Source organism: Brassica napus, chromosome C8, assembly GCF_020379485.1.
Source record: "Brassica napus cultivar Da-Ae chromosome C8, Da-Ae, whole genome shotgun sequence".
In the NCBI taxonomy this organism is placed as follows: domain Eukaryota; kingdom Viridiplantae; phylum Streptophyta; class Magnoliopsida; order Brassicales; family Brassicaceae; genus Brassica; species Brassica napus.
This window is the reverse complement of record NC_063451.1, coordinates 34,406,176-34,472,357: the sequence shown is the minus strand read 5'-3', so window position 1 is coordinate 34,472,357 and position 66,182 is coordinate 34,406,176. Positions and strand designations below refer to the sequence as shown.

Genomic DNA, 66,182 nt, shown 5'->3' with positions numbered 1-66,182 from the left:
AAATAAGGACAGGACAATATAATAAATTAAACAAAGTTCTTCTCTTTTTCTTTTAATAACAAGAAAACTAATACATTTATTCAAAACATTATAAGAAATCGAATGATACTAGTTTGGTGGGTGTTTGATAATTGAGGCTGCTTTCCCACCAATATTTAGATTTCTTTTCTCTCGTATGTATAGCTGTGCAGGAGAACATTGCAAACTGAATCATTATTGTCTGTAGGTCATCATGATGAAGTATGAAAACTACTTCATATCGCATACCAAATTCTAAGAATGTTATATAGTTCATTTATATATTCGTTTGCATGCAGCATGTTATATAGTTCATTTATATACTTCGTTTACATGCAGCATGCCTAACGCTAATAATGTTATACAATGATGATATATCATTATATATCTTTCTTGTGCTAACTTTACAAATATATACCGCCAGCCAAATTCTAATAATGATAATATTTCTATGTACAGTTCATTTATATATTAATTTGCATGCAGCTTGTTCAACCCTAATAATGATATATATTCATTTGATATGTATATATACGCATGTCGTTGGTATGACTTCATTAAAATGCATATAATATTATACATTTATACTATTTTGAATTAATACGGTGACACGTAATAGACGATCAGTCCACTGTTTGAAGATATTCCAAACTCTTGTATGGTAAGCTTTTGTACTAGTACACTCTTAAACACTAAGTGTGTTTTTCCTAGGCCGATAAACTTATAGATAAAAAAAAAAATTCTAAATATCTTGAGTTTCTTTTAAATGAAAGTAATTATGGTCAACTTGTAGTTAGATATAACTAATTTGTTTGGAAAGCTGGTGTGTTTGATCTCCGAAGATGATCAGAAAAGATTATCTTAGTGTATTCGAAGTTAACATTCCTTTGTGTTTACACTGATTATAATTTATACAAATATATATGCAGTGCCGGCCCTGGGCCAAGCCCAATGAAACATTCGCCTTGGCCCCCTAAAATTTTTAAAAATCTTTATATGTAAATAGACCCCCAATTTGTAAAAAAAAAAAATTTTAGGCCTCCAAATTTTTGAAATCTTTACTAAATGGTCTTGGGCCTCCAAATTTTCAGGGCTGGCCCTGTATATATGTATCACGCATATATGCCATCACACTAGCCTCGGGCTAAATAAATAGGGTTGCTCAAATAAAGCGTAATCCTCAATGGACCGTCTGAAACTGTGACAATCCCGGTTTAGAGTAGTTTATACTACTAACAAAAATTTCATTAGTAGTATTATAGAATATTCATCCTTATTAAGAATATAGTAAATGTTTACAATTAAATTTATTATTTATTTCACTGTATATTTTTCAATAACTATCAACCAATAGTATTTAATCAATTCAAATATTTTCAATTATTATTTTGTTAAAAGTATACAACTTATTAACATTAACTACTAAAATTATCTTAAAATTCTAGAAAATTTCTTATTTTTGAACAAATGGGATGTTAGTGGGAGATACTTTTATAATGATTGTTAGAATTTTAAAAGTTTATAGTTATTGGCTAATGGATTCTAACATTCTTATAAAATTAAGTGTTATTAGTTTGATGATTCTTTAATGACATAAAAAATCTACTGTTATTCAAAAACTTTGGGTTTTAAATATTCTTAATTCTATCAAAATCTAGTGTTATTGGAACTTGGATTCTTAACATTTTAATTCATAAAACAAATCTTTCAAAATATTGCATATATACTCAAGATTCTCAAAATCATTGTAGTAGAATAGTTTCATAAACTTTTTAGATATGAAAAACTCATTAGAACTTTTTATAAATTTAACAAATTTCTTGATTCTTAAAATCAATCAACTCTACCTAATTAAATTTATCTCCTACTAAGTTTTTCCAAAAAAAACTCTAGAAAATCCTACTTTTGAAAACGGACGGAGTAGATACGAGAAGTTGGAATTAGTGAACCCTAGTTTCGTGTGATTAGGTGTAACATAAAATCTAGTAATTCACTACAAAAAAACACGTCTGTTGCAATGAAAATTTGCGACGGAAAATTTTCCATGCAAATTTGCGACAAGTTTGCAATGGAATTGCAAGAAAAAATAAAACCCTCGCAAATTTCTCGCAAATTGGCGAGGGAAAATAGTATCTCGCAAATTTGCGAGAGATTTGCGAGTGTAATTACAGAGTCCTCGCAAATCCTTCGCAAATTTACGAGCAAACATTTCTGTCGCAAATTTGCAACAGATTTGCAAGAATTTTGTCTATCTATCTTGTTTCCTCACAACTCCCTCGTAAATTTGCAAAGAACATGCATGATATGATATGTAAATTTTATAACATTTACTCACAAATCAAATAAAGTTAATCATTAAAATATTTAATTAAAATATTAGTGTTTAACAAGTACATCGATAACTATTATTGGAAACTTAATCAATATCATTCAACTAAATATTCACGGGATATGAATCTTACGACACTTGAACTAATATTACAAAGTACTAAACATCAAATCTCTATAATTTATACAATAAATTCACGCCAACTAAATTTCTATAAAAAAAATGAATCAAATTTTCACTTTAATTAGGTTTTCAAAAAAAAAAAAATACAAAATAATACATATTGATCCACCAAAAATAGAACAAAACCCCAAACGAAACCCTAAACTCATTGACTCATGAATTTGTGAGGGATCCATTGCAATTCCCTTGCAAATTTGCGAGAGAATCTAAACGCTCGCAAATTTGCAAGGGATTTGCGAGAGTCTCGTTGCAACTTTCTTGCAAATCTATTATTCCAAAATTTGATCGGTTTGGGTTTTATCAAGGATTTTGGTGTCCGATAACACATTTTACTGAATCATTTAAAATGTTTAAAATGTACATCGAAAAATATTTTCCGAAATTTGATTAACTATTGTTATGAACTTAAGTCCCAAGCCTTGATTTGTTGTTACAACTAATTAGCATCAAACCCTTTTAACTTATATAACTTATATACTTCAACTAAATTTTCGGAAGATGTTGAACATATTTTTCACGTTAATTATTTGTTTTGTTTTGAACCAAATCAATAAATACATATAGTATACCGAAAACATAACAAAACCCCAAACGAAACCCTAAAATACACTGTTTATGAATTTGCAATAGATTTGCAAGGGAATCCTCGCACTCCCCTTGCAAATTTGCGAGGGATTTGCAACGGACATACCTAGTATATAAACACATTAACCGACAAAAGGTAAACATAAAAAAGAAAAAATCCTATTGGCCAATACACATTTCACATGGATCACCATTCCAGCCGTTAAATTGAATTTCAATCAATAGACAAGATTTTTTATTTTCTATTTTCTTATTTCTACGAATGATCTCTTAATTATCTTCTCCGTCTTCTTACAGCTCTCTCTCTCTCTTTCATCTTCTGTTCTTTTTTTTTTTTTTTTGATTAATCTGGAGGGACTTCCACCCCAGGGCTAACCCCTCGGCGCGAAGCGGACCATTTGGTACTATGGGGAATTAGATACCCCAATTGCCTGGCCAGCACATCGAATCCGCGTATTCCGTATTGGGGATTTTTATTTCCCCTCAAGACCATCTAGGCCAGCTACGCTGATTATCTTCTGTTCTTTTCTCTTCATATTTTAAGATATCTTTTCCTTCCTCTGTTCTTCATTATCTTCTCCATCTTCTGCTCACCACTTTCTTCGCGGTTACCACTTCTGTCGCTGTCACCGCTGCTGTCTCCGTCATCTAAGAAACAAACGCCTCTGTGCTTGACGAAGCACCGACTCGTAGCAGTGGAGGCAACCGACCTTCTTCTTCTTCTTCTTCTTCAGATTTTGTCCATATCCCTCGCCGTCACGTTTTGCTCTCTGTCCAAGACTCACCGGAGATGAAGATCCGTACTAGTCGTCACCACTCTAGCTTCTCACCTCTCTGTAATTTCTTCTATGTATTTCTAAATGATTTTTTTTCAGTTTCAGACTTTTTTTGTCTGTACTCATATTTGTTTATTTTTTCCAGTTTCAGAATTCAATATTAAAAGGTGTGGAGGACGAAGAAGAACTCGACGGTGGTGGGATTTGAGAGGAGCGGATCTGGAAGGTGGATGCGATGGCCGGAAGTAGAAGCATCGATGGTGGCTGAAGCGTTGAGAGTGCGGTGGACAAAGACGACTGGAGGAGGACGACAGCGGCGGCTTAGATTTAGGTTTCTTGTATTTTGTTTGTATTTATGTTTATATATTTACATATTTGTTTTTATTAATTATATCAAATTGTTTTTTTTTTATTTAACCGTCGGAATAGATACATTTTCCTTTAGTGTACCGGTTTCAATATATATAGTATTTTTTTTATTTCTTATTTTTAGCTTTTTTTTAATATACTTGAAAAAATTTGCAAGGAAATTTTTTTTTTTGCAAATCTATTGCAATTTTGCGAAGAAAAATATTCTTTTGCAAATTTGCGACGGAAATTATTTTCTCGCAGATTTGCAAGGATATTGCGAGCGTTTTTTATTTGCGACGAGCGATTTGCAACGGAATGCGTTCCCTTGCAATAATTTCACAAATGGCGATTTGCAACGGAATTGAGATGCTTATTTCTCTTGCAACAGACTTGTTTTCTTTTGCAGTGGAAAGACCAAATAAATACAATTGATTCTGTTTTATAAGCCAACCAGTTATAACGTACGGTGTCGGTAGCTCGAACTTTAATATGTTTGTATTTGCTTCTATTGTCATTTATGCTTTTGAATTTCTGTTGTTAATTCTATGAAAATGTACTCTATTCAAGGAGTATAAATTTGAAGAGTGGTTCAATATTTCACGTAAACTTATTCCTTTTAGCTGTTTTTAGGATTTGTTTTAACTTTTAAATATTGTATTGCAAACTGACAATAGATCTTGATTAACACTTTTAAACTGACACTAATTTATATTCGGAAACTTTAAAAGTCTCTTTCTTGGATTTACGACAGGGCAAAATATCCAAATACCAAAAATAAACTGAACCCGACAAAAACAATTATACCAAATTTAAACTAAAATTGGTAAGATGTCCAAATTGGTCTAAAATTTTGGTATCAACATAATCCGAATCCGATCTGAACTAAAGTATTTTAGATATCTAAATATATCCAAATCATAATTATATATTTAAATATATTATTATTTTATATCTAATATCTAAAAATATTTAAAATAATCAAAATAGCCAAAATAAAAAAAAATTGAAATTATCCAAAATATTTGAAGATAGTTAAAGAAAATATCCAAAAAACACAAAACACTGCAAATACTTTAAATACCTACTGATTCTCTATTTAAATACCTAAACTGAGCCAATGATCATGATACTTTTAGTTATTTAGAGCATCTTTAACTATAGACTCTAAGAGAAGTTTTCCATTAAAAAATAAATAATAACAAAAATGGGAAAGGACATGAACAAAAGTTCTCTTTTCAAAGTTTTTAAGAAATTTCTTAGAACTTCAGAAGACATATCTCACTCAAGTAACATGAAATAGATGTTTTGATTGGTTTAAAAAATAAAAAGTTAATAATACTATTTTTTCTTTTAGAAACTTTCACACCAGTGGAGCTGCTCTTAACATATATTATTCAGATTTATATATTATGTGTTTTTTTGGTGTTGGATTTTTAAAAAATAGGGTATGTTAGGATTTTTTTTTTATATAATTTAAATGAATATCCGGACGCTAATTAAACTCACAACGATCCGATCCGAACCTAAATCAAAATTTAATATATTCGAATGAGTTTTAAATTTTTTGACTCGGAAAACTAAAACCTAAATATACTTGAACCAAACCCAAAAGCCCACTTTTACTTGATACCCCGCTTCAAAAATTTTACTTGTTCACCCACGAGACACGTTCAATGGATTGCAATGTTTTAAACAGCTATACATTGAATAATGGAATAAACAGAAATGGGATAAAAAAAATTGAAGAAAGTTTCATTTTAAACTTGATTTTCCCTTAAAGAAATTTATTAGATGTCTCTTTCGTAAAACTATTTATTCAAATTTAATACAAAAGATTTACTATGTAATTTGTCTTTTTTTTTATGTAAATGGTGTACTATGTATTCAACCCAAATGTAAAATTTTACCCAAAGAAAACAAAGACGAACAGAGCTATTTAATTAAAATTTTGAGTAATTTCGAAGTAAGAAACTAGTGTAACGGTCAATGTAAAATAAAATACAGACTGTCGCGCGTGACCTGACACTTACAATTGAATGCAATTTCCACTCGACTTCAAAATAGTTATTCAAGTCAAAATTCATCAAACAAGTTAAAAAAAAAAAAGTAGTCAATTTCTACTTCGAAATAAACTTTCGATTAATAGTTTTCAGAATTTTTCTTCGATTCACCCCCGTAAACATCACCACCCCTGGGGTTCACTAACACGCTGATTCATCAAACAATAATATTTTGTTATCTCATATTTTATATTAAAAAAAAACAAAATAATAAGTATTTGCTAAATTATATTATGTTTTAAAGATAAAAAGGTAAAAATAAATAAATAAAATTAGTTGCTAATTTTTTTTAAAAAAATATTTATAACGCCACCACTAAAACACTAAATCCTAAATACTAAATCATAAACTTTTGATAAACTCTAAACTCTCGAATAAACTCTAAATTTTTGGATAAACCATAAACCTTAGAGTTTAGGCTTTATTCAAAAGTTTCCACTTTAGGATTAAGGGTTTATTGTTTATGATTTAAAATTTAAAATTTATCCAATGTTTAAGATTTATCCAAGAGTTTAAGATTTACCTAAAAATTTAGGGTTTAATATTTAGGATTCATTGTTTTACTCACGGCGTTACATTTTTTTTTGTAGCAACTATTATTTTTTATTTATTTGTACTTTTTTTAATTTTAAAACATAATACTTAGCAAATACTAATTATTTTGTTTCTTTAAAACAAATATAAAATATAAATTAACAAAATACTATTGGTTGGTGAAATTAAGATCCGAGGAAAAACTTACTTTTTAACTACAGTTACAGCTACAGTTCTACTTCAACACTAATTCAAGGACACTCGTAATGACATAACACATGATACTAGTATATTTCAACAATGAAATATTAATAGCTTAATAATAATTTCTTGATAATACTATTTAAGCCTGAGTATAATATCCGTAACCCGAAATCCGAACCGAACCCGAATCGAAAAACTCGATCTGTATCCAGTCTAAAATGTGAAAAATATCCGAATGAATCTTGTAAGGTGGTACAAAACATATCCGAACCCGAAATGTTATTAACCGAACCCGAACGGGTAACCCGAAAAACCGAAAAAACTGAAAAATCCAAAAAAAAATCCGAAGAAACCAATCCGAATGTCCAAAATAATATACAATATAATTATATGAAACATGAATATATACTTCAAATATTCAATTTCATATTTATTTTGATATGTTATCTAACAATAAGTATTTAAAATTTAAATAACTACCTTAAATACTTAATTATATATAAATAAATATATATTTTTTATGTTTTAATTTTAAATTTTAGATTTTATTTTGGGTATATCCGAACCGATGCTATATAACCCGAATCCGAAAGATATATTATTACTTTATGGGTTCTATGATGTGATACAAAACCGATCCGAACCCAATGTGTTATATCCGAACCCGACCGTACTTGCAAATTTACTAAAATGGAACCTAAAAAGTATTATAAAAGAGAACCGAAATCCGAAAAACCTTATCCGAACGCCAACAGATACCCGAACTCTCATGCGTAATACTATCGAATATGGGGACGAAAGCCAAACTAGAACTTGATAAGAACAGAAAAACAATTAATTAGTATTAGTCTGTGATTAATGAGCGAAGAAGAAAAAGACAGTCCCCATGGTTTAATGTCAGTGGCTCGACTTTCCACGAGGTTGAAACTTTATAATTTTATACAAAATCTCTCTGCTCAGACCCTTAAAATGCTAATCTCTTTTGGCCTACTTCTTCTTCTTCTTCTTCCTTGTCAGATTCTCTGTAGAAAATCCATGAATCCATCTCCTCCCCCTATCTAAAGCTCCCTCTTCTTCTCTTCTAACGTTTGCTCTGTTTCAGAAGCTTCCAGAAGCATCAATGGCGGAGTTCATCTGTTTATACGGAAAGGTCCTCTCTTTCTACCTTCTTTAATGATTTAAGCTTCTGGGTTTCTCTGCATGTTTGTTTTATCAACTGAATCAACCTTCTCTTTATCTTCATAACATATGAAATTGTTGAATTAGGGTTTAGCATATTCTCAGGTTTTGATGTTTGACGTTACAGGACAGTGCAGCGATTGTAATAAAGCAACCAAAGAGATCACCTCTGTTCCTAAGAATGATAGTTTTGGTGTTTGCAATGGTCTGTGTAAAGTAGCTCGAACACACACACGATTATAAAGAACTTGCTCTCTTTATTGAATGCCTTAGAAAATATGCTCAAAACTAAAACACTCCTCTATCGTTATATCAATACCACAACTCGGTATGTATATATATATTAGAGTAGATTTCCTTTTCCTAATAGTTATAGATAACTCCTAAGACTACTAGGTTTATCTTAAGCTTGTCTTATCCTTATCCAACTTGATAAAGGATATCTTGAGCTTCAAGCTATCAAAGCTTACCCAACATTCTCCTTCTTGAGCTTTGAATCCTTCTTAGACAAGTCTTGAACTCCTATCAAGTCTCTCATCTCAACGAACATGATTCTTGCCAAAGCTTTCGTGAGGATGTCGGCCTTTTGTAATGTTCCTGGTACATGCTCGACGTCGACGAGCTCTCTCTCAATGCATTCTCGAATGAAATGGTACCGTTTATGTATGTGCTTGCTCTTGCCGTGAAAAACAGGGTTCTTGGTAAGCTCTATAGCCGACTTGTTATCAATCTTGATAAGGACTCTTTCTACCTTCCAGCCCGTGATCTCGCTTAGAAGGTCTTGGAGCCATATGGCCTGGCGTGCTGCTTCAGTTGCGGCCATAAACTCTGCCTCGCACGATGAGAGTGCAACTGTGTTCTGTTTCTGTGAACACCAAGTGATCGGTGAGGTTCCAAAGTAAAACATGTGACCCGTGGTGCTTCTTCCATCGTCTTGGTCTATGTTGTGACTGCTATCACTATAGCCAGTCAGTTTCTTTGTCCCTTCTCGTTTGTATTTTAGCCCATATGCAGAAGTTCCTTGTAGATATCTCATAATTTGCTTCATGATGTCGCCATGTGACTTTCGAGGCCTTTGCATGTAACGACTAGCCACACTGACTGAGAACGCAAGGTCCGGTCGTGTGTGAAGTAAATATCGTAAACATCCCACGTTTCTTCTGTATTTCGTTGCGTCTATCTCTTCTTCTTCTTCAGCTTTTGAAACCTTCAGACCAAACTCCATTGGTATCTTGGTCGCATTACATGTTTCTAAGCCGACTTCTTGTAGAACCTTTCTTGCGTATGCTTCTTGCTTAAGTTCTATTCCATCATTACCTTGATGAACTTCTATCCCAAGATAATAGGTGAGCTTCCCTAGGTCAGACATCTCAAACTTCGATGACATCCCTTTCTTGAACTCATTTATAGTATTGATGCTGTTTCCGGTTATAAAAAGATCGTCTACGTATATCGCAACGATAAGGATCGCATCCTTTTGTTCTTTGCGGTACACGGCATTCTCCTTTGAGCATCGAGTGAACTTCATTCCTTTTAGCACTTGATCTAGCTTAGTATTCCAAGCTCGTGGAGCTTGTTTTAACCCATATAAAGCTTTTGATAACTTGTAGACCTTCTTCTCCTTGCCTTTAGTTTCAAAACCTTCAGGCTGTTCAACGTACACATCTTCCTTTAGCTCACCGTATAGGAAAGCTGTCTTGACGTCTAAGTGATGGATTTGCCACCCGTGTGACGCTGCTAGAGCACTTAGAAGTCTTATGGTTTCAAGTCTTGCAACCGGTGCGAAAACTTCATCGTAGTCGAGGCCTGATTCTTGTACGTACCCTTTAGCTACAAGCCTAGCTTTAAACTTCTTGATAGTACCATCAGCATTCCTTTTGATTTTGAAAATCCACTTGAGACCAATTACCTTAGCTCCTATCGGTCTATCAACAAGATACCATGTCTTGTTCTTGTTGATTGAGTCTATTTCTTCTCCACAAGCATCAGTCCACTTTGACCACCCTTTTGCTTCTCGGTAGGTCCTTGGTTCGTCGTTTATGGACAGAAGAAGACTCTCGATGTCTAGTTCTGCTTGTAGAACATAATCATCTAGGTACCGAGGTTTGTTGCTTTGTCGTGTTGATTGCCGTGTTGGTTGTTGTTGAGGTTGAGGTTGAACATCTTGATCAATATCGTTCTCTTGATCTTCGTTTTGTTCATTGTGCTGATCGTTGTTCTCTTGTTGTTGATCTTCACCATCGTTGATCACAACCGGTCCTTGTCCTGCATCAATGACTTCTCCCCACTTCATCTGGAACATGCCTGGATCTCGCGTTGCCCCAGTGTCTTTATTCCAATTCCAGCCTTTCTTTTCATCAAACACGACATCACGGTTTACTACAATTCTTCGTGTTTCCGGATTGTAAAGCCTATAAGCTTTGGATCCTGGCTCTGTTCCAAGATGAACCAAAACCAACGATCTGTCGTCTAGCTTCTTGAGCATTGCACTGTCTATCTTTGCATATGCTAAGCAACCGAAAACCCTTATATGGTTTAGGTTTGGTTTCTTTATCCGCAAGCTTTCGTATGGCGTCATGTTCTTAAGAGCTCTCGTTGGTACTCTGTTGATAATATAGGTTGAATGTCGAACTGCTTCGCCCCATAGGTAGTTTGGTACCTTCATTGCCTTAAGGATGCTCCGTGTCATCTCCATCAACGTCCTGTTCCTCCTTTCCACCACACCGTTTTGCTGTGGTGTGTATGGTGCCGTAAGGTGTCTTTTGATGCCGTTGTTGTCGCAGAAATCTTTGAACTCTAATGACGTGAACTCACCTCCTCGATCAGTTCTTAGAGTCATGATTCTTGTGTTTAGATCTCTCTCCACTAGCTCTTTAAACGCCTTGAATCTACTGAATGCATCGCTCTTTTCTTTCATCAAGATAGACCACATGTATCTCGAGAAGTCGTCTATTATCACAAATATGTATTTGTTATTTGCGATGGTAGATGGCGTAATAGGGCCACACAGATCAGCATGTAGTAGTTCCAATGGTTTTGAAGCTCGGAATGTAGCTGATTTTGGGAAGGTTTGTCGAGTTTGCTTGCCCACCAAGCAAGACTCGCAAAGTCTTTTCTCGTCTTCTATCTTAGGTAAACCTTGCACCATCTCTTGTTGGGACATCAACTTTATTGTTTTAAAGCTTACATGTCCTAACCTTGCATGCCACTTCCACGTTTCATCTTCTAGCTTTAGATTTAGGCACATAGGCTTGCCGATCTTGAGTTTTATCTTGTACAATCTGTTTAGTGATCTGGTTACTTTAACCAATAATCTCCCGTTTGGATCGTGTACCGTTAGGTAGTCTAGTCTCATCCTTACGTCGCATCCCACTTCCGTAGCTTGTCCTAGACTTAGGATGTTGCTCTTGAGATCAGGAATGTAGTATATGTTTGTAACTAGCTTTTGTTCTCCGGTTTTTCCTTGAAATATGATTGATCCTTTGCCTTCTATGTTGACATGCGAATCATCTCCAAATTTCACTTTGCCTTTGATATTGCGATTAAGTTCTGAAAAATATGACACATTCCCTGTCATATGATTACTGGCTCCGTTGTCTAAGTACCAAATATCTTCTTCTCCTTTCTTGGTTTCGTATTTCTTTGGCACCAAGTTTTCTTCGTTTAAAAATACAATCTCGTGCATGTAAAGGGATGGATCAGCTTCTTCTGTCTCCACTTTGTTTGCCTCTTGTATCTTTTGGAGTCTCTCAGGACATACGGATGCAAAGTGGCCATTCTTATCACATCGGAAACAAACAATCTTTGATCTGTCCTTCTTCTCCTTTTCTTGACTTTGAGTTTGATTATTTGTTGTGTCTTGTGAGTTTCCTCTGCCCCTTCCTCGTCCTCTGTATCCTCTTCCTCCACGACCACGGCCTCTTCCTCGAGCTCCATTGTTTTGATATGAATCTGAATATAAGAGCTTTCCTTGTGTATCTTGATCGTCATCAAGAATTCTTTCTTCATAAGCTTTCAATCTCCCGATTATATCTTCAAACGGAGTAGTATTTAAATCCAAAATTTGCTCGAGAGATGCTGTGATCTGTATGTACTTGCTCCTTGGTAGACTATTTAAGAATTTCTTCACTAGAATATTTTCTTCAATGATCTTTCCAAGTGCCGCTGATTTAGACGCCATCTCTGATAACTTCCCCGAGAAGCTATCTATTGTGTCTGAATCTTTCATCTTGATCCTGTCGAACTCAGTCATGAGGGTTTGTAGACGTGCTTCTTTGACACGATCAGCTCCTACGTTGCGTGCTTTGACCGCGTCCCATATCCCTTTGGAAGTCTCTTGCTCGCCAACTTGCAGTATCATAGACTCCGGGATTGCTTGAAACAATAAGCCAATTGCGATATTGTTCTTGTCTATATCCTCCATACCAGGTTCGATGGTTTCCCAAACCTTATAGATCTTCAATAAGACTTTCATCCTCATGCTCCATACCGTATAGTTTGTAGCGTTCAGTATGGGGCATTGGATTGTTGGTGGTGTGAATTCCTTAGTGCGTATAATGGTGTTGTCGTCTCCCATGATTGTAACCTAACGCTCTGATACCAAATAAAGTAGCTCGAACACACACACGATTATAAAGAACTTGCTCTCTTTATTGAATGCCTTAGAAAATATGCTCAAAACTAAAACACTCCTCTATCGTTATATCAATACCACAACTCGGTATGTATATATATATTAGAGTAGATTTCCTTTTCCTAATAGTTATAGATAACTCCTAAGACTACTAGGTTTATCTTAAGCTTGTCTTATCCTTATCCAACTTGATAAAGGATATCTTGAGCTTCAAGCTATCAAAGCTTACCCAACACTGTGGTCTCTACATTTCCTCCGTCTGCTTAAAACAGTTCAGTTTCCAAACCTCACAACTTGTCCCAACTCCTATCACTACTCGGATTCATTACCCAAAGCCACAGACTTTCAATAGGTAACAACAACTCTTTGTTCTGTTTCTTTCTTTGTTTGTCTATTCACTTTCTTTCTTTTTGAAAACAGATCTGAATGTGGGCACAATCCAGTGAGGTTCTTTGCGATACTCTCAATGCAAAGATCAGGAAGCGGCTGGTTCGAAACGTTGTTAAACAGTCACGACAACGTGAGTTCCAACGGAGAGATCTTCTCGGTTTTGGACCGGAGAAGGAACGTTTCTTCAATCGTTAAGACTCTTGATAGAGTTTATAATCTGGATTGGTTTACGAGCGCTTCGAAGAACGAGTGCTCTGCTGCGATTGGGTTCAAATGGATGCTTAACCAGGGTTTGTTGGATAACCACCAAGAGATTGTTGATTACTTTAACCGGAGAGGCGTCTCCGCTATATTTTTATTCAGAAGGAATCCTCTGAGGAGAATGGTTTCTGTGTTGGCTAATTCTTATGATCGCTACGCTAAGCTTTTGAATGGAACACACAAGTCTCATGTTCATTCTCCTGAAGAGGTTAAAACAAATCTTTTGATTTTTTTTGTTTTGGATTCTTGATTTTGAAATAGTTTCTTGGTACTGCAGGCAGATGCACTTTCTAGGTACAAACCTGTAATCAACTCAACATCGTTGATCCATGATTTGCATGAAACAGAGAGTTTAGCTGCAAAGGCATTGGAATATTTCAATACCACTCGTCATATGGTTGTATTCTATGAAGATCTCATAACAAATCGAACGGTGAGGTTTCATAACAATCAAAGATTGAAAACTGATATATGTTTTGCTTAACTTCTTTTTGGGGTGTTTGATGCAGAGACTGGAACAAGTTCAAGAGTTTTTGAACATTCCTGTGAAGAATTTGTCGAGCAGACAGGTGAAAATACATAGAGGGGATTTGTCAGATCACATCAAGAACTGGGAAGATATAAACAAGACGTTGAATGGGACTGAGTATGAGAAGTTTCTACGAGCAGATTACTAAGTGTTTTTTTTTTCTTTTAATTATGCCATGACTCTTTTCTTCTACGTTTAATTAAAGGTTTTGCAAAATGCAAAATGCAAAATAGGGGGTCTTTCTTGTTTTGGAACTTATATATTAGCAACTGGCTTGTATAGGGGACTGGAAGATGTTTGCTTTTGGAGTTAATTGCTCCCTTTTAGAGATCAACGTGAAAATTCTTTCTTAAATGTTCTTAGTAAGACACTTATTTTCATGGTTGAAATGGGTCTCTAAAAAGGCCCAGCAAACCATCAAGAATCCTGTTTTTTAAGATGCTAATTTTGTGGCCTTGATATAATTCATGTTGGGCCTCTTCTCGTCGACAAAAAGATTAATCATGGTGGAGAAATAAATGTTCTCATGCCTACACAATTACCATTCCAAATTTATTTTTTCTAGTTTTTTCTTATAAAATAGTAGCATTCTATAATAAAAATGTGTATCACCAACATATTATTTTATTTTTCCCTATTTTTGCTCAATATATTTTATTTTAATTTTACAACTAATAGTTTTTATTTATGAAAGTCAAAAATTAACTCCATTTATTTTAACTTTTACTATATTTACTTAAAATTATGATGTTATCTAAACTATAGATTTTCTTAAAATATTTTTATGTTAATAAATAATTTAACTCTAATTTTTTATAAAATATATACTTCTCAAAAATATTTATTTAGTTATAATAATAAAAAAATAAGTTAATGCATCATTTTAAAAATAAAAATATGTCTTTATGATAGAGAAATAACATTTTTCTCTAAATATAAAAGAACAAAAGCAATCTCTATTGTAAGAAAGAAACATACAGCAATTGGTGGAAATGCTTACATTCATTTTCTTTGCCATTTTAGCCTAATGGCCTATTAACAACTTGTTCAACGCCCACATGGGAGGTGGTGAAGATTGTAATTATAATCATATCATAGAAATAGGTTTTTTATTCTGTAATGATGGTTGTCTTCTTTATTATTGTGAAAAGATATCTTTAAAAGAAAACAAATCAAGATTGTGCCTACTGATTAATCAGAGAGAATAATATCTTTACTTTCATTCGAAAGATTCACTTTAGGAGAGGAAGAAACAAAAGAAGCTTCGAAATGATATAACTAAATGAAAAAGTGCTTGTGGCAAAGACCAAAAGAAAGGGGGAAAAGCAAGAGTGAAGGCCTTTGAACCGCTAAAACTCTGAGACGGACCAACTGTAAGGTTGGAAAGTTGATGAAAACAGCCTGTGGGGGTGTTACAAATGTATGATACTGACATGTGATTCCTTGTAAAACGATGATTTCATGAAGTTTCAACGGAACAGTAACTTTTTTCTATGGTTATGTAAATGAGAAATGTATTACGCATTGAAACTTTAATGTGATTTGAAATTAAACCACATCTAGAAATTATAAATGGATCCATTATAGTTAAGACACACACATATATCATTAGCAGAATCGCGACAACGTTAAACAAGAATGTTGCTATGTGCCTATGTTCCAATATTTATACCACGTGACTATTTTTCTTTCTTTTTAACTAAGCTTGCTTGAATCTAGATTAAGTAATATATAGTCTATAGACCTCCGTAGAACTTAGAGCATGTTTATTCTAGGTCTTTTAGGTTGGGTCTGTTAGCAAAATATAAGATACGGTTTCTTAACTTTTAACTAAAAAAGTTAGAAGACGTCTAATATATCTCTATATAAGAGACGTCTCTTAACTTTCTTAGTTAAAAGATAAGAGACCGTATCTTATATTACGTTAAGAGACCCAACCTAAAATACCTGCGATAAATATGTTCTTAGTGCATGAATCCCCTAGAACTTAGTGCCTGAGTCCCTGACGCCACACTATCGTTTTATATCGATAGCCTTGATGACGAACAACGTTCATTAAATATATATACATATATATATAGTTCACGTAAACGAATATATTGTATATGTTTCTGGCATATTTATCTCTCTTATATCCCGAACTAATGAATCAAGTAATTCATTTTTATCTTGCATAGTACAGAGAACCCCAATTCCACGATTTCCAATAGATAAACAAAATGTTTCAGGGGAAAAGAGAAGAAGGAGATTTTTCTCAAAAAGGGAAAAAAAGAAGAGAAGAAGATAATCTTACGTAATTTCTTTTACAAAACCCTTCCATTATTTCTGACTTCCTAGCTATAGACCCGTACATAATGACCAAATTTTTTTTCTAGTTTTATTTGTTGTGAAATAAGTAATGCCTAGTTTACAAATATAATTTTTTTTTTCTTCTTAATCTTCAAAACTCGATGTCTATATTTTTCTCCTCTTTTTTTTTTTGGTCAAACATCTTTCTCTCCTCTTTCCTTAATGTTTTTCATAGTGTTGTTTCTAGATGACAAATAATTAATAACTAGTTTTAAATGAGCTAGCGGAGGGTATGGTTTCCTATTCAAAAACGGGGAGGTTTTGAAACATTATAAATATAAGACATAAGATTGTAATTTTATTTGTTGACAGAATTAATCAAACAAGAATCTTGAACGGCTGGACGTTTTGTCTCATATGATTTACAAGTTCCACATGAATTCACCACATGTAAGATTTCACATATTTACGATTCAGCATAAACTATTTAAATTCTAAGAATGGCAGATATATAAATATTAACATTTTAAATCTTCAGTCTTGCGTTTAAATACAAATTAAAGAAAGCAATATTTTTTGTAATTGTATTTGATTGTGTGTATAAATAGAAGCCTGGCCAGTGGAGTCTACGGTGAGTTCCTTTATCTGACTTCCTTGTGTGCAGGAGCCAACCAAAAGCTTTCTTTCACTTTCAACATGTCATCTCAGCATATTTATCACTTTTATACAACTACACCCCTTTTATTTCCGCAATCCCAAGTGTGTATATATTTATATGCATGCGCAGTCTTCTACATTACTGTAATGCTTTTTTGTTATGCTTTTATTTTGAAGACATATATAAAATAGGTGATTGTTCGAGCTGAAGTGGACGATTATAACGCACTACACATTCATACGATTTACAAACTGCAAAAATATGTATTTTGTCATAATATATCAATCTATATACTTATATATATTAAAATGAATTATGATGCTGATTATCATACCTTCTTCAAATCTTATTTCTTTATGTCCTCCAAAAATGCTCAAACTTGAGTAGATTGAATAGAAATACGCCTAGGAATCAAAACTTTGAGAAGTACGAGATGTGATGCCCAGTTAAGTAAGTATATGCTTCAATAGTAACAATATTGACTAAATTCTTAAATAAACATGATATACAGTCTTTTAATATGTTGTTATGTCCTACATTGGTTCGGCGAAAACGAAAAACAAATATAAGTGAGTGGTGAGTGACTGGTAGGGGCCATATAGTGGTTTTGTTGATGGTGATGGTGCCTTTGACATTGTTCTAGTGAATCTGTTGACCACTTTGTTTTTTTTTCTTCTATATATTGATTTAGTTTTTATTCCCTCTTTAAATTTGTGTGTCTTGTCATTATTATTTAATTTGGAAAATATCTTTCTTGGAAGCATGGCGGCGTTGTCGGACACATACGAGTTGAAAATTTTAACAATAACATCCACATACACGTATAATATAGCGATTTTTGCCCCCTCAATTGAAGACTGGCATCTATATTTTCCATATTACATACACAATCAATGTTTAGAAACAACTCTTTAACATTTTTGGTCATGAGATTCAGTTAAAAGCAATGTTGTATCTGTGACTAGAGGTCGGACAAGTAAACCCAATAACCCAGTTAATATCCAATTTGGCTACAATGCTAAACACACTAACTAAGAACTTAGTACAACTCAGAAAACTCAACAAACTCTGTATTGATCTGATATTATTGGTTGAACTGATATGTAGTTTAAAATATTGATTAAACTTTCTGAATTTGTTTTGTCGTATATACTGTAAGAGTAAGATATGTCATTTGTTATCTTTTAAAATTTGCTAATAAAAACTGGACAATGCAACGACCAACAATAAGATAGACAATAAATTATTGTAAACAATATTGCCTGTCTTGAAGGAAATTTAAAATATTGGTAGATTTCTATTTCTGTTGAAGGTGAAGTATACAATATCACACAATATGAAGGCTGATCACTGCGAAGTCTTTTCATACAACAACACAAAAATTTGATGGGAGCCAACCTTTTTAGTTTGTATTAGGGATGGGGGGGGGGGGGGGGGGGGGGGGGGGGTGGGTGGTAGATGAAGATCTTGCATTTGTGAGTGTGACTGAGATCATCTTAGGCTTACGATGTAAAGATATAACATATATTGAGAAATCTCAACAGTATGCAATATATAGTCAAACATACATAGAATCGTATTATATTCGACCTTTAAAAGGGGATAAAAGTCAATTAAGAATATCTTTTGTCAAATCATTAGTATTCTTTAAAATCGTGTGAAATTGTGTAACCTTGTGTGTAAACTTGTGCATTTCCGTGGCGTCCAAAGGGCGGCTTTTCTTAGCCTTTGATTTCATTCCAAAACAACCAATGTACCGATTAATTTAGATTATTAATATAACTTACAAAGCAAATGTAATCATTTCCATTATATATTCAACAATGGAGCACTATAAGAGGCTTTTGTAATATTGTATACTTCACCTTCAACAGGAATAGCCATCGACCAACATTTGGAATCTCCTTTTAAGACGGGCAATATTCATCGTTCATTGCTAGTCTATTATAGCATTTTTTTATTGAGTTATTCTTGGGTTCACCCCCTAGAATGAATCTTTAGGTTCACCAACATATATAATTTCATTATTTCAAATTTGATATCTTTTAAAAAAAGAAACAAAATATTGTCAATATATTATGTTTTTAACATAAAAAAGTAAAAAAAAAAATAGTAGTTACAGAAAAAAAAATTAAAAAAAAAATATTTTTAACGCAACAAAACACTAAACCCTAAATCCTAATCCCTAAGACCATGATTATTGGGGGTTCTTAGGGTGAGATTCTTATCGGAATATAAGAATCTGTCTCTTAACTTTTAACTACAAAAGCTAAGAACCAGCTCTTAAATAAGAGTTTTAAGAGCCGGTTCTTAGCTTTTGTAGTTAAAAGTTAAGAGACGGGTTCTTATATTCCGCTAAGAACTTCACCCTAAGAACCCCCTAATAATCATGCTCTAAACTCTAAACCCCTGGGTAAACTGTAAACCTTTGGATAAATCCTAAACCATTGGATAAATCATAAATTCTAAATAAAAACACTAAACACTAAAACCCTAAACCCTGAACCTTAAATCCTAAACCCTTGAGTGTTTTAGTGTTTAGTGATTTTGAGTTAGAGTTTAAGATTTATCCAAGGGTTTAGAGTTTACCTAAGGGTTTAAGGTTTAGGGATTATGATTAAGGGATTATTGTTTTCGCTAACGAGGTTAAAAATATTTTTTTTTGTAATTACTACTAGTTTTTTATTGATTTCTTTTTACTTTTTAATTTTAAAAACATAATATAATTTGACAATATTTTGTTTTCCTATTTAAAAAATATCGAATGTAAAATAACACAATCCTATTGGTTGGTGAACGTAGAGGTAAACCCTTAGGGGATGAACCCAAGAATAAATCTTTCTTATTTTAGTTTACACGAGCCACAAAATACGAACGCGTGCCCCCACTTGTTTGTTTCAAAAGAAGAAAGAAATAATATATTATATATTTGCATGTGCGAATGGGAATTTCACACAAAATCGTATATTTTCTAATAATTACGTTTTGCTATAATAACACTTTAGTAAAAACGGCATACTCAACGTTTTCCATGGATTCTAAGATAAAAATGTATAGTTTGCTTTTATTATTTTTAAATATGTATAATATTTGTATAGTTTTACAATGAAAACAATAAAAATATTTGTTGAATGTTGGAGTCAAAACCGGTCACGACGGAATCAATGTCTGAAAGTTCCCGGAAAACCAACTCTCAATCGTTCCTTGAAAACTAGACATTCCCGAAAAACGGTTAATCAAGTAAAAGACGGTTTTTCGCGGATGCGAACCGAAGAGTGTCGAGAAGAGGATCAGTCTGGATGAGGTCTCGATCGTAAGCGAGGACCGTCTCAACCGAGGTCACCTCGCCCCTGCACGAGGACGACCCGCGCCGAGGTCACCTCGCCCATGGGCGAGGACGACCCGCGCCTAGGTCACCTCGCCCATGGGCGAGGACGACCCGCACCGAGGTCATCTCGCCCATGGACGAGGTCATCTCATCCTGTAACACAATCCTCGGGCCCTTGGAGACAATACCCATGTCTCGTCTCGCTTAGGATTATCAAAGAAAGACTTCGGGAAAAGCTATAAAAACTTGGTCGTCGAAATGGATTCCTGCCTGCCGTATAAAACGGCTATGGTTAGCTTGAACACCAGTTGCCTTAACTATACGGGGAATTGGAATCCTTTCGGAAAAACCAACGGCTGTTTCTTAGGAAAAATCGTAAAAACGTCTAAGTCCCAAAACGGCCCAAAAGGGGTCTGAACCGCGGCTAAACGGCCCACTTACGATTTTAGAACATGATTGAGCCTAAGGCTGATATGGCGGTCTATTTTTTATTCGCAGGAAGAGATAAATGTCAATTTTCCGAAGATAATCATGAAGGGTGACAAAAAATGCAAAAGGCCGTCTCGCGACGAATTCGGCCGAGGAAAATGTGCAAACCGACCTAGAGAGAGTATATAAGGAGGGCTTCAGGCGAGGAGTAAGATAGAGCTTTACCAGAGCAAACTTAATACTTAGAGCAATTTAGGCATTTTTCCGTTTTACTACCGAGCTGCGACTCGACTAGGTTAGAGCTTAGGTGGCTAGACTAGCGAACGTACCGACATCTTTCGTGGCCTAGGATCTAACCTGTTGTTCACGCTCAAATGCGAATTCGGAAATAAGACCTCTTTGTTCTCTTTTCGCTCTTTTACGATTTATTACTTTTGACTCTTTTATATTGATTGTGTTGTGCGTGGTCCAGTAGATAACCGGGACTTCAGGGAAGGCTAGGTTAGCTTGGCTTTCCTCCGATTAACAAATCTTGACGGTGTGAATTTCAGTTCCCACAGTTTGGCGCTAGAAGGAGGGGGGGGGATACAGATCTATCTCTCACGCAACCGCGCACGCTCAGTCAGGTATGACGATCGGCGCTGACAAAGACAAGCAAACGCACGACGGGACTTCCGTCAATGCCAACGCTGAACTTCAGCTGGAAACGTATCCACGGTCACTACGAACGCCGTGATACTGGACCAGATGAAAGAAATGTTCGCCTCCGCTCAGAAAAAGTCGGACGAACAAGGAAAGCTCGTGGCCTCTCTCGCAAAACAGGTAGAAACCTTAATGGCGAAGGCCAAGAGTAAAACCCCACGCGGGGCCACAAGAGCTCGCAGCGGCAGAAGACTCGATTTCGAGACTCCGAGCGATCGGGCCACACGGGCAGACAAGGATTCTTCAGGTCAGAACCCTGACAGAACAGTCCCGCCAGGCGCACAACCGACTGCGGAGAACCTTCCACCTCCCGCCGGGAGCAACGAAGGAGGCGATTTCGAGCGGATCGATCTGGACATAAGCGACCAGTCCGATCACTCGGACATAGGTGCCAACGTCCATCCGAGAAGAACGCGAAACCAGTCCGCTCGGCAAGACGCGTCGTTCGAAAAGCCCATGATAGAGGAAGAAGAAAACCTCTATTGGGTAGAGCAGGAAGAACTGGCCGAGAATCAGGCTCGAATCCACCGCAGCCAACGCCGACAGTCTCGCAAGGCTACTAGAAATCCTGATGTGATCCATGATCTCCGCGAGTACATCGCAAAAACTGCGGCAGAAGTCAAGGCGGTAAAGTCGCAGATTCACCACGCGACAAGCGCTGCACCCGAGATCAACAGACTTCTTGAGGATCCTGGGACGATCAAAATTCCCGTCTACGATGGCATCACCTACCCGAAAGCGCATCTGTAGTCTTTCCAGATCGCGATGGGAAGGTGCAAACTCAAGGAACGCGAACGAGACGCTGGTTACTGCCTCCTCTTCGTCGAAAACCTCAAAGGAGCCGCGCTCGAATGGTTTTCTTGTCTGAAACGAAACTCCATCGGAAGTTTCCGTCAGCTCGGCTCGGAGTTTCTCAAACAGTATTCCATGTTCATGGACAGGGAAACCTCAGACGTCGACCTTTGGAGTCTATCTCAAAGAGAAGACGAACCACTCAGTGAATTCATGAACAGGTTCAAGCTGGTAATGGCAAGAGTCACTGGAATCATCGACAAAGTGGCAGTCGACGCTTTGCGGAAAACTCTCTGGTACAGGTCGAAACTCCGGCAATTGATATCCCTTGAAAAACCGAGAACAATCCAGGACGCTCTTCACAAGGCAACAGACTTCATCATGATGGAAGAAGAGATGAAGTCCTCTCCCAGAAGTACAACCCGCAGAAGACGTCCGCGAGAAGGAAAAACCCTCGCAACGACAGGTATGTCCACCACGAGGGAGAAGATCTCCAGGGCGAGCATAATTACGCTATCAACTCCGAACAGGGAAAGACTTCCGAAAATACCTGGACCAGGAACCAGTTCAAGAATAATTCCTACTGCGAGTACCACCAGACCAGAGGTCATTCCACTATGAACTGCAAGGTTCTCGGCGCAAGGCTTGCTTCGAAACTCCTCGCCGGCAAAATTTCGAAGGTCACATGCATAAAAGACCTCCTTCTGGATTCCGATCGCCCTCCCAAAACTGATAAAGAGTCTCCCGAAAATGACACGCGCAAAAATCAGTCGGGCGAGAAACGCGAAAGGAGGCAGGATGACCGAGGAAACGACAGCAACCGTCGAAGGGTGAGCATGATCATCGGGGGATCGCAATTCTATGGCGATTCGATCTCGTCGATCAACGCTTATGGACGGAAGGCTGAGACGAGTTCAAGCTGGCTGGCTCGGTCCCCAACTGACGACAGCGCTAATGATACGATCGTTTTCGAAGAGCGGGAAACCATCGGAATCAACAAACCTCACTGCGACCCATTGGTTATCGATCTGGTAATCCGAGACCTGGAAGTGGGAAGGATCCTTATCGACACGGGAAGCACAGTCAACGTCGTCTTCCGCAATACCCTCCGGAGGATGAACATCGAACTCGGAGAAGTCGTCCCGGAACCAAAACCTCTCACCGGTTTCTCAGGTGCAACGTCAATGACCCTCGGATCAATCAAACTCCCAGTGATAGCTAAAGAGGTGACTAAAATCATTGACTTCGCGGTAGTCGATAACCCGTCCATCTACAATGTCATCATGGGAACTTTTTGGATCAATGCCATGAAAGCGGTACCGTCGACTTACCACCTTGGCATCAAGTTCCCAACTCCAAACGGAACAGCGGTAATCTGGGGATGCCAGAAACAGTCTAGGCTCTGCTTCTTAGCCGAGCATAAACTACGACAAACTCGGAACACCCCCGGGGTCAACCTGAAGCGGGCTAAGAAACCTCAAAACGCTCCCGAGAGCTCCATAAAAAGTGATCCAGAATCACCCGACCAGGCAACGACTCCAAACAGCGACATAGTCCCCGAGTCCATCGCCTTGCCAGAGGACATCCCGACTCCTGAAACGGTCGTCGATCCAACTGAAGCCCCAACGGCTTAAGTAACTGGAACGATCCCATCAAGCGAGTAGGAACACCCGCAGCAACAAGCAGAACTACGAGATGGCTTGATCCTCGAAAGAGGTACGTAGGCAGCTTGTCATATCGACAAGTTCAGCTATCCCCCTTGTTAAAAAGGGGTGGGTGGGTATGTATACTCGTATACTCCCACAAAGTCCGAAATATCCATGAATGTACTCGATATTTTTGAAACTTTTTCAATAAATTCTACCTTCTTCCGATCTTACAATTCACTTGCAATAAGTCACAATAATCTAAGGTTGGCCTAAGAAACGCCCAAGATAAGGGCATACCGTCCAAGCAGTCCTTGGACGAAGACTAATTCCTACATAACTCACACATACTCATGGTCAAGCAAGACCGGGAAAACGCATCTTCTATAAAAACGAAGATCGTAGCCATCTCACAGCAAAAGACATATCTTCGAGAAAGCGACACGTTGCAAATATTTCTCGAAAGATATTATCCAAATACACAGTCCATTCGTGACTCTAAAATACAAAATGCCCGTCGATTTGCCCCGACGGACAAGTCCAAAACGTTTTCTATAAAAGAACTCGTAGTCAAACCTTTCATAAAAACTAAAGGTTCTCTTACATCCGACAAGGATACCATAGCGCGCTATACAAGAAAATCCGAAATTTTGGTCAGCACACCAGACGTTCTCTGGAGAGTGCTCGATTCTTCCCACACAAGTCATATAAGCCGGCGCCCAGTCTCAGACTTTAATCAGAAAGAATCAGGTAGAAATCGCCAACGGGCAAAACGAAAGCTGATTAGTCGTCGCATAGCCTTAGAGCCGAAAGTAAACCCAGGTCTTGCCCTAAACCAGTCCTACTGGTCCATTAACATCAGAAGGCATGATATCGAAACTGATACGAGATCTTAAAACATGTCTCATCGTCCACGTCTAAAACGCTCACGAAACTTCGTAAAACTCCTAAACGTTTTCGAATACCCTCGAAAGAGCAAACGAACGGAAAGACAAATTAAGAGTTAAGATACAAAGTGACTACTCGTGTCTTTCTCTCGACACTTGGCAGAAGTATAAACTAAAACCCATAGAATGCTAAAAGAACATTCGTTATATATAAAGAGGCCGCAGAGCGGCTGGGATTCGAAGCCACCAACGGCCAGTCCCGCATACATAGTCAAATGAACTTGCAAGGCCATAGCACACTGAAATAACAAACGGCCACACTCGGCCTAAAACACCACACGAAATCTTGAGATAAAGGCAAAAGGAAAGCAATCCCGACGACCTTCAGAGATCAAGGTCAAGATACCCGGACATCGAGACTCCAAATGAGTCTGCAGGCTGATCTACTTCTCCTCCCTCGTCCGCAGCATCGGCTCCCGCTTCCGTCGCGTCCTACGAAACTTTGATGGGTTCCCAAAGCACTCAGATCCTCCCCTCGATTGGAGGAACCATCGACTCGGCCTGCGCGATCCCATCCATGAGGCCCGGCATCTCAGCAACCTCGGAGAGAAAAGAGAAATCAGCGTTCTGCGACTTCCAAAGGGTACCAACCGAACCATAGCATTCGCGGAAGTCACCCACGTAGTCTTGAGCGTCCTTGAAACTCCTGAACTCAGCATCAAACAATGTAGCTCTCCTCGCTAACTCAGCAGCAATCGTCCTCCTCCCTTTCCTCTCCGCACGAATGAGAGATCGGGAATGGGACTCAGCCTGCCTGTGCTACCTTTCCGCAACCTCGTTCTGAAAACAGACGAATTTCCTCTCGATCTCTTCGGCCTTGAAGTGCGAAAGACGCGCCACTCTGAAACTTCCGTCAAGCGTTGAATTAAAGATCCGCATTCCCTACACGAATCAAGGGTCAAACATGGAAGCAACAAACGAAGACTCGCAAAAAAAATAATTTTTCAGAGGCTAAAACCTCGTTGATCAACCGAGAACCTTACGCGACCACTTCTCTCCTCGACGCTTCATCCAGTGATGCTGGAATAGTAAAACCGGGAGGAAGGTTGGCAAAGAAGTAGATCGGAAGAGGAGCCTCGCTGGTTCCACTCCCATCACCCGGGCCGAAACCCGAGTTCCATCCGGGTAGCGGAAGATCTTCTGAGAGAAAGTTTCTGTCTTCGAGAGCGATTCCCTTGTCCTTTCGGGGCCTAACTCTCTCCTTCTGATCGGGAACAGAGTCGGGGTGTGGCTCGTCCATGTCCGATGCACGTAAAGGTCGGGAGATTCCTCCCGATCAGTAGAGCGCCACTGCATTCCGGATCCTGTCTAGGGTGAAGGAATCCCAAAAGAACGGACCATTGGGGAGAAGATCGCGCTTAGCAAACAGGTCCCTGGGGATCGCGGGGAGGATATTGTTCGCTACAAAAAAAAATGCGTTAGATACCTCCGAGTATCTATACGAACCAAATTTCCAACCATCGTACCATGATGAAAGTTTCATTTGCCACGGAACAAGGGGAGACAGTTCTCCTCGACGGATGCGCCATCGATTCGAACATAGAGAAAACGCTCGAACCATCCCTTGGCATTTGAAGTACGCCCATGGATTATCGACATATGTCTCTTAGGAGCCATGCGGTATGAGTAGTCAATCGAGGTCTTTCGTGTCGACCATAGCCCTTCAAAGTCATCGGGGCTGAGGTCCATTCCGAGCTCGTAGCTCAGGATCAACACGCCAAGAAAGTTCTGCAACGCCGCAACGTTTAGCTGACTGATCGACAGCTCAAAACGGTCGAGTGCGCGGACGATGGCCTCAGGAATCGGGAACCACATGCGACAACGTGTCAGGAAAGCTTCATAGCATGTGAAGAGTCCCTCCGGGGGATCCTCCGCACTCTCCCCATGCACCGAAACTCGAAATACAACCCCGCTCGGAACTCTGTAAAACTCCCGAAGGGTCTTAAGATAGGCGGGAGAGGTCCTGCTCGGAAGGGTAGGATCAAGCTGCGTCGCGGGTCTTGTGGGATAGAAGACTTCGGGCGGAGGAGTTATCGAACCGCACAAAGCGTCCCAGTACGCTTCCTTCTCTTCTTGCTCGACCTCGAATTCCTCTTTGGGAACAATCTCCTCATTGGTACAAGGATTGCCAAAAGAAGATTGAGGGAAAGTCTTTTTCTTAGAGGATCTCTTTCTTGAAGTCATTTTTTGAAAGACAAAAACTTTGACACAAAGGTAAAGAGAGAGAGGATAAGAGAAATTTCTACCTTGGAGAAATTTTCTTGTGAAGAGAAGTTAAGGAAGACTTTGAAAAAAACTTACTCCACCTATATAGGAAAAAATGGTACTATTCATTCTCGGACTTTCGGCAAACGATTACGTCTAATTCCATCAAAACAAGTCATACCGCAAGCTAGGACCTCACACCCATGTCCGCGGATCCTAGCTTGCTGGGGGGCTAACTGTTGGGGTCAAAACCGGTCACGACGGAATCAATGCCTGAAAGTTCCCAGAAAACCAACTCTCGATTGATCCTTGAAAACTAGACATTCCCGGAAAACGGATAATCAAGTAGTTTTTCGCGGATGCGAACCGAGGAATGTCGAGAAGAGGATCAGTCTGGATGAGGTCTTGATCGTAAGCGAGGACCGTCTCAACCGAGGTCATCTCTTCCTTGGGCGAGGACGACCCGCACCAAGGGCGAGGACGACCCGCGCTGAGGTCACCTCGCCCATGGGCGAGGACGACCCGCGCCGAGGTCACCTCTGCCATGGGCGAGGACGACCCGCACCGAGGTCACCTCGCCCATGGGCGAGGACGACCCGCGCCGAGGTCACCTCGCCCATGGGCGAGGACGACCCGCACTGAGGTCATCTCCCCCATGGGCGAGGACGACTCGCACCGAGGTCATCGCACCCATGGGCGAGGACCGACCTCCTGTCCCAAAACCGTGCATCCTCGTCTAAGTTCCCGTAACACAATCCTCGGGCCCTTGGACACAATACCCATGTCTCGTCTCGCTTATGATTATCAAAGAAAGACTTCGGGAAAAGTTATAAAAACTTGGTTGTCGAAATGGATTCCTGCCTGCCGTATAAAACGGCTATGGTTAGCTTGAACACCAGTTGCCTTAACTATACGGGGAATTGGAATCCTTTCGGAAAAACCAACGGCTGTTTCTTAGGAAAAATCGTAAAAATGTCTAAGTTCCAAAACGGCCCAAAAGGGGTCTGAACCGCGGCTAAACGGCCCACTTACGATTTTAGAACATGATTGAGCCTAAGGCTGATATGACGGTCTATTTTTTATTCGCAGAGAAAGATAAATGTCAAGTTTCCGAAGATAATCATGAAGGGTGACGAAAAATGGAAAAGGCCGTCTCGCGACGAATCCGGCCCAGGAAAAGGTGCAAATCGACCTAGAGAGAGTATATAAGGTGGGCTTAAGGCAAGGAGCAAGAGAGAGCTTTCTCAGAGCAAACTTAATACTTAGAGCAATTTAGGCATTTTTCCGTTTTTTCTATCGAGCTGCGACTCGACTAGGTTAGAACTTAGGTGGCTAGACTAGCGAACGTACCGACAGCTCTCGTGGCCTAGGATCTTACCTGTTGTTCACGCTCAAACGCGAATTCGGAAATAAGACATTTTTGTTCTCTTTTCGCTCTTTTACGATTTATTACTTTCGACTCTTTCATATTGATTGTGTTGTGCGTGGCCCAGCAGATAACTGGGACCCTCAGGGAAGGCTAGGTTAACTTGGCTTTCCTCCGATTAACAAATCTCGACGGTGTGAATTCCGGTTCTGAACTTTTATATTTGGCTTTTGAAAATTTTCTGTAGAATCCTCATTTATAGGTTCCCCATTTAAAAACCATATATATATATATATACATATATATATATGTGTGTGTGTGTTTTCATATGGTATATAAAAATATTAAGTGTAAAAGAAAAAAACTGACTAAAGAGTTTTACTTATAGCTAGAGATGATAGTAAAATATTTGGTGGATTCTATATTATTATGACTTGAATATGAATATAATTTTTTATGATAAAATATATGATTTTTTAAAATAATTTTTTTGTATTTATTCTCTTATTGCCCTCTCTTTAGATGAGGGAGGTATAGGATACAGTTTTGAGCAAAGTTTTCAAAATCTCAGGTACAGTTCTAGTTGACATCATAACGATTGCATCTATATTGTCTTATTGTCCTCTCTTTAGGCACTGACTACATTTTTGTAGGAAAAAAAATTATGGAGGTGATAAATAGAGAGTATGATATTATTTTCACAATTTGAGAGAGGATTCGATTGTGACATTCAAAATTTCGAACATTACATATTTTAGCTACATTTGCATGTGACTGAATATATTTGAACGTTTTGTTTTTCATTTTAAAACAGAAACCTTCAAAAAATTTAAGACGGTCTTGGTATAATTACATGAACACTTTGTAGTGTAAATCACTATTCTTAAATAAATAAATAGACGGTCCAAAATCAATCAATGTTGTCACTGTCCACACATTTTAAATTCAACGAATGGCAACATAAACAATCTCATGGCCTTATAAATACAACACCTTTGGGGCATTCTTACTTCAGACCCAAACACAAGTATTACTCATATATACAAACTCATAAACCTGAGCTCTAAATTCCTTTAAAACAAGAAGGAAACATGAAGCTATTCGCTCTCATTTTGAGAACTATTATCATATCGATAATATTTGATCAAGCACCGATCACCACTGAAGCAAGAAAGTTGAGGAAAACAACCGGCCAAGATCATTTCAAAGCTGGATCTACAGATGAGTTTGTGCCTACTTCTCCAGGAAACAGTCCTGGTTTGGGACATAAAAGAGGTAATGCAAATGTTGAAGGGTTCCAAGATGACATCAAACCCACGGAAGGAAGAAAAGTTCAAAAAACCAGCGGCCAAGATCATTTCAAAACCGGAATTGCAGACGATTTCGCACCTACTTCTCCAGGAAGCAGTCCCGGGATAGGGCATAAGAAAGGACATGCAAATGTTAAAGGGGTTGAAGATAACTTCAAGCCCACGCAAGGAAGAATGCTGCAGAAAACGAACGGTCAGTCTCATTTCAAAACCGGATTGACTGACGATTTCGCACCTACTTCTCCGGGACACAGTCCTGGGATGGGCCACAAGAAAGGGAGTGCAAATGTTGAAGGGCTTAAAGATAACTTCGAGCCCACGGAAGAAAGAAAATCGCCAAAAATGGACGGTCAAGATCATTTTAAAACCGGAACTACGGAGGACTTCGCACCTACTACTCCAGGAAACAGTCCCGGTATGGGTCATAAGAAAGGAGATGACTTCAAGCCTACGACACCAGGACATAGCCCCGGAGTTGGTCATGCCATCAAGAACGATGAGCCTAAAACTTAATAGCTGCTAGCTTCATTTAATACATTACACTACTATATGCATTTTTGAAATTATTTTATAATATATACACATTTGTAATATTTAATGATGGATTCATAATTCCAAATCAAGAATAAACTAGGGATAATTTTTGTTTCGACTTATCAATAATAAAACTGTTTTGTAACATCCGAACTCTTGATGTTGTATGAGTTTGTATGTTGATATTGTTTGTTGGTTCTGATTTTTAATCGTACTTGTTATACCGTAATGGTGACCGTTCGACCAATTTGAGTTCACATTGGATTTTTGGGTTTAGTTTGGTAGGTTACATTCGAATTTATATATGTTTGGGTTTGACTAATAATATTTGAGGTTCGGATAGTTTTTATAAATTTTAAGATATATTCTAGATCCAAATTCATTTCGGTTTGGTTAATAATAATTCGGAGTCATTACATAAAACATCAAAATAAATATGACATTGAATAATTTAATTACTTATTTAAGCTATAAATACTATTTTGGGTACTTCTCAGATATTCGGGTTTGTATTTTTGTTCGGATATTTGGGTATCCCAGCTTAAACTCGGATTCGTATAAAATTCATAACCTAAAATACTGCATTCATGATCCATTAAGATATTTTTACATATCATATCAGATTAAGTCATAAATGCTCTTATTTGCCAACATGAATTAGATATATAATCCGAAGTACGTAAGAATGAGCGAGTACTGCTGATTGCAAATATATTCTGAAGTATTTAACTGTAGAAGATATTTTGTACGTCCGTATTTGTTTCGATAGGGTCAAAACAAAGCTAGAATAAATGGGTTGCTCAAAAAAAAAAAGCTAGAATAAATGGAAGGTCTACAGATTTCCAAATTTAGCTATTTTGGCGCTTTTCACCTTTTTTTTTTCTGACATCGCGCTTTTCACTATTAAAACATTTTTGTTTTTGAGAAAACAACACACTGAGCCCTGGCCTAACTAATTTCTACAACTTTCAGTTGTTTTGTTGATTTGTTGCCGTGGCTGAGAAGTTGGTGCATCCTATATCAATACTTGTACATATACAACATTTTTGTTTTTGATTTAGTGATCTTCTAAATAACGAAATTATGAAAATATGCAGTTTTTTTTCATTAGCCGAAGAGTTAGTGTGTCAACAAAAGAACAACCTTTTTGTACCAGAGTCAATAAATTATCAGACGATTAATCAGCGATGACCCCATGCAACCTTACGGGGTTTTATTTTACTCTTATTAATCATCATTATTTAACAAGTTGGTCTATTGGAGCATCTCCGATTTAAAATTCCATTTTTTCTTCCAAATAGAATAAAAGTGAAAATAGAGTAAAATTGCTTCAGTCCTACTCTATTTTCTACTCCATAATGGAGTGATGAACAAACAAAAAATAGATTACTCTATTTATGGAGTAAATTTCATTATGAAGTGAAATATGAAGTTGGACTAGAGCATTCCTTACTCCATATTTACTTTTACTCCATTTTAGAGGAAAAAATGGAGTAGAGATGGAGATGCCCTTAAAACGTTTGTACAGGAACCTCACTGTGGAGGAGATCTGATAAAGCACATCTTGAAAAAGCATCATAACTATAAGAGCATGATTAATCCGTGGTCTTAATTTAGAATTTTTAACTCATGATTTGACATTTTTTTATTTATTTTTTAATTTTTTTACATTTTCCGGCTAAGAACCGACTCTTATATCTCTTATTTAAGAGACAGTTTTTAGATTTTCTTAGTTAAAAGTTAAGAAACGGTTCTTAGCCAAAATTAAGAACCTCATCCTAAGAACCCGGGTTAATCATGGTCCTATAACTATAATAGTGTAAAACATAAATTTAAAAGTAGCATATCATTATTATGTTCTTGTAGTGCACCAAGAAGCCTAATTAGAATTCGTACACATATACGAATATTCTTCTTATTTCGACGGCTGTTGTTAATTTGGTCGCTAAAGACAGAGTAGAGTATGTGACAGCAACGAAAGCATAATGACGCCGTTGTCACGTGGACGTTTGGTTGAACTATAAAAAAAAATGAGTAAACTAATTTACCAACTTGTTCTAAATTAATTGATGGATGTCCATAATCGGTCCGGTCTATAACCGGTCCGGTCTATAACCGGTCCATACATTTAGAGAAAGACGACTCAACTCTAGAGAGAGAGAGGCGGCCACGGCATGGAGAGAGAGAGAGGCGGCTTACTTTAGTTAGAGAAAAAGAAACCTTATTTCCTTTTCCTTTTATGTTTATGATTTGTAATCTTTCTTATTCTTGTATTTCCATTTATCTCTCTTGTAACCCTTATATAAAGGGAACACTTATTCATTAATAATATACAGAATCTTACAGCTCTAAATCCTAAGTTTTACAATACGTTATCAGCACGATAGTTTCTAAACTCCATGAGCCAAAATCGCAAAACCCTTAAACCCTAAACTAGCCGGCGATCCATCTAACCCTAATCCGATCGCACCTAAACCCTAACCCGATCACGTCCCGTTCGTTCCAGCAAGCATTCCCGTCTCAGCCCCATCCGATCTCAGCCCCATCCGATCTCAGCTCAGACGACCCCATCCGTTCTCAGCTTGCATCCCGGACAGCTACAGCTCGCGTTCCCCGATCAGCCAGCTCGCGACCCGATAGGAAGCAGCATGCTCGCGTTCCCGATCAGAAGCGTCCCGTTCCAGCTCACGCCTCAGCACACGACCGTTCCAGCTCGTTCCAGCTCGCGTCCAGCTCGCGTCCGATCGTCCAGCTCGAGGTTCTCTTGGTGGTCCGGTTCTACAATCTTCAAAACCTAAAGGTAATTCGAATTCTGAAAACATGAAATCGAATCTGGTTGATTGTAAAGAATGAAACCCTAAAATATAATCTCTAAGATGAAAACCATAGGATAATAGATCAAAACCCTAGATGAGTAAATCGAAGCTCTAAAAGTTCGATGAGTAAATCGAAGCTCTATAAGTTCGATCCCCAAACCCTAAAAACGAGATTGATCCATTGATCAATTAAAATCAGAACCTTAAAGGTTTTGAATCTCAAATCAAATCCCTTTGATCAAAGATCAAAATTTTCAAAAAACCCTAAAACCCTAAAATTGAAAAATCGATTTTTATTGTTTAAAATTGAATCTTGATTGATTGATTGATCACCTAGAACTATTGATTAAGATTGTTTAAACTTGAATCTGAATGAATTGAGATTACTTGACTTGTTTAAACTGAAACCCTAATAACCTAGTCTAGATTATTTTGAAATCGAATTTAAATTGTGGCCGTGAGGCCTTGTTGCATTCTAGGTTAATTCTTCTAGATCTGATCATACTCGTGGCCGTGTGGCCTTGTTGCATTCATACCATAACTTGATCACATTGATTGATTGCAATTACACTTAGAACTTTAGGAATGACATTGAATCAAATTAAATAGCCGTGTGGCTTGTTCTTTTGCTTGGCCGAGTGTTTGTCTGTTTTGATTGCATCATGTATGACCTGATAGAAACCATGTTAGGATTGCAATTACATAAAAAACTAAATGCATAAGAGTGAACCGAATGCATCCATAGCCGTGTGGCTTAACTTGGCCGTGCGGCTTACTCATTGGCCGTAAGGCATAGATCTTGGCCGTGAGGCATTGTTTGATTGTTTGAACCTAAAACTCTAATCGTTTAAACTTAAAAACTATTACTAAAGATCTAAAATATTAATCTATGATTTCAGATGTCGAAAATAAACAACCTTGATTTCGCTGCCCTTAATCTATCTGGAGACAATTACCTTCAGTGGGCGCTCGATGCTAAGATCATCTTGAAATCCAAGGGTCTCGGTGAATGTATCACTGAGAACAGTAATCCTAATGAGAAGGATCGTTACAGAGCCATCATGATCATTCGTCATCATCTAGCTGAGAGTCTCAAAGATCAATATCTAACCATTGAGAATCCACTAGATCTTTGGAACGAATTGAAATCGAGATATGATCACCAGAGAACGGTGATCTTACCTAAGGCTCGGTCTGATTGGAGAGATCTAAGAATCCAAGACTATAAGTCCGTGGACGAGTACAACTCAGCCATGTTTAAGATCGTTTCAAAATTGAAACTGTGTGGTGAAATTATTATGGATGAGGATATGCTTGAGAAAACCTTTTCCACTTTCCACATAAGCAATGTGTTGTTACAACAACAGTACTGTGAGAAAGATTTTAAGACCTATGCTGATCTTATTTCTTGTCTCTTGCTTGCTGAGCAGAATAATGAGTTATTAATGAGAAACAGTGATATGAGACCTGTTGGCTCAGCAGCACCACTTGAAGCACACACCACTGAGGACAATAAAGAGTCCCACCATGTCCAAAGAAACGACTATCATGGCCGTGGTCGAGGAAGTAGAAACGGACGTGGCCGTGGCCGAAGTTCCTTTGGCCACATATGAGGGAATCAGAATGGACGAGATTATGGATGTGATTGTGGCTCATTTGGAAGAGGCCATGGTCGCGGCCGTGGATCTTCGTTCAAACCTCAACACTCGACCAACTCAAGTAAATCAGTGTGCCATAGATGTGGTATGGGCAATCATTGGGCTAAGACTTGTAGGACTCCCAAGCATCTAGTTGATCTCTATCAAGAGAGTTTGAAAGGGAAGAATCCTGAAGCCCACATGATCTATCAAGACAATGAAAAAGACTTCGATCATGAGAAGGACGATCTTATGGATTATGAAACTTCAGATTGTCTTAAAGACTAAAGTATGATTTCGATATTATAATCGGAAATTTTGTGTTCTGTGTTTTGGTGTTTTAATTTCTATGTTGTCTTTTATTTTGAACTTGTTTTAAAGACCTATAAAAAAATAAAAGTTTCCTTTATATATGAAGTCTCTAAGTAGCATCCTTTTGAATCTTGTTTTAGAAATGAACGAGAACAAGGATGTACTCGTTGTGGACAGTGGATCAAGCCACACGATCTTAAAAGATAAGAGATACTTCATAAACCTAACTCTGAAAACCGCCACCATCTCCACCATTGCGGGTATTGCTAGTCTCATAGAGGGGCACGACCAGGCCAATATCCTGTTGCCTATGGGTACACATCTTGAGATATCAGATGCCTTGTATTCACCCAACTCTAAGAGAAGTCTATTAAGATTTAAAGACATTCGATTGAATGACTATCATATTGAAACCAAGGGCGAATGACACAAAGAGTTCCTCCAGATCATTGATCTCGCCCAAGGTCATAAGAAAGTCTTAGAATACATACCCGCACTATCTACTGGTCTTTACCATACTAAAGTCAGTATGATCGAGGCCAATGCCACTTTTAACAAAGAGGCAATCGACAACTTCACTTTATGGCACGACCGGCTTGGCCATCCCGGTTCGACCATGATGCGTAAACTGATCCTGAACTCAAACGGCCATTCCCTTAAAGAGAAACGAATCATCCCTAAGCCCCTATCTTGTGTTGCTTGTTCCCAAGGGAAACTCATTTCTAGGCCATCACCAGTTAAAGTCACTAAAGAGACAATAAACTTTCTGGAAAGGATTCAAGGAGATATCTGTGGACCAATTCACCCACCTTGTGGGACATTTCGATATTTCGTGGTCATCATTGATGCGTCCACTAGATGGTCGCATGTCTGTCTCCTATCATCCCGAAACCAAGCATTTTCTAGGTTGCTTGCTCAGATAATTCGATTACGAGCCCATTTTCCAGATTTTCTTTTAAAGACTATACGTCTAGACAATGCTGGTGAGTTCACTTTCCAAGCATTTAATGATTATTGTATGTCCATGGGGGTAAGTGTGGAACACTCCGTGGCACATGTACATACACAGAACGGCTTGGCCGAATCATTTATAAAACGCATACAGCTCATAGCTCGACCATTACTCATGAGGTCGAGACTTCCGGTCTCAGCGTGGGGACACGCTGTCCTTCATGCGGCCGAGCTCATACGCATCAGGCCATCCAGTGAACACAAGTATTCCCCATTAAAATTACTTACGGGTCATGAGCCAGACGTATCCCATCTTAGGATATTCAGCTGTGCCGTTTATGTTCCAATAGCTCCACCACAGAGAACAAAGATGGGACCTCAAAGGAGGATGGAGATATATGTTGGATTTGATTCCCCCACGATTTTAAAGTATCTCGAGCCAACTACAAGTGATTTATTTAAGGCCAGATACGCGGATTGTCATTTTAATGAATCCGAACTTCCAACATTTGGGGGAGATAGCAGTAAAATGGTAAAAGAAATCTCATGGAATCAAACATCCATAACTTGGCAAGATCCTCGAACTCAAGAATGTGATCTAGAAGTTCAAAAGATCATTCATTTACAAAAGCTAGCTAATCAATTGCCAGATTCCTTTGCTGACCCGAAAAAATGACAAAGTCATATATACCAGCTGCTAATGCACCAATAAGAATTGATGTTCAAGAAGGACACAATCAAGTTGCTACAGAGTCTAGACAACATGTGAAACGTGGTAGACCAATAGGTTCCAAAGATAAGAACCCTCGGAAAACAAAGAAAGGTGCAGAAAATGAAACCAAGGTTCATAAGACACCAGACATGGCCGCGGCCGATCCAGCCCGTGATGTGGCCGGCCCTGATGTGCCAAAAAATGATTCTTGGGACGCCAAGATTCATGGTACTGATGGTGCAGATAATAATGAGATCTCAATAAACTATGTCTTGTCTGGGAAACAGTGGAACATAAAACATGTCGACATGGATGATATATTTGCTTATGAAGTAGCACTTGAACTTATGAATAATGAGGATTATGAACCCACGTCTATATATGAATGCATGCAACGACCAGATTGGCTTAAATGGAAAGAAGCCATAAACGTGGAGTTAGAATCACTGAGAAAAAGAGGTGTATTTGGTCCAATAATCCGGATACCTCATGATATCAAACCAGTGGGATACAAATGGGTCTTTGTGAGAAAGAGAATTGAGAAAGGCGAAGTTGTGAGATACAAAGCACGACTTGTTGCACAAAGATTCTCACAGAGACCTGGAATAGACTATGAGGAGACATACTCCCCTGTGGTGGATGCTACGACCTTCAGATTCCTAATGAGTCTGGCCGTGAGAGAAGGTCTAGATTTACGGTTAATGGATGTTGTAACCGCATACCTATATGGTCCACTGGATAATGAAATTTACATGAAAGTCTCAGAAGGTATCGAATTGAAAAACAAAGAGAGTTCTCGAGAACAACATTGTATTAAGTTGAATAAATCTTTTTATGGACTGAAACAATCCGGACGGATGTGGTACAATAGACTCAGTGAGTACCTAGTAAAAGAGGGATATAGAAATGACCCTATCAGTCCATTTATTTTCATTAAGAAATTCGAAAATCAAGGGTTCGTGATCATAGCAGTATATGTTGATGATCTGAACATCCTTGGAACCTCTGGAGAGATTTCCCAAACGGTTGAATACCTTAAGAAAGAATTTGAGATGAAAGATCTCGGGAAAACAAAATTCTGTTTGGGGTTACAACTTGAGTACAAAAATGATGGTATCCTTGTGCATCAAATGGCATATACAGAAAATGTACTAAAGAGGTTTAATATGGCCGATTGCCATCCTCTGACCAGTCCCATGGTCGTGAGATCTCTCGGTCTGGACACTGATCCATTTCGTCCCAAAATGGACGATGAAGATGTCCTAGGTCCCTAAATGCCATATCTCAGTGCCATAGGAGCTTTAATGTACTTGGCAACTCACACACGACCTGATATAGCCTTTGCCATGAACCTACTATCTAGGTTTAGCTCCTGTCCGACCCAGAGGCACTGGAATGGGATCAAACACGTTCTTCGTTACCTGCAAGGAACGAAAGACTTGGGTCTATATTATACTAACCATAACAAAGATGGTTTAGTTGGCTTTGCTGATGCAGGATATCTATCAGATCCACATCATGCTCGATCACAGACATGATATGTCTTTACACATGGAGGTACAGCCATTTCATGGCGTTCCATGAAACAAACCATCGCGGCCACTTCATCTAATCACTCGGAAATCTTGGCCATACATGAGGCCAGCCGCGAGTGTGTTTGGTTGAGGTCGATGACCCAACACGTCCGAGCTGATTGCGGGATGTCCGAGGACAAAGAGCCAACCGTGATGTATGAGAACAATGCTGCGTGCATTACTCACCTCAAGGACGGTTACATAAAAGGTGATAGGACGAAGCACATATTGCCTAAGTTCTTATTTACTCACGAGCTTCAGAAAGCCGGTGAGGTCCAGGTCGTCCAAGTACGATCAAGTGACAATTCAGCTGACCTATTCACCAAAGCACTTCCTACCTGCACGTTCAAGAAGCTCACGCATCAGATTCGGATGCGTAGGCTAAAAGACCTCCACTGAGGTTCATATCAGGGGGAGTAGTACGTGTTGTACTCTTTTTCCTTCATCATGGTTTTGTCCTCTTTTTCCTTCATCATGGTTTTGTCCCACTAGGTTTTCCTGATAAGGTCTTAATGAGGCAACATTAAGCGTATTACAATTCATGTATGGTTATGGCTTCCAAGGGAGAGTGTTATAAATCAATTGATGGATGTCCATACACTTAGAGAGAGAGACAGCCCAACCTTAGAGAGAGAGAGGCGGCTTACTTTAGTTAGAGAAAAAAAAAACCCTATTTCCTTTTCCCTTTATGTTTATGATTTGTAATCTTTCATATTCTTGTATTTCCATTTATCTCTCTTGTAACCCTTATATAAAAAGAACACTTATTCATTAATAATATACAGAAACTTACAGCTCTAAATCCTAAGTTTCACAACACAACTTTCTTTTCTTTTCTTCTTTATTGTTATTTCTCCTCTTTTTCTTTCTGAATATTATCGGGAGAGACTCCTATTAAAATTTTAAACTAACTTGTGAATGGCTTTTTAATACTAATCAATAGATGAGTGACATGTGCTAAACCAGTTTCTCAAAAAATTGTTAAGAGTATCTTAAACAAGAACGATTTTCTTTTACATTTAGTTTTACATTTTCATCTTTTTGCTCAATTCTTCATTTTCTGTTATTTATATTTCCAAGAGACTCACTAAAATGCACTGATGCGTTTGCCCTTATTTTCCTTTCCCTTTTCGGGCTTCTCTGACGTTAACATTATAGAAGAATACTTAGGTTTACTCCTACGGTGAATGGTTAAATTCACCACACTCTTCATAACCAATCAAAGTGCCATATATGAATAATTAAAAAAAGCAATAAAAATAAAAAAATAGCTGAAAAAAAACAACACCGACATTAATTAACGCCGTCTAAAAACCTAAACTCTAAAGCCATAAATCCTAAATCCGAAATACTAAACCATAAATCTCAACCCTAAAATCTAAACCCTAAATCGTTAACCTTAAACCCAAACTCTAAACAATAAACCTTAAATCCTAAAATCTAAACCCTAAACCCAAAACTCTAAACAATAAACCTTAAAATCTAAACCCTAAATCCTAAACCCTAAACTCAAATCCTAAACTCATAACCCAAAACTTTAAATCTTAAACCCTAAACCCAAACCTCTAAACTGTAAACACATATGCTAGTTAATAAGATTAAGTTTTACGGTTTAGAGGTTTGGGTTTAGGGTTTATGATTTAGGGTTTGGGTTTAAGATTTAAAGTTTTGGGTTTAGGGTTTAGAATTTAGGGTTTATGATTTAGGGTTTGAGTTTAAGATTTAAAGTTTTGGGTTTAGGGTTTAGGCTTTAGGGTTTAGATTTTAGGATTTAGGGTTTAGGGTTTAGAGTTTTGAGTTTAGGCTTTAGGATTTAGGGTTTATTATGTAGAGTTTGAGTTTAGGGTTTAAGATTTAGGGTTTAGATTTTAGGATTGGAGTGTATGGTTTAGTGTTTTGGATTTAGAGTTTATGGTTTTAGAATTTAGGTTTTTAGAATTTAGAATTTTGCAGATGGCGCTAATTAATGTCGGTGTTGTTTTTTTTCCAGCTATTTAATTTTTATTTTTATTGTCTTTTTAAAGTATTCTTAGATGGCATTTTGGTTGGTTACGAAGAGTGTGGTGAATTTAACCATTCACCGTAGAGGTGAACCTAAGTATTGTTCAACATTATACAATCAGTACAAGAAAACATCGATATTCTGACGGACATTCCGACGGAAAATGAAATCCTCGGAATATACCGAGGAATTTCCGAGGAAACACAAAATTGGGTTTCCTCGGAATTTCTTCGGAATATACCGATGGAATTCCGAGGAAACTACAGTCCGTCGGAATATTCCGAGGAAATTCCGAGGAAAACTGTGTTCCTTGGAAAAAACCGATGAATTCCGAGGAAATATTATAGCCGTTGGGGGATTTTACAAAATTCCGAGGAAATTCCGACGAACTAGTTTTGTCTGTCGGAATTCCGTCGAAATTTCCTCGGTATGTCGGCAGGATTTAAACTATAAATACAAGCACTCCTCTTCCTCTTCATTCACTTCATATCTTCATCCTCCCTCTTACTCTATTTACACACGAATTTGATTCATAAAAAATATGTCTTCTTCAAATTATTTTCGTTCTTGGATCGATCGACCTCATTTGGATCCGAACACGAGATTGCTTACGGAAGAATACCAACGAGGTATAACTGAATTCATGGGGTTAGTTCACCGACAACCGGAAGCAAAAACAGGTATGTTAAGATGTCCTTGCTCTAATTGTAAAAATAGAAAGGTTATTAAAGAGTGGGATGTTTGGACTCATCTATATTTGAGTGGGTTTACACGAAGTTACAAAATTTGGTATCATCATGGGGAAACTGATTATGAACATGGTAGTACTAGTGAACCTCAGCCAGCGGTTAGATTAGAAGAACCAATTAGAACGGATGTAGATTATGGTGTAGGTACTGAGCAGATGGTAAATGATCATTTTAGAGGGGAAGATTTACCCAATGCAGAAGCTAGGAGATTTTATGATATGTTGGATGCTGGAAAGCAACCATTGTACGAAGGTTGCAGAGATGGTCATTCAGCTTTATCATCTGCTACAAGATTGATGGGCATTAAAACAGATTATAATTTGGCTGAAGACTGTGTGGATGCGATTGCTGATTTTGTAAAAGGTATTCTACCCGAGGATAATGTAGCTCCTGGTTCATACTACGAGGTTCAGAAACTCGTAGCTGGTCTTGGTTTATCGTATCAGGTAATAGATGTATGCAGCGACAACTGCATGATTTATTGGAGGGCGGATGAACAGCGGGTTACATGCAAATTTTGTGGAAAGCCTCGTTATAAAGATACGAGTGGAAGAGTTCCAGTGCCATATAAAAGGATGTGGTATTTACCTTTGACGGAAAGGTTGCAGAGGTTGTATCTGTCTGAACGCACAGCGCAACCAATGAGATGGCATGCGGAGCACTCAACAGATGGTGAGATCAGACATCCTTCAGATGCAAAAGCGTGGAAGCATTTCCAATCAAAGTATCCCGACTTTGCGTATGAGAGAAGAAATGTCTACCTTGGATTATGTACTGATGGTTTCAGTCCGTTTGGCAAGAGTGGAAGACAGTATTCTCTATGGCCCGTCATTCTTACACCATACAACCTCCCCCCAAACTTGTGCTTGCGACGAGAGTTTTTGTTTCTCTCGATTCTCGTTCCCGGACCAGAGCATCCTAAGAGATCACTTGATGTGTTTCTTCAGCCACTAATATATGAGTTGCAACAACTATGGGCTCAAGGTGCTGAAACATACGATGTTTCGTGTAAAGAAAACTTTCAAATGCGGGCAGTACTAATGTGGACAATAAGTGATTTTCCAGCATATGGTATGTTGTCTGGATGGACAACGCATGGAAGGCTATCATGTCCATATTGTCAAGATAACACTGATGCTTTCCAACTAAAGCACGGAAGGAAAACGTGTTGGTTTGACTGTCACAGGAGATTCCTACCACCTGATCATCCATATCGTAGGAGTAGGAATTTGTTTACGAAGAACAAGAGGGTGTTTGACAGTCCACCTCCGGAAATTTGTGGGAAAGATTTGAAGATACAACTAAGAGATTTTGGTGCAGAAAGGACGCCAGAAGTCGGTGGACATGAGCGTTTTCCGGTAGATGCTGTTGGAGAACTACATAACTGGCACAAAAAAGTATTTTCTGGGATCTGCCATACTGGGAGGATCATCTGCTAAGGCATAATTTAGATGTCATGCATATTGAGAAGAACTTTTTTGACAATCTCATGAACACGATCCTTAATGTTCAAGGTAAAACAAAGGATAATTTGAAGTCAAGACTGGATTTAGTCGATATATGTGCTCGTTCAGAACTTCATGTTGATGAGAATGGTAGGGCTCCTTTTCCCATATACCGACTTGATGCAGCGGGAAAAGATGCGTTCTTTGATTGGATTTCAAACGATGTGGAATTTCCAGACGGTTACGCATCAAATTTGCGTAACTGTATCGACAGAAAGGAAGGAAAGTTTACTGGCTTGAAAAGCCACGATTGCCATGTAATGATGCAGCGCCTCCTTCCGTTCGCCTTCAAGGAACTATTACCACGAAATGTTCATGAAGCAATTGCAGGGATAAGTGGTTTCTTCCGCGATTTATGCACGAGATCAGTGACTCTTGAAGGTATTGAAAATTTGAAGACTAACATAGCCGTGATTCAGTGCAACCTTGAGAAGATATTTCCTCCCTCATTTTTTGATGTTATGGAGCATCTTGTTATTCACCTGGCAAGAGAATTGGAACTTGGTGGTCCTGTGCAGTATAGATGGATGTATCTGTATGAGCGGTATATGTTCCATTTGAAGAAGATGGTGAAAAATTTAAGTAGGGTGGAAGGTTCTATAGTCGCACAGATGATCAATGAAGAAACTTCAAACTTTGCCGAGTACTACTTTCCAGCAGAAGTTCAGACCAAAAACAGAAGACCTGCTCGGCATGATGATAGAGGCGAACGGGCAACATATCATGTTACGGTTCCAGACATTTTCACAGACGTTGGACGACTTAGCGGAAAACCAAAGGACCGTCGACTTACTGAGCAGGAGCGCAGTCATTTGCAAACATATTTGCTCACCAACTGCGAAGACGTTCTTCAATATGAGAGGTAAATAAATGAGCTTACAAATTTTTATTTTAACAAGTTGAAATTTAAATCTTAATTAATTACATTATTGTCATCATATACAGGATTTTCATGGCAGAAAAGCGGTTCGAGTATAGATACGCCACAGAGGACGAACTAGAAGAAATGAAGCAGAGAGAATTTACTGGATGGATGTTTACTTATGTGAGTGCTTTAAACAAATTAAAATATATTTTATCACATATTTATACTAATTCACATTTATTGATATAATATATATATATGTGCTATTAATAGGTGTCTGCTGGTTTGGCCAGAGGTGAAACATTTGACGATTGGATACGTGAGATGGTCGTTGGACCAAACTTTGTTGTGAAGTCATATCCGAGATTTTGTACTCGAGGATATGCATTCACAACTCAGAAGAGGAGACGTTCGAGTACGACTTATGATGCTGGCGTTTGTTCTGCATCAGGAGATGATGTATACTACGGACACATACATGAGATTTTGGAAATCAAGTATTTGGGCATGGTTGGATTGCGCTGTACTGTTTTCTATTGTGATTGGCACGACAACACCCCAGATCGAGGTGTGAGAACAGATGCATTTGGTGTTACATCAGTAAATTCGAGGCGAAAGCTGCAATATTATGATCCTTTCATTCTTGCTTCCCAGGCCGATCAGGTAATTAAATGTTAATTATTCAGAATGATTCATCATCATGTGTATTAATTTATAATTTTTCTAAATGTTACAGGTTTGTTATATCAAGTACCCCCGGGTAAGGAACAGAGATGATCCATGGGTTACTGTTACAAGACTCAACCCGAGAGGCCGAGTTCAGGGAAGTTCTGAGCTGGAAGACCCACTACAACCAAGCACATCCGGCAACTGTAGTGCAGCAGAAGATTTAGCTGGAGTTGGCCTTGTAGTCGATTTAACCGACTTTGGAGAGGAAGCCGTCGTTCACGTAGAGGATGAACCAGTGATTGGAGAGTTTCACCAAGATCCAGATTCAGATTCATCTGGTGATGATGACTCGGAAACAGACTACCATTGAACTTTTTTTTTTTTTTTTAAGAAATACCGAGGAAATTCCGAGGAACACTTGATATAACCTCTTTCCTCGGATAATAGTTATTTGGTTTATCTAGCAAGGCAAAGCTGAATACGAATTAAAAGCTACACAAAACACAACCAAATAAAACAAAGAAACCATGTAAAAGAAATACGAACTCATAATTAAGAAACCTAAAAAAAAACTCAGTTCAAAATTAACAGAAAATAAGACCATAAAACGTTAGAATAGAAAAGAAAATAAAATAGCCGGTGATAGCTCCTACTCCTCGTCTCCTGCTCCAGATGTTCCTGCATCGTTGGGTCTCTTGGACCTCTTTCTTACCCTGTGTGTACCACTCGAACCCGAACCAGAGCTGGATGGAGAGTTGTCCCGATGAACTACATCATCCTTTTGGCAACGACACGGCCTGATACGTGAAATGGCAGCCCAGATCTTGTGTAGCATGTCGTTGTTTGTCTTTATGCTCTGATCTCTCCAATGTTGTTGCTGGCGCGAAGTGGCGTTCGGTGGAAGCTCTTGCAGCTTGTACTGGCTGGAGTCTGATGGGAGTAGCTGATGGGGTTGTGAATCATCTGGAATGGCTTGTGCAGCCTCATCTTGTCCTTCTTCATCAACCACGCCCTTGCCTTTGGTCTGATATTTTGGCGTGAAGAAGGATGGCTTGTCTACTAGTGCGGTAGCAGGGGGTAGGAACTCAACTGCAGCCTCTGAAAGTAGAGCAGTCAGGCCGATCTGAGGCAGGTGGCAGTAGAGTGTTTTCTTCGCTCGGTCCTGGAATACGTAGACGTAAGGACCATCCCGATGGATCCTCGAGTGGGGACCAGCTATGAACTCCTTACTTACTAGAGAAATGACATCCAGGTAGTTCCAAGCAATGTTGTTCGATCTGTCCAGTGCTACCTGCTGGTTCTCGCAGTCTACACCCACATGTCTAAGGATCCGAGTAATCACTGCACCAAATCCACATGCATTGCTCTTGGATTTGGTTACTTTCCCCTTGTATCCTGCTAAGTTTGCGGCCAGCACCGCTCCCATGTTGAAGGCAGTAGCAGGTGGGAATGTAGAGTTTCCAAATGCCGGTAGCAAATGCCTCACACCTTGGTACAGGAGGCACAACTCCCATTGCGTGACTGATGCGGCTGTGGTTGTCCCGTATAGCAATGAGCCAATGAGGCGTGTGGCATATCTCAGTACTGGGCTCCGGATAAGTGACTCCTTTGCCTGAGAAGATCTATAAACCCCTGTGCCAATCGTTTCCCAGAAGTTCAACAGCTCTGAAGTCCAATAAAGACCAGATGTCCTCTCCCCTGCACTCAATCCAAATAGTCCGCAGAGGTCTGTGAAAGATACCTCATAGTATACTTTCTGCACTACGAATGCCAGAAAACCTTCCTGATGGCTATCATCGGGACGGGTGACGTATGCGGATGCTATGAACTGGCGTACCAACTCCGGATAAGTGGGTTCGTTGAGGTTGCATAGTTGGCCTAGACCCATGTTCTGGAACAGTCCTTCAATGTCTGCTTTGATTCCCAATATTGTCATCGTCTCAGGACATGCTAGTTGTGTAGCCGGAACGGCTACCTTCTTCATGTTGTTGTAGTGGGTGGTATCAGACTTATCCCACTTCTTTGGCCTTTGCTTCTCCAGCTGAGACGAACCCTCTTCTTGTGTGTTTTTCTTTGCTGATGTTTTCGTGCGCTTCATTCTCTACAAAATAGAATCATTGCTCTCAACATGGTTATAATCAATTAAGAACTCAAAGCAACATGAAAATGAAAAGCGAAATCGAGTTGTGATAAAAAAAAACAAATTGAAAAAAATTCTCAATCCCTAAATCATCTCAAATCATGTTCCAAACTCGTTGATCACAGACAATTGTGTTCTATTCCATGTTTAAACATCTGTTTCATGCATATTTGATCAAGGAATCAACACGGAAATAAGAAATTCACAAAACCCAAAAAATTGCTCAAGAACACGATTTCAGAATGTGGAGATTCGCGGAGTATACCTGTCTTAGGGTGAAGACGAGTGTAGGAATCAGGTAGAGCTCGAAAAATCAAGTGGAATAGAGCCCAAAATTGTTCAAATCGGATGATTATAGAGAGAGAAAGGGGGGCGAATTATAGGGGAAATCGGAGGGGATGAGAGTTCTAAGGTTTAGATCCAAAAAAGGTCGGGTTTTGCCTTATAATTCTGTTTTCCGAACACGCATCGATCGATGCGTTTTTGTTCTATAACGCATCGATCGATCACATTCTTACGGCCCGGGCCATCTTGGTAATCGATCGATGCGTTTTTGTTCTATAACGCTTCGATCGATGCGTTTTTAAAAAACATACAAGATTTTCCGAGGAAATTCCGAGGAACAATTCAGATTGTCGATCGATCGATGGGATACTCTCATCGATCGATCACAATCTTACGGCCCGGGCCATCTTAGTAATCGATCGATGCGTTTTTAAAAAAACATACAAGATTTTCCGAGGAAATTCCGAGGAACAATTCAGATTGTCGATCGATCAATGGGATACTCTCATCGATCGATCACAATCTTACGGCCCGGGCCATCTTAGTAATCGATCGATTTGTTTTTGTTCAAAAACGCATCGATCGATGCGTTTTTAAAAAAACATACAAGATTTTCCGAGGAAATTCCGAGGAACAATTCAGATTCTCGATCGATCGATGGAATACTCTCATCGATCGATCACAATCTTACGGCCCGGGCCATCTTAGTAATCGATCGATTTGTTTTTGTTCAAAAACGCATCGATCGATGCGTTTTTAAAAAAACATACAAGATTTTCCGAGGGCATTCCGAGGAACAATTCAGATTCTCGATCGATCGATGGGATACTCTCATCGATCGATCACAATCTTACGGCCCGGTCCATCTTAGTAATCGATCGATTTGTTTTTGTTCAAAAACGCATCGATCGATGCGTTTTTTTTAAAAAAATTACGTTTTGAAACCCCAAACACTAGTTCGTCGGAATTTCCTCGGAATATTCCGAGGAAATTCCGAGGAAGAAGAGGTTTCCTCGGAGTTCCCTCGGAATAATCCGAGGAAATTCCGAGGAAATAGGGTTTTTAAACCGAAAACAACGTTTTGCCGTTTGAATAACACCTATATAACCCTTATTAAGTGTCTTACGTTCATTATGAAGTCAAAAATTTGTTCCTTACCGTATAATTAACACTTTTCCGATTGTATGAACGAAATCTCGCAACATAAGAGAAACACTTATACCTTTTAATGAACGGTAAAGGGAATACTTTCAATTAGTTTTGAAATTTGTTATTTCATGGTTTATGCTCATGTATACAAAGAATCCTCAATGGTATGCATTACAATTGTATAAGAAATGAAATACGGCAAAAAAAATTGATGTTTTGAAACCCCAAACACTAGTTCCTCGGTATTTCCTCGGAATATTCCGAGGAAATTCCGACGGATATTTTACTATCTGTCGGAATTTCCTCGGAATATTTTCATTTTACCGGGCAAATATTTCGCGAAAATTGAAATTAGAATTCCGACGGATAATGTCCGTCGGACCCTAGGTTTTATAACCACGAGCCCCTTCTTCTTCCCCATTTCTCTCTTCTTCCTCTGCGCGACTCCTCTCTTTCTCTCCGGCGATTTCCCCCTGAAATCCGACGATATCTCCGGCGATCTCCCTCTTCTCTTACACAAATCATGTAAGGACCCTATCCCACTCTCTTAGGTTCTATTTGTTAGGTTTTTGTGTAGTTTTGATAGATTTTTGTTAGGGTGATTGGTTAGGATTGTGATTTGGTTGTATAATAGGTTTAGAATTGTGATTTGGTTGAATAATTTGTTTTGTTGAATTGATTTAGAATTTTTTATAATTTTTTTATTTTTTGTATTTATAAAATCGATTTTTGTATTTAAAATCGATTTTTGTATTTTACAAAAAGATTTTTCTATATAAATTCGATTTTTTGGATTTTACAAAAAAAATTTCTATATAAATTCGATTTTTTGGATTTTACAAAACATTTTAAATATCTATAAAACTTTTTTTGTGATTAAATACTATTATTTGGGATTTAAAAATATTTTTCATATATATATATTATTAAAACTATTTTTTTGTAATTATTATACAATTTTTATTTATTAAAACTATTTTTGTTTATTAGAACTATTTTTATATATTTATTAAAAAAATTTAATATATATAAATCTTTTTCTGTGATTAAATTATTTGGGATTTTTTTTTAATAAAAAAAATTAATTTATATATTTCTGTATTTATTAAATATATTTTTTTAATTTACAGGTCTCATGATGATCAGACCCGGCCTCGACAGCGTCGTGGTCGTGGTGGTACGGGGAGCCAGTCTCGGGATTCCAGCCATTTTCAGGATTCCCCTTCGCCCCACAGCTCCAACCATACATCTCCCTCTGCTGCACCCGCTCATGCTCCTCTCGCTCCCGCTGCTGCATCCGCTCCTGTTCCTCCGGGTCCTCCGGGAGTGATGAGGGTTGCGGAGTTGGTTCAACAGCCCGGTCGTGACCATCTTCCGTATCTCACTCCGTATCCACATGGACGGGGTCAAACATGGTAATTAAACATTTTTTTTCTTTAAATTTGGATTCATTATTAACCGTTTGTTCTTTTAATAAGGTTCAACCGATCCGGGAACGGGATCAGCGCATGGATCAACCGTATGATGTACTCGGCCCTCGACAGTGGACATCCGACTTTCACTCACTTCCCAACCGACAAGCAGGTTCTGTGGTTTCGTCAGTTTGCGGTAAGTATTCTAATTTTTTACTTATATTTTTAATCTTTAATATAAATTTTCTACTAATTGTGTTTTTTTTTTAGCAAGAGTTCAACTGGAATTCCGATGAGACGCTCTTTATCTATCACCACTTCGTCCATAAAGTAATGGACAACTATGGGAAGCAGATCCACGAGTGGAAGAAGAAGTGGGAAATCAATAAGGTTCGATTTAATTTATTAAACAATTTTTTAATTTATTAAACTATTTTTTAATTTATTAAACTTTTTCTTTTTTTTTAATTAAAAGGTCCCAAAGTCGATGAACGACACGGTCTGGAAGGAGTTGTGTGCGCATTGGGATAAGGAGGAGACGAAAGAAACTTCTTCCACCAACTCCACCAACCGCAGGAGCGACCGTAAAGGGAAGGGCATCTACAAGCATAACTTGGGTGCTCAATCTATTGCCACTCTCGGAGATCGCATGGTAAGTTCAACCGCTTTTTCTTCAATTATTTGAGTTTCAGAATTTAAATTTATTGTGCATTTCTTCTAATTTCTAATGTTTCTTTAATTTTATGTTTTTTTTCAAGGCGGAAGAAAATGATGGCGAGCCGGTTGATGATCTCGCCCTAATGAGGAGGGCGTATACCAACAAGAAGACCGGCCAGATTGATGACGGTCTTGTGAGGGACGTGGTCGACCTGGTCCAAACTCAGGTGGTAGACGAAGTGTCTCAGCTTCAAACCGAGGATGACGCTTCGACGGCTTCGACCAACTTGTCCCGGTTTCGAATCAACGAAATCGTTGAATCCGTAAGTTCTTTTTTTTTTAAAGTTCAATTCATTTATTTCTTGGTTTAAATTTCTAAATTTGGCTTTTTTCTATTCAGTCGGTTCCAAAGAAGAAGGGACGTTTGGTCGGTTTGGGTCGTCGCACCCGGTCGGTTCCTCCTTCTTCTGCACCACCGCCCTTTGTTGATCCAGAAGTACTTACGGCTCAGTTGAAGGACAAAGATGATCGTATATCTTTGTTGGAGACCCAGATGGCGGCTCAACAGGCGGGCTATGAGGCACAGAGGAGGCTGAACCAGCAAATGATGGAGATGATGCAGAGGATGTACCCGAACGAGGTGTTCCCGGACGTGCCAGACCCGTAGTTTTTTTTTTCCCCAATCTCGGAATGTTTTATTTTTATTTGTGAAACTTTGAATATTAATTAATATGATTTCAATTTTACTTTTAATTTCATATTTTCGAATTTAAATTTCAGAAATTTTATTTTTTCAAAAAAATTAATATTTTTTACATTCCGAGGAAATTAATTATATTTTTCACTAGATCGATCGATGCGTTTTTGAACAAAAACGCATCGATCGATCCGTTTTTTTTAAAAAATATAGCGAGGGACATTTCCCTCGGAATTTTCCGAGGGACAACTCCCTCGGAAAATTCCGAGGAACGGATCCCTCGGAATATACCGAGGGAACAGTTCCTCGGAATAAACCGAGGAAAAAGTCCGTCGGTATACTCCTATCGATCGATGTATATATGTCCAAACACGCATCGATCGATGAACTTCCGAGGAATTATCCCGACGAAGTTCTCCCTCGGTATATTCCGAGGACTTTTCCGACAAACAAGGGATCCTCGGAATTTCCTCGGAAATTTTTTTCCCCGGAATTCCGTCGGAAAATTCCGAGGGATTTCCGAGGAAAAAAGAAATTCCGAGCAATTATTTCCGACGACGTGTTTCGTCGGAATTTTGTCGGAATAACGATATTCCGACGAAATTCCGACAATTTTTTCCCTCAAAATCCTTGATGTTTTCTTGTAGTGAATGTTTTAGAGCTATTACAAAGAGATATTTAGGAAGTTACAAAAAGCACTAAATTAAGGAGTAACGATGTCTTACAAGGAACTGAACCAATGCATTAATAATTGACCTACCTTATGCCCACAGTTCGGTTTGCCATAAGCAATCGACCCACTTTTATGTGTGTGTCATTAAGCTCATCATACTGCAAACTAAATATCAGAAAACGGGGGTTGTTATCATTTTATTTGTTATCACGCAATAATACAACTGGAACATAACAAAAGAGTAATACTTCCACGTTTTGTTCGTCTCATTTTTCTCCATTTATCTTTGACGTATTTTCTCCATTGATGAGAACTCATTGCAATTTTGCAGATAAATTTCATAGTTATTTTGAGAAATTTTTTCATCATGCATGCATCTATTTTTGCGTCTTGATTCCCTTACTTTGACATTTTATCTACCATATTTGATATACCTAGGTGATTACTCTTTTAGATTTTATAAACTATCTCACCGTCGACTCGTGTGATTACCCCTTTCTTTATTAATATCAAAATCAATAAACTGACATCATCTGCTAGAAATCCTACTATTCACTTTCGATTCTTGTTTGAGAATTGGCGTTAAAGTTTGTACATCCTCTAGTTGTTCCCGTTTTAGTTATGTAATGAAGTACGATGATTTGCATCTTAGACAACGATATTAGATCTGCGTTCAAAATTTCCGTATGCTACTCGGAGCCTTTGTTTCTGCTTTCATTTCCAAAGTCCAAACTACTACTAGTCAACACCTGCTCGGATTTTGATCCCGTCGGACGAGACCATATCTTGATTTTTGGATAGTAAGATTGATCGCCCATCCCTTGGCTTAACCTGTCTCTTAGTTGACCACCAAAAGAAAAGTGTTATCAAAGTCGCGAGTTCAAACACAAACAACACTGGAGAGAACTTCTTGATAAACAAAACAAAAGAAAAAAGATAACGAAAAGAAACCTGGTGGACAAATTAAACTAAACGTTAAAATTAAGATAGAAATCAAATCAACATACACACAAAAACGAAAATAAACCCCACAAAATAGAAGGTTATTACATGAAACCAGTTTGAAATTTTCTTAATGTTAATTAAAACCAACCTTAATCATCATGTGTACAACATTTAGCCGAACGGTGTGGACACAGGTGCGGGTCCAGCGAGTGCATCAGAACGTTTAATGCTTCCCATACCACAAATGATACAACCAGGCGACGAAAGAGCCGCAAACTTTGCGCCACAGAGATCGCAGACATCGTACCCAATGGTCGATAACCTGCTGAGCGTAGCTGAGCATAACTGAGAAGGATCTTCAAGCGGGTCGATGGATTTGTTCGAAGTGCCTCTTTGGACACAGAGATCGACCAGTCCTCTTAATTCTTCTTGTTTGCTCGCTGGTGCCTTTGATAAAAGCAGTTCCAGCATCTGCTTGGAGTAGCCGTAGTTTTGGACTTCCATGTTTCGTTTGATTGCAGTGCGTATGCAGTTTATGCGGTGCTTTGCTAGAAGTGGCAGTGAAGCTAGATGCCTTGAGAGTCTTGCCATTTCGTCCTTTGCGCTTAATGCACTCGCGCCTTGGACTCTTTGTAGCCTCAAGATTTCCTGCACGTGGGAGAGAAAAGAAAGATGATTTTATATTTGGTTGAAAACTAACAAAGAGGGTATGAATAATTAGTTTACCCGAAGGAGAGTAACGGCTATCTTGTACTGAGCACAGATAGTGGCTTGAGCTTTGATATCAGCCCCACGTGATTGATCCTTAGCAAGCGCCAAGAATGCTTCGTCGAAGCAAGACAGTGCATCTGGAAGCTGGTTTTGTTCAAGATGGGCAAGTCCAGTCTTGAAACAAAGCGGAGCTGCTGCTCCACGTGGAACCTGAGGAGAGAAATAATCACAGATGGGAGACAAGCAACAGTGAGATTTTATGCACTTTTTATATGTAATGGCATGCAAACAGATAGGAAGAAACAAAATGCAGATTCACCTGTCCAGGACGAACTGAAGCAGGAGGAGACGTAGGCTGCCCAGGAGGCTTTCCAGAATCTGTATTTGGAACTCCAAGAACGCTAAGATCAAGAGGCTGCGAATAAACTGGAACCTGTGGTGCTCCCTGAGTCTGCCCAGGAAGTTGTGGCGTCCCCTGAGTCTGACCAGGAAACTGTGGAGGAACACCGCCGTCAGGGAGTCCAACGGTCTGGTATGGAACACCAGGTTGTTGAGTTGTCGGAGGAACGCCACCTCCAGGAAGACCAATATCAGGCTGAGTAGGATTGTTTGCTTGGTTTGGAGCATTCTTTGCAGCTTGAGCGATTTGGTCCATTTTCGAAAGATAAGTACCAGCAGGGAGCAATGTCTTGGCAACCTCAACAGATGGGATTGTGTTTTGGAAAAAGTCTTCGGGTATGGGACCAGCTACCATACCCGTACTACCAGACGGAGCTGGTTGGGACATTGGCTGAGGAGGCTGAGTCCATGAGCTCATTGCGAAAGGATCAACAGGAGCAGATGCAGAAACCGGAGCAGTTGTTGAGGGAGAAGGCTGGCTTAACATCTCACCCAAATCCTGGGATCCAGCACTAGTTGATTTTGTTCTACTCATTGGGAGGCCTAGCCCATCTCCGAGTTTGAACGTTCTAGTAGCTTCTTTAAGCTTATTGACGTCCACAGTGGTAGATGTTGGCTTTTCTCGTATTCTAATTTGCAGCTTCTTAGTTTTTGGTACACCTTCCTCGTCACTGCTGCTGCCATCACCAGCAGCCCCGTACATTGTTTTCTTGAATTCCTCAGCAGCCTTCGCCTGTTCATCAGCCACGTTTTGTTTCCCTAGAGATTCCAGACCCATTAAGGAACTGGATTCACCAGCAGGAAGGGCCAAAGGTTTATCTGACAGAGGTTTACCCAAGGAACTAAGAAGCCCTCCAGGTTTCGAAACTAAACTGTCTTCTTTAATCTCCACCACATTAACTCTGCCTTTGACGCAACCCAAATAGACACCGATATGATCAGCTACTATTGAGGGTATGGTTCCATCATCACTCTTCATGTATGGCATTACTTCCCCAGCTAGCTCCCATTGAGGTATGCTCTTCATGTCGGTTGGAGTCTTTATATCCCAGTTGCCACCACCCCATTCTGGTCCTTTTGGAACCATACTCTCCGCTGCGAAATTAGCAAAAATCCCCTGGGTCCATCCTGTAGACCGCGCTCTTAAAATCCTTTCACAATATCGCCTCAACTCAGGATCTCCGCTTTCTTCTTCCAATTTCTGGGCAAGACGACGCATAGCACTAGGGTTCAGATGGCATATGAAAAGATCTAGCAGGCTCTCGTTGTCACCTATTACTTCGAAAGTCTCCTTTGCATAATCAAATTGACCATATCTACAGTACAAAATGTCCGAAGCAGTTAGATGCTTGAACCTTGCCAAAAACATTTCTATAAGAAACTAGAGCAGAGTAGTAATTTATGGACTAGGATCAAGAAGTGTTTATCCAAATTCCAAGTAACTATAGATAGTAACTGAGATCAACTTTTCAAGGTCCAGTTCAAGATGCACTAAAACTTCCTTACATTAGTACTAAAACAAATAGAGTTAAATAAACAAACCGTACAATAATAGCTAACTATATATGTAACCAGAGACTGTGCTGTTATATATGCCCTGCAACGAAAGTTTACTTACTTGATACAGGCATATCCAAGCTGCCGGAATCTCTGGAATAAAAGCGATGTTGGAGGGCATTTTGGATAGTCTCTCGAACGTAAGAACTCGTCCTTCAAAACTGACAAAGCGGTGGAGAACCGAAGGGCCTTGATTGCATATGTACAACGTAATACCTACATTTTGTTCCAAGCCATTTAGTAAACGAGATAAATTCCAGAAGAGAGTTCTGTTTTTAAATAAAATGGACTCACCTGGTTGAACTGCGGCCCTGCTTGAGCTAGTGACACAGCAAGGTCTCCGCATACTGGAGGGCTACTAGCTAGAATATCAAGAGATCTTGGAGTAATTCGCAAACTATCAAATCTGCAATCAATAAATCAAACAAAATAAGAAAACTAATATAGTTACGATGCATCCTGCATACCTACTTTAAAATTCTGATCTTAAATATGTAACAAAATTCCAAACGTGTAAGAGAAAGAAAAAGGACAGCAAGATAACCTTGTTGTTATTTGATACAATATTTCAGAAAGGTCCAGTTTCTGCTGAAACGTTTGTTGCATTGTAGAAAATCCAATTAAAAGTGGTTCAAGTAGCCCAACAAGACAGCTCTTGATTTCGATCCCTTTTTTCTGCTTCGGACTTATATCAGTGGGATTAGCGAGCAAAAGGCGGTCATTCAGAGCACCAACTAGAGCTGCGTTGAAGAGAATAAATATACGAGAATGAAATACAGTAAGTTCACCTTAAGCATTTAGTGAAACAAGATCTGCTTACCTGCATATGGTGTACTTATAGAAAGAATGGTCCTCACTTTCCCATCCCAGCCAAGCAAACATACAGCAGTTGTTGTTGAAAAGAGTAGGGCAGGTCCAACCCATAGAAGAGATCTAAAGTTCGCAGAAGTTAAGGCTTTTCTCAATAATCAAAGAGCACACATCCAAATAGTGTTAAACATAATGCACATAATTCAAATGAACGAAAGGTAGTTTAATCAGGATATTGATGGTAGGCCTCTATCATATTTTGTCGAACTGCTTGCCAATATATCAAAATCCGCAGACACCATCAGCACCCTTTGGGTTGTTAATACCCCTGCGACATATCCTCTGGGTGTTTCTTGCCACTGAACCTGTGATTTTGAAAAAAAAACTCTACATAAAGACAAAAGTTGATTGACCGTTGAAGAGTAAATTAAATATTTAACAGCCATAGAACAGCTAACACCAAACATCACGAGTCAATTCCATTTCAAGAGAGAACTGGCTAGATGCAGACCATATGAAGGGGTAATGAAGAAAAACGACAGCACTAATTTGGCTGGTCAATTTTTTCTTTTTTTTGAACACAAATTGGGCTGGTCATAGAAACAGATATTAAATACCAAAAGTTTGTTTGGCTGGACAAATCTCCTCCAAAATATCGGTACACAGTACAAAGTTATCATAGATGTTGCAGTAGCGCCTGTAGCAGAAATCAGCAGGTCATTCATGTTTTATAAGGAATTTCATACCTGAAGAGCTATTTCATGTTTCTTCAACCTGATTGATTTTCGTCCTTCGCCTTGTGTTGAAATATAATGACCATCTGTAGCTGAGAGACGGTAACCTTGAAACAGCTTTGCCAGCCCAAGTTGGGTTCCATTACAAGCAAACATCAGAGTGGACTCTGTAATAAAAACTGGCATCAGTTAGCGCTGTCATACTCCAAATGATATGTAATTTTCAAGAGTGAGATTTCTAATGCGTCACCTATCGGTGTGGAAAAAACACGATCAACTTCCGTCTCAAACAAAAATTGTTGAGGACCCTGAATTGCGGAAGGATTCTCCTCCTTGGTTTGGTTCTCTTCAGATAACAAATTCTTCTCATTCTCTTCGATTGTGGTAAGTTTTGGGAGGATATACATAGACAGCCCTGTCTTATCCTCGTCGAGAATTACAAACTGATCATCATTTGGGCCGATAAAGGCAGCATCACAACCTGCAGAGGAAAAAAAATATAGCTTAGAGATAGTCCTCAGAAACATCGGAAAACAAAAAAGGATGAACGCCGTAAGTATTTGTAAGCTAGCATCCTTTTCAAGTTAAACAGATCATTTTAGTCCGTAGGGTAAACGGCATTAAAAGCTACCCATCAGTTTCCCAGCGGAACGAGCACCTACCGGTGTATATAGAATACATTGTACACCTGGTTATCTAGATGATCGGATGCGGTATGATACCATTTAATATTCTCAAAAATTAAAAAATCCGAGGCGGGAAATTTAGTTCTCTACAGATAGCAAGGGGATCCAATAATCAGACAAACCTTTAGCAGTGCTTCCTTTACTGTTAGGCAGCTGAGAACCTGTATTTTCCCAGTAAAGCACAACTTCATTTGTAGCACCACTGAATTCATAGACAACCAGAAAGAGATTCCTTTTACGACTGTAAACAATTTGTTTCGAGTGATATTCTACATTTCCGGGAATCTGAAAGGAAAAAAAAACGCAAGTTAAAAAAACATAGATAAATTGAAATCACATAATATCAGATATTACCGATGTGTACAGCTTCTTGTAGATGCTGTCCGTTCCAGAACAGAGATTGTGTGCCATGAGGTTAAGGCCCTCAATATAAAAAGCCCTCACAGGATAATGAAGGACCCTATTTGGCTTGTTGAAGAAATTCAGCTCCAAATGGAATGGCTGCCAAAGAATTCGATCAGCCAGGCATAAATCAATTAATACAGAAAACAAGTTCAAAACAGTAGTTACATACCTGGCAAACAGGAATGTCTTTTAGTTGATCCTTTGTATCCATGACGGTAATAAGGGGTAACCTTGATATCGGAGCAGTTTTGGCATGACCCTCCATAAAATGCTGTATGGATTACGTGACGGACTTAGCTAAAAATAGTCCAAATAATAAACAAAATAATTTGTAATCAAAAAGGTAAAGCAGTCATACACTATACAGGAATGCCTTCCGTGCAATATCTGATATTGTTAGCTGATTTTGGCTGCAGAAAAGTAACAGAAGACAATGTGAAGCGGATGAAATATTGAAAACTTGAGTCATTTCAAACGGGACTCAAGGCATTTTCCAAGCATATGCTACTAAACTTTTAATAAAAAAAGTCCAACATTGATTGCATAAGGTAATATCCACTTACCCCTTGTGATGTTGCTCTTGTAGCAGAGCTTGGAGTTGATGCTCGGCTAAAATTCCAGAGGAACCCATCGATGAAAGCTTTTCCTTTAGAACAGAAGCTGTTAATCACCTCAAATATTAGAAAGCAGGATGGATAGCGAACAACACTAGACGAGCCTACAGCCCTTGTTATCATCCGAGGATTAGTGACTCCTCAACATCCGTAAAGCTTAAGAAGAGCATAACTTGTCAATGTTGTCATGAACAAATAAAATTAATGCTCATTTACCTGACGACCCCCTAGCACTTTGCAGAACTGCAAAGAGCTGCTTTCTTCCTTCCCTGGTCTGAGCTGCTCGATTTTGAGTGTTCTCATTACCCGCCATGTTCTGCATAGAAACCCAGCATGTCAAGAGAGAGAAGCCATACTTCTACCTAACTGAGGACTGACAGTAGGATGTAAAATGAATTTTCTTAACTGCAAAAATTAAAGCTGCTAAGTTCAGCTTTGTATGAACTTCTAAAGTTTTGATTCGTGGTAAAGGGTAAACAGCTTCACCACCCTGTTGAGAGAGAATTCGAGGAATGTCTATTGATTCCATAGCTGCAATAAAAAAAAGAAAGGATAGTGCTACACTGCATAAACACAGCTTCCAAACTAAATCATGGAAAAAACCATTGCCTCGTATGTGGATCCACTTTAAGAGACATCAAGCTTACCGGCAGGCTCAAAAAAGTTAGTTTGTGTCGAAGGCCTGTTAGGATTTATTATAACTCGAGTCTTCCACACTTGAAGAGATCCATCCTTGGACACAGTGACAAGTACCCGCAACATAGGAAGCCAAGAAATTGAAGTGATGGGTTGCGAACCCACTTGCGTACTGCAGTGATACCAAAAGAAAAAAAGAACAGAGATGAACATTACGAGGGAAAACAAGTGGTAGGAATCCAAAGAGCAGGCTGAAAGCAACGAAAATTCACTTACATTCCAATCATATTGGGTCTTTCAGTTGAAACATCCCAGGCTAAAAGTGTACCCCTCCTATCTCCAACAAAAATCCATTCTAGTGTCGGGTGAAAAGCAAATGCACTGGCACCGATGAGTTTAATAGTATTATCCACTGCAAGGATAGCAAAGGACTCTTGTAAGTGATAGCTAATTCTCATGATACCTCAAGCGAGAAAGAAGAAAAAAAAAATGAGAAACGAGAGATCCTCCACATATACTCACGCTGTAGTGTATAATGAACAGCATAAGTATGAATGTTGTAGGCTCTAATCAACCCCTCTGCATATGCTACATACTGAAAAGACACAACATTTAAAAAAAAAATCAAGCTCTAGTGCAATAAAACCAGATTCCACACAACAGTAAACATGGATGATGTATCATACCAGGACAGGAAGCCGAGGATGGCAAGCAATGTTCACAATTGGTTTCTTCAGGTCTGTCTTAATTTTCGTCGGAGCTCTTCCACCTTCAATAGTTCCAACAACTACAGCAACGAAACATAAAAGGCCATCAGCAAAAATCTACCTAGATCTGCTAATCCATGAGAAAGTCAGGGAAGTGGGAACGCAAACCTGTCACACTCATTCTTTTAGGGAATCCAAAAAACACAACAGGTTGGAGTGGAGTCACTGCGAGATGGACTTCTGTATCAGAGGAAATGTGCTCACTCCTCTTCTCAGGAGAGTGCAAGACACAAGTCTGCTCCGTTTCAAAGTCACAAGACCTAATTGTACAATCCTAAAACACCAAACAGTTATTAAAAAAAGAAAACTAAAAGTAGTCTTCAGTACATGATCTAATGAGGAAACTGACCTCAAGAATGGCAACGACGGCGTTGCTGCTAGTAGGACTATACAACATCTTAACAGCTGGAGATCCAATATCAATGGACGCAATCTTACATCCAGTTAACGCATCAAACTCTGAAAAACCAAATCGGTTCAACATCGAAGCATCATAACTACGAATCAATGTGAAACGACGAGAATCATTGCGGGAGATTGTTTTACCCATGATGTGAGAGCCGACTGCGACAGCGATTACGGCCTGCGTGGGATGAAACGCCGCCGTATGAGGCTGAAGCGGCTTGCTGATACCGCGACCTACGTGGCGCAGATCCAGATGCTGCACCGTTGCCCATTCCATAGCTGCTCTCTTTTCCCCTGAAAGAACAATTACGATTCAGATCGATCAGAGAGAGAAGCTTGTAACAAGACTATTGATCTGAAAATTCAAAGAGACAAAAAACGATGATCGTTTGATACTGTTCGTTTTGGTTTACCTTTTCGTAGATCTGCGTGAGATTATGAGTTCATTAATCTGCCACAAATTTGAATGTTCGACTTACGAAGATGTGAAGAAGGCTATTTGAAAACAGAGCGAGATCGAATGGGAAGATGAGAAAAATCAATAGCAGTCGGTAAAAGGATCGAACCAAAATGTAAGACATTCGGGTCGGGTTTTCCGGGTCTCTCTTCTCCGGGTCGGATACTATCTAATTTAAAAACGACGCCGTGTCATCAGCGTCTGCAAATAAAGTCGCTCTATAAGCCTTGCAACGATTATAAACGGGCCTATATTAGCTTTACTAAGCATGATTTAATTTTCTTGCGTTCGTTGTTCAGTATCATTTTGATTTGCTAAGAGACAGATTCAGAGGGTGATTGGTAGTTGCTGTAGGTGCTGTTCACAGCCCTATTTATTTCTAAAGCACTAAATTTAAAGCAATCAAACTTTAAATTTTTTTTTGAAACCACAACTATTGAAATAACCTACAGCTGTACAAGTGCTCTGCAGAGCCAAATATCCAAAGCAATTTTTTTGTGTGCTTTCCATAAAATTCTACAGCAATAAAATCTAAAGCCACAGCCAAAAATTTACAGATTTTTTTTTACAGCAAAAAATTTAAAGCTACAGCCATTACCAATCAGATCCTTATTTTTCTTGTGTTCGTTGTTTACAGAGTCGGTCCTAGTAATTATTTGGCTACAAGCAAACATAAAAATGTGGCCTATAATTTTTTTTTTTCTAAACTTCTTCAGAGGGGAATTGAACCCGCGACTTTTAGCATTTGTATGATATACCCAAACCACTACAACTACAAAAAATTTCTGTCAAAATATGACTGCTAAAATACGTAATCTCTTGCGGTCGGAAGCACCAGTTTGTTTGGCTCCCGTCTAGGGTTGGCTCTGGTTGTTGAGTATCATTTTGATTTGCTAAAAGATAGGTGTTGTTCTTTTGTTCATCTGTCATCTTCATCGAGAGGATCTATTTATATGATACATTCAAATTATTCATTTAGATGTTATTCAGGATTGTTCGTTTATTCGACGAGATGTTTTATATCGATATCTAAAAAAAATTATGTTCGTTTGCTTATTTCTATTTTTATTTAGATGAGTTTGGTAAACAAAATACTTATATACCTTTGTTTTTATTAATCCTATTAGATTTTGTGTTTAGCTATATTAAATTTTATTATTTATCTAAAATGTAATTATTTTAAATTATGATTGTGTCTCGAAAATATAATTTTTCGGTTTCTGTGAGAAAATGCATTTCACGATTTTTTTTATAATATATATATTTAAATTTGTATAAAAAGTGTGAAAGAATCAATAAGCTAAAAACTTAACCTTATAAAGCCTTAATTGGTAGAGCTGATGCTAAAACAGAGTATGATATATAGTCAACTAGGGCCGGCCGGCCCGCCCTACGGGCGGGATGATTTTTTGAAAATTATGTAAATAGTTAGAGTAAATATTCAATATAAATTGTTATATTTTAAAGTATACATATTAGTTACATTATGTATATGTTATTGTATTTGAAGACTAAATATACCATGCCGTATTGATAAGTATTTTTTTCACTGTGCCATCACATAATTTTTAGTCGTTTTCTGGAATTGGATGAATCTAAAGAGTATCGTGAGGAAAAAGACCAACTTGTAATTATAGATTAAGTAAATATTTTTGAGTAAAATTTATTATTAGGTCGGTTAATTACTAGTTGTGTAAACCGGAAACAATAATATTAAAGCATTGTATCTTGATATGTTGGACAGCTTAAATTTGATAAGTTTGGATTATCATGTTTTTTTTCGTACTCAGTATATATTATGTGTTGAACTTGAAAAAATGACTATAAATTAATAAGCTGTTAAATTCTCACCGAAATTTTGTGATAGACGTTTAGACATTTATAACATAATACAAAAGAATACAAAAGCGCACAGAAAATAGTTAACAACTAAATATTTATTATATTAAACTAAATAACTATTTAAAAGTTGATCTAAATAGCTGCATTGTATCAATAAGTCCCTTTTAATCTTCAAATCATTATTTCAAAGAAAAAACTATACCAATATATCATATAGAGTTTTTAAATTAAACTCGATTGGAGTAGTAAGTATAGTGAAGGTTAACCCAAGAGGAAGATATGGGATAAAAATGATTTGCGAAAGAAGGATTATATATGGACTTACTCGGAAGCAGGACTTTGTTTAGGTTCTCCCAAGTAAGAGAAGGATAGGATTGATAATCAGTTTTGAACTTGGTTGAAATTTTCACTCAAAAATCGTCAACACAGAAAAAGAAATTGCCAACACGAAGAGTAAACGAATCATAGATCGAAACTATTCACAATCAGAAAATAAAATAAAAAGATGACAACCAGTGGCTGTTGCAACTAAATTGACCACACTGGAATGCAATTGATACTGCAAAGTGAAAATTTATATGCCAAAATAATATTATAACTTAATATGAGCCGAGCAATATTCTAAATTTTCTCGGAATAATTATATTGTTGTAATGATAGCAAATAATAAAATTGACCATATATTGTTTTCGACACCTTCCACCAAATAAAAAAGTAAACACTACAACGATTAAAGATACAATCCACCAAAAGACAATCCACAAAATAGACCAATACTAAAGAGCCTAGAAAACAATGTCGATACATATCTTTTACAGTCTTTCATTTTGGTTATCCTCAAAGAAAAGGTTTGAGTAATAGACAGAAGTGGATCCCGTAGCTTCATTATCATCATCATTATTATATGCTTTTTTATATCAGCTTTAGCTTTGTTTCTGCTTTCTCTTCTTATCTTGTCATTTGAAATGTCTGTGTGTTTAATATAACAAAGTTCACATCCATGTAAAGTAATCTAAAAATTCCCACTTATTCACAAACAATTTGGTTCTGTTTTATTTTGTTTCATCATAGTGTTGGTTTAAACATGAACTATTTTCCAGCGGAGATCACTTCCAAAAGTAACAAAGCATTAGGAAAAATATCCAAGAACTGAAACGTAAACTAAACCAAAAATAAAAGATAATCTTCCTTACCTTGGCTACGTTTGAGAAGTTGACAACCTCTTGCAAGCCATTCTCTGCCACTAATTACCAAGAAATTATCCCCTTGTATAAGTTCTCTATTGTGACTACTACTCGAGCTTCCATTGCTACAATTACTAATGTTGCTGCATCCTTCAGAAGTAATGAGTTCTTTATCGCTATAAACACTGATGCAATATTCCAAACTTCTGTCATAGCCCTCACTTTCAATGTCGCCACTCCTCTTAACACTTCACCAAATACTCAAACATTAACTTAAATCTCTTCATAGAGCTCCAACTTTGAGCTAATACACTGTTCTTACATATTCTACATACAAATAAGAACTTTAACGATGTCGATTACATTGTCAGTATTAAGCATGTCTCTATAAAATCTAAAAACCAAAGATGCCCAAAATACATATTTTTGAAGTTACTAAACCTGTGGTACACAGGCAGTGAGTGTCATGATATCTCTGGCACAACGAACACTGATGGCGGTTCTGACAACAGAGGCCAAATGCTCTTTCTCAGCTCTAATCACTTCAGCAGCCTCCATACACTGAGAATCAGCAAGGGTCGCAGAGGAAGAAACGGCCATGTCAGTTTTAGCCATCTGCTCATCCTTCCCAGAGATCGAAGAACGTGGTGGTGGAGGCTGCTATAGCAGAAACAGATGTAGCCACACTGGCTATACAGTAACAGCCTTGTGAATCTGAGATAGTTATTGTTTGCATATAACAGTGCTAGAACATCAAGAAGCACATTGTTTCGGGCTGCCTGCAAAATAGACCCATGTAAACACGATTTGGATTATAAATAGTCAACTAATTGAACTTAGAAGTTTCAAGTTATATCTACTGGTCAGTAACATCAACATTCCAAAATCTAACAAAACCCAATAAATTGTAAAAAGGTGATACGTAGATGAGAGTATGCTATGACATATGCCAAGAGATCAGATAACAAACGGTCAAGAATCTAACTTCAACTTTGAGAATATGCGCTAGGAAAACTCTAGTACATACTCTTTAATTGATTGGACTCTTTTTAATTAGCAAAGACGAAGTACCTGGAAAAATGTTGAAACTGATAGAAGTGGCTTCTCTCCAACCCAACTTTTTGGAGCTTCGCCTACAGTTTGAACATAAACAATTAAGTACTAATATATCCATCCTCAGAGAAGCGAGGTGAGTCAAAAATAGATAACAATTTGGAAATCAAGAAACGTCAGAACTGAGTGGGATCTTTTTCACATTCAAAGTAAAGCTTAATCACCATTAGGACTCCAATAAATGAAAACAGAAGAGCATAGTCCCAAAAAAATTCAAAAAAATAGCCAAAGTAATGAGCTTTGAGGATGATTCTCAAGGAATGAGGCCTTACCTATTTTATAGGTGCAGATACACCGCTTGGGAGAGGGGTACGAATCATTGAATGAGTGATAGTTAATGGTGTTGAATCAATGCAGGTTGTAATTCCTGAGAGGAGATGAATCGATACCAATCACACGAAGAGATAAATCAATAATGAAACAAACGAACCGGCATAGATGCGACACCATTAACTATCACTCATTCAATGGATGATAGGTAGAACTAATCAGATTACACAGGAGAGGATGAACCCTGAGTTTTACGGCGGCAACAGTCAGAGAGTCAAAGCACTATACGGGCCAAGATTAATAATTCTAATGTTGATTAAATGGTTCTGATTAAAACATCAAATAACACAAACAACCTTTAAAGCCCATCACACGCTGAGAATCCATTGGAGCACTTCCGCAGATGTATGAGAAACATGGGACCTGTTGGGATGTGTCGGGGTCAGATGGTGCAGTTTTTATTCACGAGGATGTTTCAAGTCGGTGAGTATTGTTGCAACCTTATGGTCGACAAGAACTATTTAAAAAAAATAAAACATTATGGTCGACATGAAAATGAAAGCGACGACGTCATTTGGGGACTCGACAACGATCCTTAATTACTTTGGGTCGGTGTTTGGGCTGTCGAGGATTTGTGGTTGTGTAAAGCTTTGAAACCTAAAAAATTACCAATCAATTCTTTTAACTTTAGAAATCTGCAAAGCTTTAAAAGTCCACTTTTAGAAAAAACTGTTTTTTGTTCATTGTTTTCAACATCCACTTTTTAAGGCTTTAAAGCCTTTTTTTATTTTTTTGCAAAAATCTTGGATGACTATTTTTTTTGTCTTTTGTTATTTTTTATCAAAATAAATAAAAAAATAGAGAAATAGCATAGAATAGCACTAAAATTTTTTTTGTCACAAATATAGACTCTAAGGATCAAAATGACAAAAATGTTTCATTAAAAAGGTAAATATACATTTATACCCCTATGGTTAACTAATCCAAACCTTAAGGTTTAGAGTTAAGGGGTGGCGATTTGGGATTGAGGCTTAAAATTTTAAAAAATAAAAAATAAATTTTAAATTTTGAAAATAAAAATTTTTAAAATAGTTTCGAAAAGTATTTTTGAATTACAAAAAGAAAAAATTTTAAAAAAAAAATAAAAACAAATTTCGAACAAAAAAATTTCAAAAAATAAAAAAAATTATAAAAAATCGAATTTGAAAACATATAATCTAAAACAATATAAAAAAAATTTAATTTTTTTTAATTTTTTTTAATTTTTTTAGTTTTTTATATATCTAGGGTATTAGTGTCATTTTACCTATTAAATGAAACATTTTGGTCATTTTCCTCCTTGTGGTCTATTTTTGTGACCAAAACTTGAAAATTGTCTATTTAGGATAATTGCTCAAAAAATAAGTATAATAATTAATATATTAATTATCATTAATTAGTTAGGTTTTTAACATAGAGAAAAAGTCATAACCTATTATTATTAAACATTAGTTTATTAAAAGCTATAAATACGAAAGAGGCTCTCCTTACAGAAGAAAGAAAAGATCTATTAATCGATAAATTTGAACAAACAACGGGATATAAACTGGTATGGAAAAACATTA

At 38.1% G+C, this 66,182-nt stretch overlaps 4 protein-coding genes and 1 long non-coding RNA gene across 7 annotated transcripts; 4 read left to right on the top strand and 1 right to left on the bottom strand.

The window, feature by feature from the left end:
* Positions 1-3,070: 3,070 nt before the first annotated feature.
* LOC106382412 lies at positions 3,071-4,377 on the top strand. Its single transcript, XR_001276851.3, has 2 exons — positions 3,071-3,951; positions 4,037-4,377. It is a non-coding gene; the product is annotated as an uncharacterized LOC106382412 (long non-coding RNA).
* A 3,527-nt stretch (positions 4,378-7,904) lies between these two features.
* On the top strand, positions 7,905-14,386 carry LOC106378802. Its single transcript, XM_022694615.2, has 5 exons — positions 7,905-8,190; positions 8,347-13,204; positions 13,273-13,711; positions 13,781-13,936; positions 14,013-14,386. Exons 3-5 carry the CDS (start codon positions 13,319-13,321, stop codon positions 14,178-14,180), a joined length of 717 nt encoding a protein of 238 aa, XP_022550336.1. The 5' UTR covers positions 7,905-8,190; positions 8,347-13,204; positions 13,273-13,318; the 3' UTR covers positions 14,181-14,386.
* An 8,461-nt stretch (positions 14,387-22,847) lies between these two features.
* LOC125591983 lies at positions 22,848-23,864 on the top strand. The gene has a single exon (XM_048766941.1). The coding sequence runs from the start codon at positions 22,848-22,850 to the stop codon at positions 23,862-23,864; it is 1,017 nt and encodes a 338-aa protein (XP_048622898.1).
* Positions 23,865-29,398: 5,534 nt separating this feature from the next.
* LOC106379934 (precursor of CEP9-like) lies at positions 29,399-30,656 on the top strand. The gene has a single exon (XM_013819781.3). The coding sequence runs from the start codon at positions 29,486-29,488 to the stop codon at positions 30,215-30,217; it is 732 nt and encodes a 243-aa protein (XP_013675235.2). The 5' UTR covers positions 29,399-29,485; the 3' UTR covers positions 30,218-30,656.
* A 20,867-nt stretch (positions 30,657-51,523) lies between these two features.
* On the bottom strand, positions 51,524-60,367 carry LOC106382413. 3 transcript variants are annotated; one of them, XM_022708244.2, is made up of 26 exons: positions 60,126-60,367; positions 59,854-60,006; positions 59,657-59,766; positions 59,416-59,581; positions 59,227-59,327; positions 59,063-59,135; positions 58,817-58,952; positions 58,552-58,712; positions 58,311-58,435; positions 58,121-58,220; positions 57,854-57,950; positions 57,649-57,700; positions 57,460-57,561; positions 57,240-57,386; positions 57,008-57,170; positions 56,450-56,680; positions 56,212-56,366; positions 55,702-55,830; positions 55,476-55,593; positions 55,200-55,395; positions 54,950-55,061; positions 54,717-54,871; positions 53,019-54,414; positions 52,715-52,909; positions 52,137-52,636; positions 51,524-51,880 (listed from the first exon to the last, which is right to left on the bottom strand). In XM_022708244.2, the coding sequence occupies exons 2-25, from the start codon at positions 59,987-59,989 to the stop codon at positions 52,160-52,162; spliced, it is 4,833 nt and encodes a 1,610-aa protein (XP_022563965.2). In that variant the 5' UTR covers positions 59,990-60,006; positions 60,126-60,367; the 3' UTR covers positions 51,524-51,880; positions 52,137-52,159. The 3 variants fall into 3 exon arrangements, with proteins under 3 accessions (XP_022563965.2, XP_022563966.2, XP_013677891.2); XM_022708245.2 differs by having other exon boundaries at positions 51,524-51,874; XM_013822437.3 differs by lacking the exon at positions 51,524-51,880 and having other exon boundaries at positions 52,001-52,636.
* Between the last annotated feature and the right edge of the window lie 5,815 nt (positions 60,368-66,182).

What these genes read in the sequence shown, in the direction of transcription:
- LOC106378802 (XM_022694615.2), top strand. Translation starts at nt 13,319, where the DNA reads ATGCAAAGATCAGGAAGCGGCTGGTTCGAAACGTTGTTAAACAGTCAC. An exon ending in ATGTTCATTCTCCTGAAGAG is followed by an intron (nt 13,712 to 13,780) that starts GTTAAAACAAAT and finishes TTGGTACTGCAG; the next exon opens with GCAGATGCACTTTCTAGGTA. An exon ending in ATCTCATAACAAATCGAACG is followed by an intron (nt 13,937 to 14,012) that starts GTGAGGTTTCAT and finishes TGTTTGATGCAG; the next exon opens with AGACTGGAACAAGTTCAAGA.
- LOC125591983 (XM_048766941.1), top strand. Translation starts at nt 22,848, where the DNA reads ATGAACTGCAAGGTTCTCGGCGCAAGGCTTGCTTCGAAACTCCTCGCC.
- LOC106379934 (XM_013819781.3), top strand. Translation starts at nt 29,486, where the DNA reads ATGAAGCTATTCGCTCTCATTTTGAGAACTATTATCATATCGATAATA.
- LOC106382413 (XM_022708244.2), bottom strand. Translation starts at nt 59,989, where the DNA reads ATGGAATGGGCAACGGTGCAGCATCTGGATCTGCGCCACGTAGGTCGC. An exon ending in TAGCAGCTTTAATTTTTGCA is followed by an intron (nt 58,221 to 58,310) that starts GTTAAGAAAATT and finishes GTTTCTATGCAG; the next exon opens with AACATGGCGGGTAATGAGAA. An exon ending in CAAGAGCAACATCACAAGGG is followed by an intron (nt 57,701 to 57,853) that starts GTAAGTGGATAT and finishes ACTTTTCTGCAG; the next exon opens with CCAAAATCAGCTAACAATAT.